The 72089-nt window shown below is 42.0% G+C and overlaps 1 protein-coding gene across 1 annotated transcript; it reads left to right on the top strand.

The window, feature by feature from the left end:
* The first annotated feature begins 17051 nt into the window (after positions 1-17051).
* LOC131273718 (L-amino-acid oxidase-like) lies at positions 17052-51565 on the top strand. The gene is made up of 6 exons (XM_058277902.2): positions 17052-17279; positions 17550-17662; positions 23046-23247; positions 26012-26083; positions 48785-48918; positions 50648-51565. The coding sequence occupies exons 1-6, from the start codon at positions 17052-17054 to the stop codon at positions 51477-51479; spliced, it is 1581 nt and encodes a 526-aa protein (XP_058133885.1). The 3' UTR covers positions 51480-51565.
* The last annotated feature ends 20524 nt before the right edge of the window (positions 51566-72089 follow it).

Below are 72089 nucleotides of genomic sequence, written 5' to 3' on the forward strand. Positions count from 1 at the left end.
ACTTTAATTTTTTTCTCTTTTTGTCACTTTAGTTACTGTTACACTCTTCTCCAACTCTGCCTCTCCTGTTTTTTTCTTCCTGCAGAACTCTTGTTAATATTTCTTAAAAGGCAGGATTCTTGTTGGCAACCCTCTTAGTTTCTGTTTATCTGTGAATATTTTGAACTCTCCATCCTTTTTGAATGTTAGCTTAGCTGGATAGAGTATTCTTGGTTGGAAATTGTTTTCTTTTAGTACCTTGACTGTGTCATACCACTGCCTTCTTGCCTCCATGGTTTCAGATGAGAAACAACACTTAATCTTATGGAGCCTCCCTTGTATGTGATGCTTCTCTTTTCTCTTGCTGTTTTTAGAATTTTCCCTTTGTCTTGAGCATTGGATAATTTGACAAGTATATGTTTTGTGGTAGGCCTGTTGGGATTTATGTGTTCTGCTTCCTGGACATGTACATCCATCTCCCTTAGTAGATTTGGCAAGCTTTCAGCCTTATTTACTCCAACACCCCTTCTGTCCCCTTTCTCTTCTTTTCTCCTTCTGGTATGCCTATAATGTGTATGTTTGTGTGTTTTGTCTTGTCATTCAGGTCCCTAAGTCCCTGCTAGATTTTTTCTGTCTTTTTTTTGATGAGTTCTACTATCTGTTCAATTTCAGATGTACTGTCTTCCACATCACTAATTCTTTCCTCTGCCTCTTCAAATCTGCTGTTATTTCTTGAGAGTGTATTTTTGATTTCTTGAATTGTGCTGTTCATCACCATCATATCCGTTATGATTTTGCTTATGATTGCAATTTCTTCTGTTTTCTCTCCAAGTGTTTTCTTCATATTCTAAATCTCTTCCTTCACTTCATGAAATTGGTTACTAATATATGTTTTGAGAGCTTTAATTACTTGTTTGATGGTCTGCTCCTCTTCCTGGTTTTTAGTTTGTTCTTTCAGTTGGGGCATGGTTTCCTGATTATTGGTTGGTTTGTCGTTTTTTGTTACTGTCTGGTCATCATTTTATCTTGATGGGTTTAATCAGTTCCTTAGCTTCTTTGTCTAGTCTTGGGGCTTAATTAGTTGTTGTTTTTGCTTACATGTTATGTCTTCTCTTTTTCACTTTGTTCTTCTTGTTCCATATTCTTGTGGCTAGCTAAGTTCACTTGAAGGAAAATATTAGGGCCAGAGGAAGCAAAAGCAGCAAGAAAAGAAAATGTCTAAAAATAGTATTGATAGTAAATGTTAACAGAGGAACCATGTGAGATCTAGGAGAATGGATATTAGACTCATGTAAGTTGTGTAGAGTTATAACAGTAAGTAAAGTAGAGTACCTATACTGAGACAGTCAACTGAATATGGGGAGGAATATAGTATGAATTAAAAGGCCAGTGTTTTCAGGAGAGAGGGAAAAAGAAAAGAAAGACAGTAATATTAAGAGTGAATAAAAGACAGAAAACAGAACAAAGGTATTGGAAATAAAAAGTCAAAAAATTGGGGGACCAAAAAAGAGAGGTGGAATGTAAGAGAAATAATAAATGATGGAGGATAGAAAGATGTAGAGGAAAGGGGATAGTGCTGGTGGCCAACATCAATACACACTGAAAAGAGGAAATGGAGGATGAGGAAATACAGCAAATGAAAAGTGCTCCCTCCAGCACCTAATGTATAAAAAGAAAAGAAAAGAAAAGAAATAAAAGCAGGGGGGCAAAAAGGGGGGGAAGCAAGCAAGAAAAATAAAAAGAGAAAAAAGAAAAGAAAAAGGCCTTGGGGGGATAATGAGGAAGGAAAAACAAGAAGACACACCACCAAAAAAAAAAAAAAAAAGTTTAAAGCAAGGAATCCTCTTTGCAGTTAAATAAAGCACTTGGGAATCTGATGTTCCCCCTTTCTCCCTTCTTCACTTCCCTCTCTCCCAGGGCAGTAGGAAAGCTGCATGAGGGTTCCGGTGGAAGATTCAAGTGGGTCCTTGCTGAATCAACTCAACACAGAAGACAAGGACTCTATTTCCAGTGAGAGAGCACCTACACCTCACCAGGAACTCCAAATCTGTTATTGGAAGCATGGAATGCACGTCCTACAGTCCCTCTCCCTTAGGTGTGCTAGGGGAGGGCTAATTGATTTTCTAACTCCACCTTCTCCCAGACCAAGTTTCCTATCCCAGGGCATTTAGGTAAATTGGGCTTTCTCAGCAGATTCACCTCTCCTTTCTTCTCAGGCTCTCCTCAAGCCAGCTGGCATGCTCCTCCCAGCTCAGGAAAAGGGAGGGAGGGGCCCAGAATATTGAACCCATACTCGCCTAGCCACTCTGTGTCTCACACCAAATCTCTCACACTAACAGAGTCAGCCCAAAACTGGAGGGCTATGGTAATCATGGACCTCAGGAAATGCTGGATTCAGGAATCGGAAGTCTGCGATATTGCGCACTCAAGGTATGTGTGTCCGTGGAGCGTGGTTTATGGGGGCTTAGGGGACATGGACCCCAGAACCATGCATCCAGGAAACAGGGGGCTTGGGAACACAAACAACCAACAGTTTTCACGGAATGCTGTGGCCGCCAGCCATAGGGGGAAGGGTCCCACCTCCCCCACAACTTCTGACCTCCTTGTCAGAAACCCAAATTCTACCTCTAGCAAGAACCGCTTCTGTCACTGTCTCTCTGAATCAACGTCCAGACACCCCCTGCTCTGCAAGCCCACAAAACAACCTGCTCCAGCAAGACTCCAACCCTACTCAGCTGCTTCTTTGCAGGAGAGATTATGAGGTACACTCACTCAGATGCCTTCTTGCCCTGCCTCTCTTATATATATATATATATATATATAAAAATATATATATTTTTATATAGCAATTTTGTGATCTATGTATCTTTTTTAAAAAAAGACTGTTAAGAAGTAAGAGACAAATCTTTTTAAATCAGGGGGAAAAAATTTCCTATTAACTTTCTGGTAGCTTGTGAATTTCCTCAAACAGCTGGACCCCTGTTTGTTGCTTGCAGGCCACATATCTTATTAATCACTAATTGGCAACTATTCCTGCATACTATTTTGACTAAATATGTATCAGTTGTATCCATCTCGTTCACATTTCATAAACAGTATAACATTAGGCCTCCGTTCTTGTTAACTATTATTTGGCAGAACAGTGTATGACAATGGATAAATTCTTCAGAGAGAAGTAAAGGAAAGGAGGGAGTGAAGGGTCAGGAAGGGCATGTGGTCAGTGATGGCATTCCTGAGAAGGCACCACCTGAGCAAAGGCTCAAAGGAGGCAAAGGCTCAAGGATACTTGTGGGGAGACAATTCCACACAGAGAGAATGACTAGAGACTGCCTGGAATCCTCAGTGGTGTGCCAGAAACCAGCATGCTTGAGTGTGAGATGAGACTAATAAGAGAAGGAGAATAACAGAGCCCAGAGCAGGGTGGAACCTTGGAGAACTCTGGACTCAGCTCTACCTCTGATAGAAATGAAGGGGAAGGTTGGGAGCTGCGGAGGTGAACAGAGAGGACCATGATCGGGCTACTGAAACAAGACTGGCCCTATCAGGTGGAGAAGATTCAAGGCCTTCTAAGGCTAGGGAGAGGTGTATAGACAGGCTAGGGTGTGCCTGTGAGATGACTATGCAGAACGTCCTTGCTCTCAGCAGTAGGGGCAGAAAGGCGGGACCACATATGGCCTGGGGCTCCCCTCAGGCCTGGGCATCCTGCACCCTACAAGGTCAGGACAATGCACACGCAGGGGCCACAGACCGGTGGTGGCCCACGGGCATGCTTACCCTAGGCTTCCAAGAGTAGGCAGGACTCTGATATTGCCACTGCCTCTGGCCCTGCCTGGGCCTGCCTGGCTTTGTCCTTCTTCATCCAACCAGGGGTGGCCTTTGCTTTCTGATCTTGTCTGCCCTTAGCCTGCTGTGTTTTTGATGTTCATCTGTTTCATTCACTCCTGTATCATCAGAGATCTGTACACAGGAATAAATACTTTGGAGGCACTGAGGGAATAAACACTTGAATGAATGGTCAAGCTCTTGTCAAGGACCTATTTATGGAATGTAAATATGAATTTCTGGAGGACAGGACTTTTACCCTGTTATTTTTTTCAGTCATTTAATAGACACTTATTATGTGTCTACTCTGTCATTTCTCCAGTGTCTCCAGGTTTGGAGAGTACTTTCCTGCCTCCTTCCTTCCTTCCTGCTTTCCTCATCCCTCCCTCCCTTCTTTTCCCTTCCTTTGTTCCTTCTTTCCCTCCTTCCTTCCCCCTTCCTTCATTTCTTCCTTCCCTCTCCCTCCCTCCCTCTCTCCTTCCCTCTTTCCTTCCTTTCTTCCCTCTTTTCTTCCTCCTTCCCTCCCTCCCTTCTTTCCTTTCTCCTTTCCTTCTTGTTTCTTCCTTTGTTTACTCCTTCCCTCTTTCCTTCCTTATTTCTTCCCTCCTTCCTTTCTTTCCCCCTCCCCCTCCCACTCCCTCCTTTCTTCCCTCCCTTCCTTCCTTCTCTCCACCCTTCCTTCCTTCCATTCTATTAGACTTTGCTCCTAGAGGCAATCAAGGTACCACAGAGACTGGTTCTTTAGGATTTGTTCAGTCAGTCCTTAACTGTGGCATGAAGGAATGAGAGAGGGTAGAAGGAGGGTTTGAGAAGGATGGAGTAGCCTCCTCAGTCCAAACATGAGGACTCCTCCAGTGTGTCCCCACATTAATTCATCCTTCAAGCTGCTCCAAGGATGACATCGGAGAAAGAACAGGTTGCTGACATGGAGAGACAGGGAAGAATTTGGGTCAGACTCCACTCTTCCTCCCTCCCTTCTTCCCCTAGACCCATCTGGGTCCTTCTTTCTGAGGGTAGAAATGCCCCAGACATTATCTCCAGGGAACTCCCTCTGCTGCCTTTTCTAGAGTCCAAGGGACCACATCTTGTCTCCCAAGAGAATATTGACCTCCTGGCCTGAGGCAACCTGGCAGGAAGGTATCTGGACAGGAGTGGCAGTTTTCCCCCTCCTCTCTGGCGATGAGGTCCTGGAGGCATTAGTCCCACTCTTGAAGAAATAAGGGGATCAAGAGAGGGATCGATTAGAAGACCAAGATCTGTGATGCAGCTACTCTCACACCCCATCATCATCCTTAAAAGCCTTAGAGGAAGGGGGAAATGCTGGATCATATTCATAGCTCACAAACCAAAAACTCATATTCTTCTTACCTTAACATTAATATAGAACTTAATTGCTTTTGCAACAAAAATTACAAAGTTGTTGTTAACTACTGTCTATAAATCACATAGTTGTATTTTCCTATATATCAGCACATTCTTAACACCCTGTAGAACATTCCTGTATTTATATTATTAATCACAATCCCCATTAACGCCAAAATAATGGTTGTACATCCCTATATTGTCTTCCAGCTGTCCTCCAACAAACATTAACCTTCCTAGACTACTTGTTTCAGCCAGAATCACATCCATAAAGAAACAGTGCTTCTTATACTCATTATAATGTAATACCATCAAGTCCATCCATTATTCCATATTTACATTTGAGTGGTGGTGGAGTTGGGACTCTAATCCCGCTTTGGGAGGGGATTAAATAGGCACCCTGAAACAGGACTGTGACATGACATCCCTGATGTGCATTGATTGCTAAACACTGCGGCAACCCTTCATGACTCTGGGTTTCAGGAAATGTAGCTGATGTGCCAGGAGCAGACACATTGACTTCCCATTGCCAACCTCTACTTCCTATTCCCATCAAGCTCCATGCCTCTCCTAATTTCCCAGAGATGCTACAATAAAATATTATGGCTTAAAGCAACAGAAATGTATTGTCCCATCATTCTGTAGGCCAAAAGTCCAAAACCAGGGTCTCCCTGAAACCTGTAGATGAGTCTTTCCCACCCTTTGCTTAGCATCCAGTGTTTTGCCAGTACTCTGTGGTGGTCCACAGTTTCCAGCTGCAGCTTCTGTTGTTCCATGGTCTTCTCCCCTCAAGCTGACACTGTATCTAAATTTCCTCCCCTTATAAGCACACCAGTCATATGGGACTAGAGTTTACCTGAATCCAGTTTGGCCTCATCTAAGCTAAACACATGTCCAAAGACCCTTTATACAAATAAGGTGACACGCCAAGACCTGGGGTTAGGAGTTGAATATCTTTTAAGGGGAAACAATTGCGTGTGTGTTGCCTTTTGATTGATTGATTGATAATCGCCATGAGTATTTTTTTAAATACAGTTTTTTAAAATTTTTAAAAAAACGCTTACATTACATAAATGTTACACCAAAAATACAGGAGATTCCCACATGTCCCACTCCCATCCCACCATTCACAGCCCTCATTAGCATGACACACTTGCCACAACTGTGAGCATGTTCTGGAGCACCACCACTAAGCATAGATGAGGGCCCTCACCATAGTCCCGTTCTGTAAGTGATCACCAGATGAGGGGACATGATTTAACCCATGACAATCCCCCTTCTCTCCAGGCCAGCCCATATGCCTGGACTCTGCTGCCCCCCATCACCCATGGGTGGCAATCCCCAACACATCCCTTGGTATGAGGGAGGAACATCAACCTCTACAAAGGGACAGGACAAGGCCCAGAATAGGATTAGAGGGAAGAAAGCAAGACAGAGGTTTCCTGTCCCAGATGGTGGAAAAGAATGCTGAGTACAGAAATGCCCAGGGGAGTTTATAGACAGAAAGTGCCAGCTCACACCCCAGTTGAGGACCAGATGGAGAACTGTCCCTCCTAGACAGACTGAAGCACAGGATACAGGAGGGAAGTGGGATCCCTTTGAGGAGAACCATGTCTTAGTAGATATGGAGGGAAGAATAGGCTGGTGGCCATGACTTAGGAGCAGTGGAGGCTGGATCAGCCAGGCCCTTGGGGGTATCATGTTAGGACTCAGCCTCACTGCTGTCCATGGTGCAGCCCCAAAACCTCATTGGTGCATTCGTTGGTCAAGCAATCATTAAGCACCGCTCCGCTAGGCATCCTAGAGGGGAAGATGGGAAATAAGTGCCTTCAAAACAAACAGATCCCAGGTGAGGTGAGCAGAACAAATAAATGTATAATCAGTTAAAAATAGAGCTTTTGGAAGAAGAAGGGAAAAGGCTCTCAGTGTTGCAGATTTGGGCCTGCAGGATATTGGGAATGAAACAAAGAGAAAGAGAATGAAACAAAGAAAAAGAAAGAAAGAGAAACCTGGGATCAGGGGGTTCGGTGAGTAAAGACTCATCAGAAAACTTTATTGTTTACAAGAGGCTTTATATATACCTCAGTCTACGTGAGAACAAGCAGGAACATGCAGTTAACTATTAGCATTATTCATGATCTAAGGATTTCAAAGAATCTTACCTCAAGGTACAAAGTGTAAATGTTCTACCTACAAAGTGTATGTCCTCATCTTTTCTTTCAGCCTTTAACAGCTTCATCCTGTTTGTTCTAAACTCTTAATTGCCACATTCTTAGGTTGCTAGTGTAACCATGGACACAACACGTTTCTCCTTGTGAGACCACTATGCCTTAGTTTCCAACATTTCCCCCTTTTTGTTTTACTCAAGGTGACCATGCCTGTCTCAGGTTGCCCTCCTCTTGAGAGTCTTACCCATCATTAACTACCAGCCAAGCTCTTCAACTAGAGGAAGTTATTGAAGTGCTTTTGTTAGCACCAAATTATTCGTGTGTCCCATGGCTATTATGCTTTGCAATTTTCTTCTAAACCACTGTCCAGCATAGGCAAAAATCATGAGCAACAGAACAAATATGATTAGCCCTATTCCGAAAGCTGACGACAGAAAATGCTGTGATTTCCACCAATCAACTGGATTAAACTTTGTAATATGTGAAATCAAGTCTGAAAAAATATCCTTATCATTGGCTAAATGAATTTGATTATGAGGCCTTTCTAATATTTTTCTTTGTCATTCAATTATTTCCAGCGAGATATTACTTTTTTGGCCTAGCAAATGAGTCTTAATTTTTTCCATTCTATATCTGATGAATTATATACAAGTGGAGTTATACAGAAATTACTTTCACTGTAATTAACACACGTCGCCCCCCTTAACAAATTTAAATTATACAATTGATCTCCAAATTGTAACAGCTGATTCCAAATCATTAACTCAGTTATTTAACTACTCATCTAAATGCTCTTGACTATTCCACAAATCACTAGCATTTTTACGCCCATCATATACATATTGTTGTGTTCGTACTGTTTCATGTAGAGCTACTGCAGCAGTAGCAGCAGCTGTAATGATTCCAGTTAGTCCCAAAATGCTTATAATACCAGTCCAATAAAGCAGCCAGTCTGTCTCAAGAATTCCTGTGCCATATGTAGCAATAACTGACTTTCAGGAGACAACTGCCAAATCCACATCATTCTCACAGGTATCCAGATGCCTTTTCTTTTTCTGGCCCTCGCTATTGTTTCTCCATCTTGCAACACACTTTATGATAGACATGTATGCAATGTACACTTTTCATAAAACAGTGACTCATTCTTAATAGTTATCCTACCAGTTATGAAAACAAATGGATCTCTAGCACAGGCGTTAAGATGATATCTTTAATTAAGAGTCAAATGCTATCCTGTCTTGTCTTTATTTCCCAACCATTCATAAGGATGGGTAATTCCAAGAAAAAGTTTCCACAAATTTTTTTGTAAGTTATGACTATGAGTGTCATTAGCCCAAAGGGTCAGTATCCATTTTCCATTGTAATATTAACGGTTCCTGCCACAAAAGCATAAGGAGAAAGCACACAGGCCCAAAGTCCTTAGGCAGACACAAGCTGCAAGTTCACAGCTCCAGGATTTGTAAAGTTAATGCGATGTGTGGCAGCAATTGCCACAGTTCCCAGTGAAGTATTTTAACCTCTGGCCATATCTCCACATTTCCCCCTTTTTGTTTTAGTAAAGTAATGAATACAGCTCAGGTGGTTTTTTGTTGTATTACTCTCCAGAGGGTTTGTAGTATACACCTGAGGACTCATTCCTCTCAAGAGCAGGAGGAATCTGATGTTACAGTCATTGGAGTAAGCACAAAAGAACTTATGGGGGGTGTCTATGCACTGTTGGTGAGTAACAGGCAGCCAGAATTGCTGAGCCAGGCACCACAAGGTTTGGTACTCATGATGTTCACCTTTTCAGTGGAGCCACTTTGCCTTTTCTCAGGTTTCAGGGGTAGGGCCCTGGATCTTCACAAAAGCATTTTCATCAACAGTCCTAAAAGGGATGTTAGTGGAGTGGGCAGGGAGATGACAGACAGTCACCTGTTACTACTAGCAGGTATCCCAGGTGTTTTTCCATAGATCTGAGGGTGATTTACAATAGTCCATCATTTCTGTCTTGCTTTTAGTATTTGGAATCCACCCCTGGATAGGGATGGCAGTCTTCAGAGTCTATCACTATCAGGATTAAATCTTTCACTTTTAGCAGGGCCTCCCATGCTGCACACAACTGTGTTTTTATATTTTGCTTGTGGAATCCTTCCAGAATTGTGATTAAAATCCAAGGGGACTTACCCCACTCTGCTAAGATGGAGTTGAAGAATGTCAACCACCACACCATGGAGCCAAGAGGGCCTACAACTGAAAGCAGGAGAATTACATCTAGCATCCATGGGGAATCTAAGCCTCCTCTTGACATAGATGTGGAATGGACACAACCAATCCTGGGTCCACAGGATGGAGGAATAGAATATGGATTAGAGTGGACTTACTGATATTCTATTCATGAACTATTGTGGTTAGTAATTAAAGAAAATGTGGCATTGGTGTGGAAAAAGTGGCAATGGTGGCTGCTGGGCGTGGGGAATGGGAGGGAGAGATGAGATGTGGAGGGGTTTTTAGGACTTGCAGTTGTCCTGGGTGGTGCTGCAGGGACAATTATCGGATATTGTAGGTCCTCCCATGGCCCGCTGGATGGAACGTGTGAGGGGAGAGTGTGGGCTATGATGTGGACCATTGACTATGGGGTGCAGTGATGCTCAGAGATGAACCTACCAGGTGCAATGGATGTGTCATGATGATGGGAAAGAGTGTTGCTGTGGGGGGAGTGGGGGGCGGGTGCAGTGGAGTTGAGTGGGACCTCATTTTTTTTTAATGTAATTTAAAAAATATATTAATAAATAAATAATTTTAAAAAAAACAAAGTGATAGTGACATAGTTGGATATTAATTTTTTGCAACAAAGTAGCAATATTTGGGAATACTGCATACTACAGTGTTGTTACTTTAATTTATGACAAGAGGTTGTTTCTGTGACACACGCTTTTTTATAATAATTAACACCATAATTAACCATATTATACTTTTGTTTAGTATTATGTTGAAATATTGGTGAATGTATACACTCTTAAGCATTCATATGAATCTTTAACTCATACAACTTTTATTAACAGAGGGTTAAAAAAACTGTTAATTTTATAACCCTTTTAACCACCTTCCATTCAACTTATAATATATGAACTCAACTATTTTATTACTTTAATTTTGCTTTCAAGGTAAAAGAACAAATCTTTTGTAACCAGTTTGAAATAAAAAGCTACTTTTCAGGATTTGACTTTGAGAAAGCAGGTTTGAACATTATGTTCCTTTAAAAGAGATAAGGCCTTTTCTTCTTGGATCACCGAGCAAGTTAAAGCACAAGAAGCTATTTTGATAAAACAGACTTTCTTTGTGTACTGATTTTTCAGGATAAAAACTGTTCATAAGCTTTTACCAAAACAGACTAATGACTTGAGAGACTTTGAGAAAGAACAAAATTTTAACTTTGCATCTATATACTATTTGATACTAAAGCTTTTAAAACTTAATAGATAGACCCATCAAATCTTACTCAACTTTTTTCTTTTATTTTAAAAGAATTAAAATTTCTTTTCCATGATCCTTCCACACTTTCAGTATTCATTCAGGTTTTGTCCCACACTCCACTCCGTCCCAGTAATCAATCATTTTTTTTAGGACAAAATCATCTCCTGTTTCCTTAACAATAAAAACACATTCCATACATCCTACATACATAAGTTACCAGGAAAAATTCTTACAGCATATAATTATCATGAACACTAAACAAGCTTATTAAAATAATTAACTTTTCTTCACTTTAAATACTTAGAAGTACACAATACCAGAAACAGTCTTTTAGAAGCATGTTGGCAGGAGAGGCTGGCCACTGACAAGTTTTCCTGTTATAAAATTACCCTTTATTATTATTATTATCAATTCAGGTTTTGTTTAATAATGACTTTTTGAGTTAGCCATTTAAATACCTTATTTTAACAATGTTTCATTAAACTTCTTATAATTACTTATAACTCTATAGACTATAATTATATTAATTTAAGACAAATTTTACCTTCAGAGAACACATTCCCTGACTTAAAGTTACCACAATACTTTCTACAACTTGCCACATGCATTTAAGTCCCATGAGTTTATGAAAATTAGCCATCCTATTTTAGGACAAAACACACCTTTTTGAAAAAATGTATTAAATTTCAGTCAACATTCCCACAAATTTTTAACCTTCTTTAATATTCATTTAAGTTTTACATCCTTCATTTCACCCTGTGAAGAAAAATAAACTATTCATTTCAATCTAGGCAAGAACTATTTTTTATGAAAAGACTTCTAGTAATTTTGTTAATCAAGACTTACAGTTTTTATCATTGTAGAGATCTTATTAACATTTAAACTTATGTATTAATATAAGCACTTATTTAATATTTGGGCATTTGAATAGAGCTCTCTTTAAAATTTTTTATTTCTTAATTTATATCACTTTCCGAAGGGATCAAAATATACACTGACATTGAACAAACAGACAAACACAAAACAATTACAACACACCAATAGAAACATACACTTTACAATTCACTCTTAATTCTCACTTTCTTACTTTTTTGTTATACCTGTTTTTAAGTTCTCCATCATTTCACATCTTAGATTTGACTGTTTTTAAGATTTCTTCTGGAACCCATGTTTCCTGTAACATGCAAGCTTGTTCTTGGAAACATTTTTATTAGTTATCAGCAATCAGTTAAGATAACTCGAGCAGCATAAATGTAGTTAACCTCATATTTAGCAGTTTAGACAGACCGTTAACACATAATTTTTGAATTACTATTCTTTAAGACTACACTGAGACTTGAAGTTCAGGAGTAAACTATTGATTTAAAACTGGGAGTTCCTTTTAACACCTCGATAAAAAAAAATTTGTACTAATTTTATTAATTTAGTTAAATAGGCCAATCAGAAGTAGCATGGAAACAAAACAGAACACCAGTGTTGCCATGTTTTTCTCCTTTTCCAGTGGTTTAATTCTGCTAACCCCCACTAGCCCACAGCTACATTATCATGTAGACAGCAGGGGGTTTGCAGAGTTGCTGCCAGAAGAGTTTCCTTACTTAGTTAACACTTTAACAGAGAGTTTTCTTACAAGCCTGATTTCACTAACAAGGAATTTATTTAGTACTTTTGCCTGTTTTAAAACTTTCAATAGTTTAAAAGGTATTGGCTCGGGATGAAACTCGACACCCCCTTGTGCATTATTTGCATCTGCTGGTATCGCATGTATTGTTACCTGGAAAGCAGACAATAATTGCATAGCAATAAACATTGCATCAAGAGTGTTTGTGGGGTTAGATTAGGAACAACAATCTTATTAACATAAGCCAAAGCATCAGCAACATCTGAAAAAATTTCTAATTTAGGTTTAGTAGCACAAAGTAATTTAGTAGGTGCACAGGGTTGTACTGGATACATAGAAGATAGTCCATTAGGACACTTCATAGAGCTTTATTGAGGAAAGGGTTAGTATCAGAATGAGAGAAAAAAACTGATGTTTCCCCATTCCCCGCAAGCTCCTGTTCTTCTTCCAATTTACTTTGTTTTATTTCAAATTTACTTATGGGCTTAGAAAATATAGTAATTTCATCTTTCTCTTCTTCTTCAGACTGTAAAGGATCTAAAGCTGCTGCTATCTAGTGGCATAAGGCCCATACTGAAATGGAATGAATTCCCTTTTTTGATGTGCTTTTCATAAAGCTTTTCATTGCGCATCTCCACTGTTTCAAATTTAAAACATTATGCCCCTGCGACTGAAACCAGCAACAATAATTTTGTATTAAAGCAAACAATTCTAGTAACTCAGAATTTTTTACAGGCACCCCTGTAGCTTTCAACAAAGTTTTTAACACTTGTGAATATTCTTCCACACGTCCTGTTTGATTACCCATTACCCTGATGATTCTTGGAAATGTTACTTACCAAGAAGACTCGAGTCAAACTTGTTTGGACATCTTTCACGATGCTCGGAGGAGTCCTTTCCATGGTTCCTGATACTGTTTTGGAAGACATTTCTTCAGGACCCATATTGGGCACCAGATGTTGGAGATTTGGGCCCGAAGCATATTGGGAATTGTTGTAGAATTTGAGAGAGGTTCAATTATTTGCGTATAGAGAGGCCAGGACTCAGGAATGCTTTTGAAAAGGAAAAATGATTTATTGATAGCCAGCTGATCTCAGGAGCATTCTGTTTCAATCCCGAGCCCCAAACAAGATTTTTGAGTCCCTTTTGTACAGAGAGGAAAGGCCAAATGGTCCCTTTGTTTCAGTTCTCAATAGGCTTGAATTAGCATATATCTTCCACATCCTAGGTAAGCTTTTAGCATGGACTTCATACATTCTAGATAAGTATTTAGCACATTTGGTTTGCATTTTCCCTGAATATTTAAAGTTTATAGACTTTGCATTGTTAAACTGTTTCCTGGGCCTGGAGTCTTTGCCATGGTCACCAAGGGCAGGACTGCAGCCTCTTACCATCACACCCACAAGTCAGGACAGACAGTTTAGGTTAAGGTTATCTCTGAAGAGACAAAGAGCCTCCCACCCATAGCATACATCAGAATGAAACAAAGAGAAAGAGAGAGAGAGCTGGGATGAGGGGGTTCTGTGAGTAAAGACTCATCAGACAACTTTATTGTTTACAAGGAGGCTCTGTATATACCTCAGTCTATGTGAGAACAAGCAGCAACATGCAGTTAACTACTAGCATTATTCATGATCTAAGGATTTCAAAAACTCTTATCTCAAAGTACAAAGTGTAAATGTTCTATCTACCTACCAAGTGTATGTCCTCATCTTTTCTTTCAGCCTTTAACAGATTCATCCTGTTTGCTCGAAACTCTTCATTGCCACATTCCTTAGGTTTCTAGTGTAGCCATGGACACAGCACGTCTCTCCTTGTGAGACCACTATGCTTTAGTTCCTACATCCCAGGAGCACAGGGAGGGGCCTTAAAGCAAGGGGCTGCCATAACACAACTTGGACTCGGAGCCATTGTGATGGATGTAGCCAAGGGATACAAGGGACTCATAGACAGCTGCCAAAGGCAGGGCCAGGAGGGGAAGAGAGCAACTCTTGGCCAGTTTGGGGGAGGGAGTCTTGGCAAGAAAAGGCAGGAGGCTGGTGAGAAAGGCCCTCAGCAGCCAGAATTGATCAGACTGGTTCCTTGGATGTGGATACTCAGAGGGAAGGAAGGTCTCAAAAAGCACTGCAAAGTGTCTAACAAAGAAACTGCACATGCAAAGGGCCCACTCAGCCCAGGTAGAGGGGCAGAAGGAAGGGTAGTTCTGGCAGGTGGGGAAAAGGACCATACTACAGGGTTCTGCCTCACTGTTCCCGGGGTACAAGCCTCCCCCATCTAGAACCTCTTCCCTACTGGACCCCACTGGCCCAGTCTAGAATGATCCAGAGACAGAGCAGGAAAGGGCCTATAATTAATGGGTAGGAGTGGGGACATGCAGGGCAGGACAGAGTCTGCTGACCTTCCCTGCAACTCTCAGGCAGACCTCAGGGACCCCATGAGTCCCACCTCTTGGAGTAGAAATGCAACCCATCTGTTAGAACCCAACAACTATATGGAGTGAAATTACTGGTATTCTGCTATAGAACTATTGTGACTAGTAATGGAAGAAACTGGAGCATTGATCTAGAGAAAGTGGTCACAGTATTTCTGAGGCCAAGGAGAAGGAAGAAGAGATGTGATGTGGGACATTTTAGGGACTTGGAGTTGTCCTGAATGATATTGCAGGGACAGATGCTGGACATTATGTATCCTGCCATAACCCACTGAATGGACTAGGGGAAAGTGTAAACTACAATGTAAACTATAATCCATGTGGTGCAGCAGCGCTCCAAAATGGATTCACCAAATGCAATGAATGTGCCACAATGATGAGGGAGGTTGTTGATGTGGGAAGAGGTATGTGAGAACCTCTTATATTTTTTAATGTAACATTTTTTTGTGATTTAGTTATCTTTGTTTAAAAAAAGACAGTTTAATTAAAGAGGAAAAAGAGAGAAGAAAGAACTCTATGGAGATCCTGTAAGTATTCCAAGGTACTCAGAGTAATCTCTCTCTTTCATTATGACTCCCTCCCACCTCTTCCACTGCCTTAACCCTAGGACTTCATTCCAAACCATAAATGGAGACACATCATTTGACAACTTGATTTTGGAGAGGACAAGGAACAAGAATTCTTGAAGTTGAAAATCTGGGTCAGGTGGTTTTCACATCTATTATTCAGCCATTCACTTACTCATTCATCCAGAACATAGTCACAATGTGGCCCCAGTGGAGTCACGACCATGCTAAGTGTGCGGCAGAGAGACACAGCCCAAAGCAGATATCTGAGCTCCTCAGCAGCTCCCACACACACACACACCTCAGGACTGGATGCAGTGCCCTTCAAGGCGGGTGGTTGAGTAACTCAGGGGAGCACAGTTGGCCAGTGGGACGGGGGGTCACTCAGAACTTTGTGTCTGGTGTCCATTTGGCTTTGCAAATAGTAATTGCCTGTGCTGTGGAGCCCCACGGCCATGACAGTCTTTCTGGATCTCATTTTTTCACCGTGAAGTAAAGGGACCATACCGGGCTTTCCTTCACCTCAAAGAAAATAGGCTCTACTTTTCCCACCAGCCAGAGAGGAATCCTTTGCCCTAATGTGCTGAATCTGGTGCACCTCTTTCATGCACAGCTCTTCCTATTTCGGAGAAGACAGCTCAAAGTGCCTGCACCAAAATGAGCACATATTTCCTAAGGCAAGAGGGAGTGAGGCCATAGCCAGCCTCCCTAGTTTTCCCACAGTGGGGAAAGAGTCAGAGGTAAATGAGGTCAAGGATATTAGCTTGGAAAGGAACAGCAACAAGAAACCAAGGAAAATGGAAAAGCAGCCTTTCCTAGGGCCCACAGGGAAAGTTGTAAGGTCCTAGGAGGTAAAGCATGTCCTTCCTGGAAGTCAAGTCAGGAGAAAACAAGCAAATGTGCAGAGGCAGATGGAAATGCAGTCTTTCCATCTGGAATATTCTTTTCTTTTCTGTCTTTGTAATTAAAGTTTTATTGGAGTACTCATTCGTTTACCTGTCATCTGTGGCTGCTTTTTTGTTTTGTTTTGGTTTTTGGTTTTTGTTGTTTTGTTTCTCTTCTTTATTTTCTTTTAAAGGTTACATTCAAAACATATGAGGTTCCCACCTCACCCCACTCCTCTCACATTAACAACCTCTTTAACCTCAGCGAGGCGAGGCTTTCTGGGAAACGAGGCGCAGGAACAATCATGAACCCATAACGTTGAAAACAGAAGAGCCAGTGGCTCTCGGGGGCTTGGAAAGGATCTTCCTTCCACATCTCAAATCATGTTGTATTATCAAATAAGGCCATCACACGCCCCATCTTCGCTCCTGTCCTTCCACAGCTCCAGATGAGTCAGAGTCTTCTCACTGCAATTACCACTGGTACAGTCTGTCTACTTGGAGAGGGGAGAGGGAAAGATGGGCAGCCCCCCACTGGGCGGAGGTCCTCATCCCCTGAGGGGAATATACAAACTGACAACAGAAGCTAGCAGAGAGAGGCGTGGGGCAGGCAGGGCCATCCCTGTGCCTGAAGCGCCACGGGGGAAGGAGGAAGGCAAATGGCAGTGATGCACTATTGCATCACAGGTGCAGGAATATAACCTGCGCTCGCTCAAGTGCTCCTCTGTGTTCCCGGCCGCTCACCTGACTGCTGCCTCCACCGCCATGCACCCAGGGTGGCTGTCGCTTCTGCTCCTGTCCACGGTGACCCCAGGTGCCCGGGCCTTCAGCAGGGAGCTTTTGAAATGTTTCGAGGACCCCCAGTATGAAGAGATGGTGCAGCTGGCCAAGGACGGGCTGGGGCAGACAGCAGAGAGGAAAAGCATCGTGGTGATTGGAGCGGGCATGGCCGGGCTCACTGTCGCCAAGACCCTGCAAGACGCGGGCCACCAGGTACACTAGGGGTGCAGGAGGCCTCTACGGGGGGCAGGGGAGAAGCAGGTGGGATGTCCCCCGAAGCTAGAGCAAGCGATGGGTTTAGGGGTCTAGGCAAGGGCAGGGCGAGGGGCACTGGTTGGTCTGACTACTGGGTTCTGAACTGAGTTCTAACTAGGAGAGGCAAGCAAGGGCTGTGGCAGCTGGGTGACCCTCCCAGAACCAAGTAGAGGGTGTGGGAGGGATGTGTTTGTGTTTGGTGAGGCCAGGCAAGGTCTGTCCTTCTAGGTGACTGTCCTGGAGGCCTCGGGGCATGTAGGTGGCAGAATTGAGACACACAGAGTGCCTGGAACCCAGTGGTACGTGGACCTTGGTCCCATGAGGATTCCTAGCAACCACAAGTAAGTGTCGGGAGACTGGCGGGGCAGCTGGGAAGGACAGGGCGGGGTCAGCACAGGGGCCAAGAGGCATAGGGCAGGCACAATGCTTCCACCGGAGTGCCGGTGACTGCGAAGCAGGACCACCCACCTCAGCTTCAGAATCGGTCTTTTTTTAAAAAAATTAATTAATTAATTTATTTCTTTTTTTTTAATTAAAATTATTTATTTTTACAAATTACATTAAAAAAATACGAGGTCCCAATCAACCCCACCGCCCCCACCCCCCACTCCCCCCACAGCAACACTCGCTCCCATCATCGTGCCACATCCATTGCACCCAGTAAGTACATCTCTGAACATCACTGCACCCCAAGGTCAATGGTCCACATCAAAGCCCACACTCTCCCCCATTCCATCCAGTGGGCCCTGGGGGGGTCTACAATGTCCTGTAATTGTCCGTGAAGCACCACCCAGGACAACTCCACGTCCCAAAAACGCCTCCACCTCTCATCTCTTCCTCCCATTCCCCAAACCCAGCAGCCACCATGGCTACCCTTCCCACACCCATTCCCCATTTTCTCTGTGGACATTGGCTTGGTTGTGTCCATTGCACATCTATGTCAAGTGGGGGCTTAGATTCCACATGGATACTGGATGCACTCCTCCTGCTTTCAGTTGAAGACACTCTAGGCTCCATGGTGTGGTGGTTGACCTTCTTCAACTCCATGTTAGCTGAGTGGGGTCAGTCCAATAAATCAAAGTGTAGGAGCTGAAGTCTGTTGCGGCTCTGGGCCTGGGTGTCTTACAGAATCAGTCTTAAATCATTACGCGGCCCCAGGTCACTTGCAGAGCCTCCGGGGGCACCCGGTTTTGCTTGTTTTTTTAAATGAAATTATTTTTATTGTCTTTTTAAAAAATGATAAATAGATCACACAAAATGTTACATTAAAAAATATAAGAAAGAATTTGATGATGTCGGAGGAGTGGAGGGTGTGGGGAGTGGGGTATATGGGATCCTCATATTTCTTTGTCTTTTTTTAATTTAATTTTAAACTTTTTCTTTTTAAAAAGATACATAGATCACAAAAATGTTACATTAAAATTATTTTTAATGTACCATGGGTATGATCTATGTATCTTTAAAAAAATGTTTTTAAGCTATTAAAAACAGAAAAAAATATATGAGTTTCCCATATACCCACACCCCACACCCCACTCGTCCCACATCAACAAACTCTTTTTCTATTATTATGAAATTGTCTTTTTTTAAGATACAGAGATCACAAAAAATGTTACATTAAAAAATATAAGAGGTTCCCATATACCCCACAACCCACACTTTCACTCCTCTGACCGCAACATAGTTTTTAAATCATGTTTTTACTAAATTGCCTTTTTTTAAAAAAGATACATAGATCACAAAAAAAGTTACACTAAAAAATATAAGAGTTTCCCATATACCCCACTTCCTACCCCTCACTCCTCCCACATCAACAACTTCTTTCATCATTGTGGCAAATTCATTGCATTTGGTGGATACATTTTGGAGCACTGCTGTACCACATGGATAAGAGTTTGCATCATAGTTTCACTCTCTCCCATTTCCTTCAGTAGGTTATGACAGGATATATAATGCCCATCATGTGACCCTGCAGTATCATTATGGACAACTCCAAGTCCCAAAAAAGTCCCCATATCTCCTCTCTTCTTCCTTCTTCTGCCCTCAGCAACTACCATGGCCACGTTCTCAAGATCAATGCTACAGTTTCTTCCATTACTTGTCACAACAGTTCTATAGTAGAATAAGAGTAAATACACTATTCCATATTTTATTCCTCCATCCTGTGTACAATGGGATGTTGATGTCCACTCCACCTCTATATCGAGAGCGTGCTTAGATCCCACATGATTGATGGCTACAATTCTCCTGCTTGGAGTTGTAGGTACTCTGTTTCCTGGTGTGGTGGTTGACCATCTTCAGCTCCCTGTTAGCTGACCTCTGTAAGTCCAACAAACTGGAGAGTAGGAGTTGCAACTCTGCTGAGGCTCAGGGCCCAGTGGGCACATGGCCAGTCCAGAGATTCAAGTCTCCTGGGTATACACCAACCCCCTATCCAATCACAGTTCCAGTAGAAGTGACACAAAAGACATGTGTAGAAAGATCACCTCTGAGTCCAACTCTATCACACTCAGGAACACAAATTCCAAAGTAGGGCTCTTTGACAAGGCACTGAACCCCAGAGCCAACTGCCATGACCACAGAAACTGTGTTTCTCTTAGCCCTCAGGAGCATCAGTAACTGGAGTTGTATCTACTTTGGCTGTCTCTGGGATCCTGCTGAGGCATGCGTAAGCATGACCCCTCTGATGACTTCCTGACTCTTTTTGAAGACTCTTAGCCATATAATCTCATTGGTCTTTACCAATCCCCCCTTTCATTCAAGGTTTTTTCCTAGATGCATCACCCATTAGTGATTGGTACTAATCCCTCAGCACCAAGGAGGCTCATCCCTGGGAGTTATGTCCCATGGTGAGGGGGGAAGGTAATGCATTTACATGCTGAGTTTGGCTTAGAGAGTGGCCACATGTGAGCAACATGGAGACTCCCAGGAGGTAACTCTTAGGCACCCTGCAGCTCTAGGCCTCGTTCATCTTTCAGGTACACAGGCCATAAGCATAGTCATCAATATCGAGGGCTCATTGTTGGACCATCCACCTTCCCTGGTCTTTGCTGTTGTACTTGGGAGATTGTTGTTGTTCCATTGGGGAATGTGACAGAGCTCCCCTGTCTAGGAACTCAGCACTCCCGTAGTTGTTATTTGTAACTGTAACTACTATGAAAATATCCTACATATATCTGAACATTTTTATGTACCCGATATAATGCCCCAGAGAACTCCCTCCCAACCACATGTCCCCCATCAATAACACCCCATGCCAGTGTTCCTCCCCTGCCATTGTTGAATCTCTCTATGGTTTAAAACTTCAAAAGTGAAGCCTAATATATTGCCAAATTCAATTAATAGGAAAATGAAATAGTAGTGGTAGGTTTAAAGATTAGAAATAGGATACATACTAATTTAGAAAAATTAAAATAAAGTAAAAATAAATGAAAAATATCATAAAACATTGTTTTTGACATTTTGCCTTTCATCACTGTAATAGTTGTTTCCCTGTAGGTACAGTGGTAGGACAATTCCTTTTGTTTCTACCTTAGTGTCTACCTCCTTTTATTTTTCCTACTTTTTAATTTTGTCTTCAAAAAGGGTTTAGATCACAGTAATTCAGATATACAACATAGGGGACTCCCATATATCCAACATCCAACTCTTTTCCCCCTTCCCCAGCAATGATCTTTCTACATGTTCATGTTATATTTGCTGCAGTAGATGTACAGATATTGAAACAGAGCTACCAATCATGGTTCCATTTCGGTTTACATTATGGTTTATATTTTAGACTCTATACTTTTCTAAATTTTTAGTTATGTTATGGTTTACATTATGGTTTACATTTTAGCCTATAGACTTTCATACATTTTTGGTGAAATTTAACATGTCCTATATCCATCATTGCATGATCTTGTGGAACACATCCATTGCCCTCCCAGTTTCCTGCTTCCATCTATTTTATTCCTCTCTCCCCTCCCCTCAGAGCCCATAGTGACAACCATTCTTCACTGTTTGAAGGCCCAGATTCACAGATACTTGCAACAATGCTGAGGGCTTGACATATTACACTCTCCCCCACTGGGAGCCACCAATTCACTTGGGAGACACAATTTCCTTTATTTCCAGAACTTCAGGCCTCCCCAGGATATTGGTATACCTTCCCACTCATTGTATGGGTCTCCACCCAATTATATAACAATGATATAACACACTATTACAAGATGAGCACTCACACACTCCCTAGAAGCCTGCCCCTCTGCCAGATGCTCCCCTTAAGCACCTTAAGCAAGTAACCCTTCTTTATTATATTTTCTAAAGAGTTTTCTCACCATTGTAGTTTCAACCACATACCTAACAATCTCCCTTGTTCAACTGTTCCCCCAAGTCCTCCCACCAATTCTTTGGGCCATCTGACCCACCCTCCCAAACCGAGCCCCCCTCAAGCCTGGAAAGACCCACTCAAAAGTATCCTATGCCCCCATCCTATCCCTTCACTGAACTACTTACCTCCACTTTATCATTGATTTCACCCTTGTAGGCATCAGCTCACAAACTTCCTCTCCCCCACCCCCCACCCCCAATTTCCTGTAAGCCTATCATCCAGTCTCTAGCTCTCTGAGACAGCTTGGTTTGCTTATTTCATATCAGAGAGGTAATGTCGTATCTGTCCTTCAATGCCTGGATTGCTTCACTCAACCTAAGGTCCTCAAGATTCATCCATGTCATTCCATGTGTCTGTACTGCATTCCTTCTTATAGCTGAGTAGTATTCCATTGTATGTACGTACCACATTTTGTTTATCCATTCATCTGTTCAACAACCTTTTTCATCATTGTAGCGCTATCATTGCATTTGGTGAACACTTTTTGGAGCACTGCCACACCACATGGACTACAGTTTATTGTAGTTTACACTCCCTAGTACCAGTTTTGTTGTGTTTTTTAAAAATATTTTTTGTTTTTAAAAGATATATAGATCACACAAAATGTTACATTAAAAAATATAAGATACCAAACTTCACCCCCCACTCTCCCACATCAACAATCTCTTTCATCATTGTGACACATTCATTGCATTTGGTGAATACATTTAGGAGCAATACTTCACCTCATGGATTATACTTTACATTGTAGGTTACCCTCTCCCCCAGTCCATTCAGTGGGTTATGGCAGGATATTTAAGTGAGAGCAGAAGTGATTCTTCTCTGCCTCTCTAGAAGGGCACAGTTGCCGAAGTTAACTGGGATTGAAGAGGCAGAGGGCAGTGTTTGCGATGGCAGGAGTAGCAAGGTGCCCTCCTGGGCAGGAAGGTCTGGGTGCCCCCTGGGTAGGCTGGGGCTCCAGGAGGGACACCTGGGCATTGGCTTGGGGTGGGCTTCCTCTACAGGAGACCCTGCCCTTCAGAGCAGAGCCGGTCAAGCACAGGACCTGTTAGAGACCAGAGGAAGATGCCTGTGGTGTCCAAGTGGCACAGCCAACAGACGGCCAGAGCTGGAGTCCCAGGAACTGTAGCCAGCAAGGAGGGGCCGGGAGGTGTGGAGAGACCAGAGAGCACTGAGGGGGGGGGGGCGCCCAGGGGCCCTGCTCCTCAGGAGCAACGCACCTGTGCATCGAGGCCTGGGGGGCCCCAGGGAATCCTTGAGGGCAAGGAAGGGGCAGGCGGCATGCTCCGCCAGCAGGAAGGAGGCCAGCAGCTTCCCAGTGCTGGCTCAGCCCTCTCTGACTCACCCCACAGGCTGTCCCATGAGTTCATCAGGAAGCTGGGGCTGAAACTCAATAAGTTCATCATGCACAATCCGCGGACCTGGGTGCTGGTCAATGGGGTGCGGCGGCAGGTGAGGGAGGTGGAGGCCCGTCCCCACCTACTGGACTACCGCCTCAAGGCGGATGAGGAGGGCAAGACGGCGCAGCAGCTGCTCATCAAGTCTCTTCGGAAGGTGAGTGGAGGCGGGCACAGGCAGCCCTCATGCGTGGCAGGCCTCTGACCCTTCCCCGTGAACCCCGGGAACTCCTGGGTCGCCGCCTCCTCTAATTTCTCTCTCATTTGCCCAGACCCTAGGCCCAGCCATAGGGGCTTCTACTGCTCTAATCTTTGTCCTCGTTCCCTCTTTCACACCCCAACTCAATCCTGTGCTCAGTAGGCTCCGACACCCCAGCATCTCCACATCCCAGCACCGACACTGAACTTGTGCAGGAAGCAAAAGTGCTTCCGTTAATCTAAGACCCCTCTCGATATAGAGATAGAGTGGACATCACCATCCCAGGGTGTACAGGATGGCAGAATAGAGTATGGATTAGAGTGGACTTACTGATATTCTACTATGGAACTATTGTGATTAGTAATGGAAGAAACTGTAGCATTGATGTGGAGCAAGTGGCCACGGTATCTGCTGAGAGTAGGGAGAGGGAAGAAGAGATATGATGTGAAGGCATTTTCAGGACTTGGAGTTGTCCTGGGTGGTACTGCAGGGACAGTTGCTGGACATTGTATGTCCTGCCATGGCCCACTGGGTGGACTGGGGGACAGTGTAAACTACAATGTAAACAACTATCCATGTGGTGCAGCAGTGCTCCAAAATGTATTCACAAAATGCAATGAATGTCCCATGATGATGAAAGAGGTTGTTAATGTGGTAGAAGTGGGGTGAGGGGGCTGGGGGGTATATGGGGACCTCTTATATTTTTTTAATGTAACATTTAAAAAAATTTTTAATAAAATAAAATAGAAAAAAAAAGAGCTTCCATTAAAACTTTCTTCCCAATCGAGGTGTTAGGCAGGTGTGCTAGAACCCAGACTCTTCAAGCACTGCCCCAGCTGCTTCTGCCTGTGGCCTCATTTGTCAGGGCTGCTACAGGCTGGGGTGATTCAAAAGCACAGAAACACATTGTCAGTTCTTGAAGCCAGAATCCAAAATCAGTGTGTCCCCAGGGTCGTGCTGGTGCTGAAGTCTGCAGGAATCTGCCAGGGGCTTGAGGTCTAACTCTACCTTGCCTTCCATCATATGGCTATCTTCTCTCTGTCCGTGCCTAAATTTCTTCTTCTTATAAGGACACCAGTCACATTGGTTTAAGGGCCACACTAACCTGGGTATTACCTCATCTTAACTAAAGAGCCTCTTCATATATCTAGGAGAGGGACGTGGACTCTTCTTTTGGGGGGACACAGTTGAACTTATAGTAGGCCATTGATCCTGCCTGGTTTCTGTAGAATGACCACAGGTTGGTGGTGGGGATGAAACGAGTGAGCGTGGGAATGTCAAAGTCCTGGAAATGTGGTGAGGGCCGGGGTGATAAGAATCATCAAGTCAGATGAGTGCTAGAGAGGAGGAGCAATGCCAGACTCTGCCTGTGGTAGCTGCTCACCTTTCTCTGTTGAGCTGGGATTCCCTCCGCTTTGAAAACCCCTTGAACTCCCTGCAGAGGAGCCAGGCTCTTTCACAGGAATGCACTCCTGCGAGGCCTTGCCCACAGCCTGGGTTTGCCAAGATGGTGCAGAGGCTCTGCAGGGACACGCCCAGCCCTTGGACAGCTCAACTGGAGCCTTACTCAGCAGCTCAGGGGCGCCAACATTTTCATTTCCTAGGTTGTGCAAAGCACCTGCCATGAAATGAGTTCGACTTAAGCAAGGGAAATTTATGAGCTTACGGTTCGGGGTCAGGAAAATATCCACATCAAGGCCTCATCAAGGCGATGCTTTCTTCCTGGAGCTTGGCTGCTGGCGATCCTTGGCTTCTCTGAAATGCGGCAGGGCGCATGGTGGCACCTGCTGGTTTCTCCCTTCTCCCTGGGTTTCCTCGCTGCTGTGGCTTTCTCTCTGTGTTTATCCTCTTGTAAAGGCCTTCAGAAACAAGATGAAGACTTGTCCTGAATAAGGCAGGCCACACATTAACTAGACAGCCTCATCAAAAGAGAAAGTGGTCACAGGAGTTGCTGAGGCCAGGGAGAGGGAAGAAGAGATGTGATGTGCGGGCGTTTTCGGGGCTTGGAGTTGTCAGAAATGATATTTCAGGGACAGGTGCTGGACATTATCTATCCTGCCATAACTCACTGAATGGACAGGGGGAGGGTGTCAAACTACAATGTGAGTTATAATCCATGTGGTGCAGCAGTGCCGCAAAATGTATTCACCAAATGAATTGAATGTGTCACAGTGATAAAAGAAGTTGTTGATGTGGGAGGAGTGCGGGTGGGAGGTGGGGTATGTGGGAATCTAATATTTTTTAATGTAACATTTTTTTGTGATTTATGTATCTTCAAAAACATACTGTTAAAAAATTAAATGCTCAAAAAAAAAAGACCCATCCTGAATGAGAGTGGTGGGTCACGCCTTAACTGAACAGCCTCATCAAAAGCCCTGCTTCCAAGGGCTTTACAACCACAACCGGGGGCCCCAGCCATTCCTGTACCATTCACCATGACCTGGTTAAGACTAAAGAAGTGTGCCCCACACAGCAAGAGGGTGGTAGACTTTCCTCCTCCAGAACTCCAGTATAATGGCCTGGCCCTCACCTCCACAATCCTCATCATCTGTCCAGAACCAGAGGTTCGGTTTTCACCAGCTGAACTCATCTAGCAAGTCTCACGTGCCTGCACAATTAGAAAGGAGTGGATGGGGATGGGCCAAGGGGCATGCACAGAGCCTTCAGATCTGATGGGCACCAGTCCCCAGCATCTCTCCTTCTCTCTTTTCCCCATGCCCAGGTGGAGGAAGAGCTGAAGCAAGGTACCACCTGCAGCCAGCTGCTGGCGAAATATGACTCCTTCTCCACCAAGGTCAGTCCCCCTGGAACCTCCCTTCCTGCAGCCCACACCCCATCAAGCAGGGCTCAGTCCCCTCCCCAGGCTCAAGGCAGAAGTTAGGGATGTTCAGCATTGAGGTAGTCCCAGATCTTAGAGGGAACCTGTGCCCAGAAATCACCCTCCCATTGGTCAGGGATCCCCAAGAGTGAAAGCCACATCCTTCCTCTCTGCCCTTTACCTGTGGCAGTCACAATGGCCCCTGCAATTTCCTAAGTACACCAAGCCGACCCTTCCTTCAGGACATCTTCCCTCTGCCTGGAGTCACTCACATGTCCCCTTTGAGTTGCGCTTTCCCTCTCCACTCTGGCAGTCCATTATTGACTGCCCTTCCCTGCTTTGTCTCCCTCCACAACACTGTTTACACATTTCACCATGTGTACTTTACTTAACTTGTGTGTGATCTGTATCGCACGATAGAAGGTGAGTTCTATGAGGGCAGGAACAGGCTTTCTTCTTTATTATAGAGTGGTGCATTTAGAGAAAATTCATGTAGAACATACAGGGTCCCCATATACCACGCCATGATTAACACCTTACATGGGTGTGGTACGTCTGTTGCAATTGATGAAAGCACATTTTTATAATTGTACTATTAACTGTAGTCCATGGTATAACTTAGGGTTCACTGTGTTGTGCATTCCTTGGATTTTTAAAAAAATTTGATTCTAGTAACCTATATAAACCCAACATTCCCCCTTTTAACTACACACAAATATATATTCCAGTATTACTGATTACATTCACAATGTTGTGCTACCACCACCATCCATTACCAAAACATTTTGATTATCCCAAATTAAAAATTCTGTACATTTTAGCCTTAACTCCTTATTCCCTACCCTCTCGCTATCAGTGCCCCTTGGTACCAGATTCTATCTAGGTTCTTGGCTATGCTGCAGAAGTGAATTTCAAAACCATGCCGGGTGAGTTAGGCCAGTAAGTTATTCAGGTAGGGAGGGAAAAGAAATGGGAGAAAATAACAGAAAATAACAGAGCAGGGGTCCCAGGTAGAGAGAAAAGTGGTGAAAGGGATGCAGAGGGCTGATTTTAAAACCACAATTCCCCATTATAGATTATAAAAAGTCCCCAGGTTTACTTGTGTGGCCATATGAAATGTAGTGGAGAAATTCGGGTATGCGCGGTTTCGAAGGCCAGGACACGAGAATACCGAGAAGGAAGTTGGTTTATTTTGACCGGCCGGGCTCGGCGGACTCTTGTCCTAATAAAAACCGAGCCCCGAACACCCTTTTCCAGACCCTTTTATACAGAGGATATAGGATTAGGAAGACTAACAGTGATGGTAAACAGACCTTTGGTTAGGTTCTTCAGATCTTAGTATCAGATAGGTTATTTCCTCCAGGTGAGTTACATATTCTCCACATCCAAGCCAGTTTGGATTAGCATAGCTCCACATTGTCTGGAGGCAGCCCTGAATACACACTCAGTCTCACATCCCTTCTGAACATTCAAAGACTGTAGGGCCTATATTACTTATCTGGCCATCTTGCAGACTAGGTATTCTTGGAAATAATTTTGATTTAATGCACAGGCTATATCAATATGGTGGAGGAAAAATGGCAAAAATGACACAAAGAGGGCAGGATGGATCTGTAGACAAAAAGAGCAAGGCAAGCACCTCCACTTTGTGCCTGGCTTTTAAACTGTTAATTATTTTGTCCCTTTGCTAATGGCAGGGGAGGGGGTTCCAGCTGTTTGCTGTTTGGATGGATTAGCCCACGCATCAATACCTTAGTGAAGACACAGTGATAAAGTTTCTAAGGAACATCCAGGGTTTTCCTTGTTGTTGGAGGGAGACTTTGTTCTGGGTGGCAGAATCCGGGGGTGGGGTTCCTACCACCTTGGGGGTTTCTGATGTCCACGTGGACTCTCTGTCAGGTTCCAGATCCATCTATTCCCTATCTTACTAGCCTGCTTCATTGCCCCCTCAGCGAGTTCTACACCTTTAATCTTAAAGCGGTGCTGAAGGAAGATGATCTTTCTTCTGTAGCTGCTTCCTGCCAGTTACGGGCTCACAGACCCTGCCTGAGAAGGCATAGAACTCCCTTGCTACTCTATCTCGACTGGGAGAAGATGGATCTGGCATCCTGTATGAAGCTGGATGAAGTCCCCATATGGTTAACAAGATGTTGATCCTGGAAGAAATAAATTTAATTAGAACTTTAAGAATACACGGGTCCACTAAGAGGACACTGGACCATAAGAATAGAAAAGGCCAGGTGTTTATAAAGGCTACATTTTCTTGACATTGGTGGGTTTTATTTTGCAGGTTTTGATTACGATCTAGGACTGTTTTAGAGTAATTTAAGTAGAGATGACATTTTTCCTTAAGGAAAGGACATACCCTTCCCTGTGCTGCAGTTAGAATGTCAAGTTCCCTGTGATTTTGCATTACCATAGCAGCAAGAGAGTCTGCCTGCTGTTTCGGAGCGTTTAAGGCACAGTTGGTTTTATCCATGCTGTTAGTTGTAGGGAGCAATTGAAATAGACAAGGAGTTTTAGTATAGACTGCCAACCCCAATTTTCAATACTGCTGGTTATGCTGAAAGCAGCTAAGAGGGGGATGAGAAGGGACACTGCCTTTTTTAAAAGAAAAAAGGACAAGGGGTTTTTAAGGCAATGGGTTAGAGATTTAGATGATACGTAGCTTCATTTCTTGAAGAGATATTTTAGGCCATCCAATGGCTGGCACTCGTATGACCTGTCAGTTGCTTCTGCTGAGTTGATCCCTCCTTGGACAGCTGGCTTCACTCGGGATAAATGCACCCAGATGGCAATTCCTTTAGCTTTAACAGCTATGGGAGTGGTTAAAACCACAGGATAAGGTTCCTTCCATTTAGGCTCTAACTGAGAGTGAGGCCTGTTTCCTTGCCAGGTTTTTATTAGAACCTGGTCTCCAGGCTTAATTTTAGGTAAAGATAATTCATGGATTTGTTGAGTTTTCCCTAGGTTGATAAAATATTTTGTGACTTTGAATTTCTTGATCTAGCATGAGGTCCTGGATAAGGAAAGGCCGTCCATAAACCATTTCAAAGGGGCTAAGCTGAAGTGGGTCTTTTGGAGCTAAACGTGGCCTACGGGTAAATTGATGACTTAATGAGATGCAGTTTCCTGGCAGAGTTTAGCTGGAATTTCCTTTAAAGTGCGGTTAACTCTCTCTGCTTTCCCTGAGGATCGGGGCCTCCAGGAACTATGGAGATGATATGTAATTCCAAGGGCAGCTGACAGACCTTGGGTTATTTTACTAGTAAAAGCTGGCCCATTGTCACTTTGGAGGGACTTAGGCAATCCAAACCTGGGAACTATTTCTTTTATGAGAGCTTTAAACACTTGACTTGCCGTTTCTCTCCTGGTGGGAAATGCTTCTACCCATCCAGTCAAATTATCTACCAGTACTAAGCGGTACTTACAGCCCTGGCAAGATGGCATGTGGATGAAGTCTATTTGCCAGCTTTCCCCAGGGTATGATCCCTGCATCTGGACAGGAGGGTTTAAGGGGGGAGGATAGTTGAGCGTCCCATTGTCTGAGTTATTAACTGTATACAGGGAGCAACTCCTGATAACTTCTTTGACTATTTTCACTAGGCCCTGTCCTTTGAAGACCCACTTGGCGAAGCCAGTTAGGACATCCTTCCCCAGATGAGTGGCTTGGTGAAGTCCATGAAGGACTTTCCATTGCACTGCTTCTGGAAGGTAGTCTTGAGTATTTCTAACAAGCCACCATCAGCCTCCAGGGTGAACCCCAGGGTAGCTGCCCTGGTTTGTTCATCCTGGGTATACTGTGGGACTTCAAGTACTGGTACAGGTGTTGGGATAAGGGGTAGGAGGGAGACCTGGGTTTGTGCTGCTGCTTTAGCAGCTGCATCAGCTCAAGCATTTCCCTTTGCTATAGCAGTGTTTGTTTTCTGATGTCCCGGACAATGCATAACAGCTATTTCTTAAGGTAACAGTGTGGCTTCTAGTTAATCTAGGGTTTCTTGTCTATGATTAATAGGTGACCCACTGTTCGTAAGCAAGCCTCGTTCTCACCAACAGCAGAGTGAGCATTAAGGACAAGGAAAGCATACTTAGAGTCCGTGTAAATATGAGCCCATTTCCCAGCTGCTAGTGTTGGAGATTTGGACCCAAAGGGTATCGGGAATGAAAAAAAGAGAAAAGGTAGAAGGAAACAAAGAGAAAGAATGAGCAAGAGAGCTGGGATCAGGGGGTCTGCAAGTAATAACTCCTCAGACTACTTTATTGTTTACAAGGGACTCTTTATATAACCCAGTGGACGTGCCAATAAGCAGGAACACGGAGCCTACGTGCCAATAAGCAGGAACATCACTTGATTACCCATAGTCTAAGGAATTTTTAAAAATCTTATCTCAAGGTACAAAGTCTAAGTGTTCTATTCACTATAAAAGGTATGTGCTCATCTTTTCTTTCAGCCTTGAACAGCTTGTTCCCATTTGCCAGAAACTCTTAATTACCTGAGGTTGCAAGAGTAGCCATGGAGACAGCACTAGCCTGGAGACAGCATGTCTCTCCTTGAGAGGCTGCTGCGCCTCAGGTTCCAACAGCTAGTTTTAAACTTTCGGTAAGAGCAATTAGCTCTGCTTTCTGGTCTGAAGTTTCAGGGGGAAAGCTTTGACTTCTATGGTTTCAAACTGAGAAACCACTACATAGCCTGCCTTTTTAATTCCTTCCTTCATAAAACTGCTTCCATCTCTGAACCATTCAATGTCCGGGTTCACAAGAGGCTCATCTTTAAATCCGGCCTGCTGGAATAGTTTTGGTTATGTTTCGAGGCAGAAGCAGAGAAGGGGTCCGTCAGGATCTGACTTTGGGCCTTCTACTGGTGGTAGGGTGTCTGGGTTAAGAGTCTGACATACCCTTATATGCACATCAGGGGTTTCTAGCAATTGAACCTGGTATTTAATTAACTGGCTACCTGTAAGCCACTGGTGGCCCCTGGCCTCAAGCACATCCTTTACCTGGTGAGGGGTGAAAACTGTGAGAGGTTGTCCCCAAATTAGTTTGCCGGCTTTCTCAATTAAAAGGGCTGTTTCCCCCACTGCTCTTAAGCAAGGTGGCCATCCCTGTGCTGTACTGTTTAGCAGTTTAGAGAAATAAGCTACAGGTTAAGAAACTTCACCCAGTTTTTGGACTAACACTCCCAGAGCTATTCCTTTCTTTTCAGTTATGTATAGAAAGAAAGGCTTGCTTAGGTTAGAAATTCCTAATGCTGGAGCCCTAACTAAGGCCTCTTTTAGGGCATTGAAGGCAACTTTCTGGCTTGTTCCCCACTCTAAGGGTTGGTTATGCACTCCTGCAATAGCACTGTACAGTGACTGGGCTATTTTCCCAAACTTCGATACCCACAGTCTACAGTAACCAGCCATTCCTAGAAAAGTTCTCAGCTGTTTCTTTGAGGTAGGAGAATACTAGTGATAGCTTGAATTCTTTCTGGGGAGAGAGGCCTTTCCCCCAGGGTAAGAAGGAACCCTAAGTAGGAAGCTTTTTGCTGAGAGATTCATGCCTTGGATGCTGATACCCTATAGCCCCTATCAGCTAGGTAATGAAGGACTAAAACGGTATTGGCATCAGAAACTTCCTTCATTGGACGGCAAAGCAACAGATCATCCACATATTGTAAAAGGACACTCTGTGGCAAGTGGCAGTCAGGTAGATCCTGAGCTAAGGCATTCCCAAAAATATGGGGGCTGTTTCAGAACCCTTGAGGCAACATAGTCCGTGTAAGTTGGACTGGGTCCCTAGTGTTGGACTCCTGCCATTCAAAGGCTAAAAGGAATTGAGAGTCCAGATAGAGAGGAATGCAGAAAAAGGCATCCTTTAAGTCTAGAATGGTAAACGAAGCTGCAGTTTCTGGAACCCGGTTTAGCAGAGTATAAGGGTTGGGTACAACTGGGTGAATTGGTATTACAAAGCTATTGACTGCTCTTAAGTCTTGAACTAGCCTGTAGGTACCATTGGGCTTTTTCACAGGTAGAATTGTCATGTTGCAGGGAGATTGGCAGGGAATTAGTAGGTTATTCTCCAAGAATTTTTAAACTGTGGGCTGGAGGCCTTTAACAGCATCCTCCTTGAGGGGGTACTGCTTTTTATGAGGGTTTGGCTAGTTAACATCATAAGAAATGGAAACTGGGGGAATCCAGAGGGCCCTTCCAGGTATCCCAATTTCCCAAACAATAGAATTTACGTTACTTTTGATTTCCTGGGGAATGGCTGTTGATGAAACACCAGACTCTTGATCCAGAAGCATGGCTAAACACAGAGTTCCACGTTCTTCCTGGGAGCACTGTGCTACAGGCACCTTAGAGGTTCTGTTTATCCTTACAAGTTGGATGCATGCCCCCAGAGTACTAAGTAAATCTCACCCCAGTAAGGGGGTGGGACACTCAGGGACAATTAAAAATTGATGGCTTATAATTAGGTTTCCTATCTGGCAAAGAAGGGGTTCAGTAAAAGATCAAACTTTAGTTCTACCATCAACACCCACTACCGGAGAGGTTCTGGGGGGGGGGGTTTGGAGTGACAGGTCAGAACTGAGTAAGTGGCTTCTGTATCAATTAAAAAGTTAAATTTTTTACTTGCCACATCGAAGATCACCTGTGGCTCCTCTAGTTCGATGTTGCATGGAGTCATCCACGGAGATGCTCTGTGTCCCAGGCCCCCTCAGTCCTCCACAGGGAAGCTGCTGCCACCAGGGGCCTGCGGCCTGTTTCCCCATACTGGGGGCAGGAATGGGGGGTAGGGGGGTCCTTGTGTGGGTTAGGGCAGTTTTTCTTCCAGGGGCTATTCTCTTCAAAGTTGAAGCGGGATCTCGAGGGTCTGGAGCCTGAGCTGGGGTGACCCCGAAGTGACCGGCTGCCATTTATGGCAACTGCAAGTAGCTGAGCCTACTGCCTGTCCCTCTTTGCCCTCTACTCTTTAAAGGCCTGGACAGGGTTGTTGAAGACAGAAAAAGCTACTTTTCAAAGAGAATTCATTGAGGTTCCAGGACCTAGAGCTAGCTTTTGGAGTTTTCTTTTCATATCTGGAGCTGCCTGGCCGATGAAATAGGTTTTTAATATAATCTGTCCCTCCGCTGAGTCTGGATTAACGTGGGTATACTTTCTCATAGTTACTACTAGTCTCCCTTGAAACAGGGCAGGGTTTTCCTTTTCCATCTGGGTTATTCCCTGCAGCTTATTATTATAATTAACAGACTTGACAATTCACTTGTTCATTCCCAGTAGTAATCATGTTATCAAATAATCATATAGGCTCTTGCTTGCCCTCTGGTAGTTCCTGTTAGGAACTGCTGCAACCCCTACAGCATATTGCTGGGGCTGCTGGGCAGCCATCCCATCCCCATGCCCCTGGGCTGCTTCTCAAATGCCACGCTTTTCTTCAGGGGTGCAGCACGGAACTAGGATAACATACACATCTCCCCGTGTTAGCTCAAAATTTAGGGTTAACTTTTGGAATTCCTCAGTAAACTTTTCTGGGTCTTCTGAAAATTGCCCTGACTGTTCCTTACACTGAGTTAAATCTGTCATGGTGAAGGGAACATGGACTCTAATTGTTCTTGCTTCTCCATTTGCTCCTTCCCTTACTGGGTAGAGGCCGTCTTTGTGTTTCCTAATAAGGGTGGAAAGATGCTCCACTTCTTGTGAATCCTGCTGGGGTAGCATAGGCACAGGAGGCATGGAAGCAGAGGCTGGAGGGAGGCGGGACCGAGGAGGGGATCATCTAAGATGATCCCTTCAGGAAGTGCTTTCACTTCTTGAGCATAACATAACTTGCAAGATCCACTGAAACTTGTATCCTCATATAGAGCCGTAAAAAGTTGAACATATGAAACCTCTGACTGCTTTCTTTCCTTCTTACAGAGGAGGTCTATTTGCAAAATGCAGTCATACTATAAAGTACCATTTACAGGCCAATTTTGGCCACCTTCAAGGCTATATTGTGGCCATGCAGTATTGCAGAAGATCAGTTTGTCCTTCAACCCTTCAGTTGGTAGGGTTGTCCAGTTCATGAGAATACATCCAAATGGGGAGCCTTCTAGTATGTTAGAGGTTGTACCCATTATTCTAGGAAGAATGAGAAGTACTTTTTAGTCGACCATTCTGGCATCCCAGGATTCTAGCCTGACTAAACTTACCAGTCCACATAATTTGGAGCTGAAGCCCTGTCTCAGCATCCTGAGAATATTTATTTTCAGGGTGTAAGTGGCCCACAAGCATCCTTGTGGGCAGGTCTTGGGGGTATCTGATTCTGGATATCAGATAAATGAGCCCAAGCTGACTGGGAGGCCTGAGCAGTGACCCCAAATCAAAGCACCTGAGATGTTTGTCCCAGGGGATATTTGGCTGCTCTCTGAATGGATGGGCCCAAGGAATGGGGGCCATTCAGTTTCCTGCTCTGGTTCTCGGCACCCCTACTTTCCAGGGTCCGAGACCAACCCAAATAGAAGTTCCTGAGTCAAATCTCAGGATATGTTTGGCTGCTCACTGATCGCCACCACCCCAGGAAATCAGAGAGCCCCTGCTGCAGGGATACCCGGGGCAGGCTGGACTTGGGAGACAGGCCGAATTGATTTCTAACCTGAAGCTGCCAAGCCGAACTGTGCTTCTTCCTCCTATCCTTCCAGAATTATTAAGTGCAGCCTTAGTTCTTACTTTACTGTGATACTTTTCCAGTTAAACCAGTTATTAAAAGAGCATTAAGTAATTAGAGGTTAATTGTACAAAGTTAATAGATTTTGGGGTCCGGAGACAATAGCTTCCCTGCTAAACAAAAGGCACTTTCCACGAGAACTTTATTTTACCGGTTTTTAAAACAGACCAAAGCATCCTAACAAACCTGCAAAGAGAGATTCAGTAAAAAATTAAAATATGGGTAAAGGTTAGAAATTGCAAGGGTGTTCTGGCCACGTAGCCACCCTGAGGAGAACATCCATGGCATCCGTTTAGACTCTGCCCATGGTCTTCGGGCTTCCTTCCTCCAGGTGGGTGCGGTCAGTAGGAAAGCCGCTTGCAGAGGCCTGGGCCCAGTGGAGGGGTAAGCTCGCAGGCCTCCACTACTGCCCTGTGCCCTCTCGAAAGGGCTGCAGGAGAAGGAAGGCAGCGGTCTCCAGCGTCGAGGGCAAAGCCTTGCTTGAAAGACCAGCCTCATAGTGAACTCCCATGCTGTGCCCCAGCCCTCCCGACTGGGGTTAGATCTAACAAGATGGGATGGGTGGCGCAGACACAAAGAATTTCCAGACCTCAGCCCCTTCCCTCCCAGGATCACAACCTTTGGGGCCTCAGACGCAAACCCGTTTAAAATAGAGAACCAAAGGAAGGCATTAAGCAGGCTGTAGCCCATAGTTTCACTTACCAATAAACGCCTCGACCTGGCTAGCCAAATATGTTACCAGATTCTATCTGGATTCTCAGGTGTGCTGCAGAAATTAATTTTGAAAGCATGCCAGGTGAGTAAGGCCAGTCATTTATTCAGGTAGGGAGGGAAGAGAAATGGGAGAAAATAACAGAGCAGGGGTCCCAGGGAGAGGAAAAAGGGGTGAAAGCAATGAAGAGGGCTGATTTACAAGCTACAATTCCCCATTATAGATTATAAATCCCTAGGTTTACTTGCGTGACCACGTGGCAGAAGAAAAATGATGAAAACAACACAAAGATGGCAGGATGGGTGCCTAGGCGAAAAGAGCAAGGCAAGAGCCCGCGCTTGTGCCTAGCTTTTAAACTGTTAATTATTTTGTCCCGTTGCAAATGGCAGGGGAGGGGGTTCCAGTTGTTTGCTATTTGGATTGGTTACCCCACCTGTAATTCCTTAGTGAGGACCCAATGATAAAGTTTCTAGGGAACATTTGGGCTTTTCGTTGTTCTCAGGAGGGAGTCTTTGTTCTGGATAGCAGAATCCGTAGGTGGGGTTCCTCCAGCAGCCATCTTGCGGGTTTCTGATGTCCACGTAGACTCTCTGTCAGGTTCCAGATCAGTGTATTCCCTATCTTATTAGCCTGCTTCACTTGTAATGTGTATTCTAGATTCTGATTCTTTGCTTGCTTATTCTAATTTTGTCATACTAGTGTGACCTTACATATTTGTCCTTTTGTGTCTGACTTCTTTCACTCAACCTGATGTCTTCAGGGTTCTTTCATGTTGTCATATGTATCAGAATGTTACACCTTTTTATGGCTGGATAATACTCCATTGTGGGCATTTACCACATTTTGTTTATCCATTCATTGATTGATTGGCACCTGGATTGCATCCATCTTTCAACAGATGTGAATAACACAAATGTTCATGTTTGTTTGAAACACTGCTTTCAATTATTTTGGGTATATACCTGAAGTGGAATTGCCAGGTCATATGGTAAATACATACTTAACTCTCTGAGAAACTGCCAAACTGTCTTCCCACCAGCATTGAAAGACTCTTCCTGTATCTTCATATCTTCTTTAATACTCGTATTTTTCTGTTTAACAGTAGCTTCTAGAGGGTATAAAATGGTATGTTCTAGTGGTTTTGATTTGCATTTCTCTAATGGTTAATAATGTTCAGGATCTTCTCATGTGCTTTATGGCCATTTGTATATCTTCTTTGGAAAAATGTCTATTCAACTATTTACCCATTTTCAATTGGGTTGCTTTTCTTTGTTGATAATTTAAAGGATTTCTTTATATATTCTAGATATTAAACACTTGAGATATGTGATTTCCAAACATTTTCTCCCATTGTGTAAGTTGTCATTTTACTTTCATGATAAAGTCCACTGAGATGCAAAACTGTTACATTTTGATGCGGTCCCATTGATCTATTTTTTTTCTTTTGTTATTTGCACTTCAGATGTAAAGTCTATGAAACCGTTGACTGACACAAGGTCCTGAAGATGCTTCCCTAGGTTTTCTTCTAGGAGTTTTATAGTCCTCATTCTTATATTTAGGTATTTGATCAATTTTGAGTTGACTTTTATCTATGCATGTGGTAGTGTTGTCGAATTTGAGAGAGGTTTAATTATTTGCATATAGGGAGGCCAGGACTCAGGAATGATTTTGAGAAGGAAAAAAGGTTTATTGATGGCTGGCTGGACTCAGGAGATTTTTGTTTTAATCCCGAGCCTGGAACAAGATTTTTGAGTTCATTTTATACAGAGGAAAGGCTAAAAGGTCTTTTTGTTTCAGTTTTTAATAGTTTTAAATTAGCATATATATCTTCTACATCTTAGGTAAGCTTTTAGCATGGACTTCAGGCATTCTAGATAAGCTTTTAGCATATTTGGTTTGCATTTCCCCTGAATACTTAAAATTTATAGACTTTGCATTGATAAACTGTTTCCTGGGACTGGAGTCCTTGTCATGGTTACTAAGGGCAGGACTGCAGCCTTTTATCACTGCACACTCACAAGTTACAGATAGTTTAGGTTATCTCTGAAGAGACAAGGACCCTTCCACCCATAGCCCACATTATTTCCCCCTTTTGCCAAAGTTTAACTTGTTAAGCTTTGGCATAATTATTGTTGGAACTATGAGGTGGATGGCTGTTTGTTGTTTTGATTGATTATTAATCTTTAGTGTAGCCTTCAGGACTGTTTTTAGAAGTTTAGAAGTTTTTATTTTGGACAGCAGAATTTTGGCGCAGGGCCCCCTGCAGTTATTCTGGGGCTACAGGTGTCAGGTGGATTTTTAGGCAGGTTTTAGATCTATGTATTAATTTGTTTTATCTTTAAATAAGAGTTTACACCTTTAATTTAAAAGGGATGCTGAAGGGAGATGATTTTTTTTTTGTAACTGCTTTCTGTTGGCTATGGGCTGTAGTTATTGCTTAATAAGGTGTAAATTTCTTATTTTATTTTAACTGGAGGAAGATGGATTCGACATTTTGTAGGAAGTTGGATGAAGTTTTTATATGGTTAATAAGATGTTTACTCTGAAAGCAATGAACTTAATTAAAAATGTGGAATACCTTTTTTTAAAAGAGGACATTGGATTACAGAGGTAGACCAGGTTAGGTGCTTATAAAGATGGCACTCTTTTTAAAAAGCTGGTGGGAATAGCATGTGTATATATTTTTTTAAGTTATTTATTTTTTAGAGAGAAATTGCAACAGACACTTAGCTTTGTCTGAAGATACATTTTAATCTGTTTAATGATTGGCATTTATTTGCTTCGTTAGATGCTCTTGGTGAACTGGCACTTCTTGGGCACCTGGCTTTATTTAGGATTAGAATACTAAGTTGGAAATTCTTTTAGTTTTTAGCTGTGGGAGTGATTAGAACTACAGAATAAAGGTTTTTTACACTTTGGTTTTAATTGTACAATTTTTAGCAATTTTGACTTGTTTAATAGGTGACAGTATTATCAAGGAAGCTTTACTTTTGCTTCACAGTAGAGTACAGTAGAATATAGTAAGCTGACTGAGCTTGGCTGAGACTGCTACTTCACTTTACAGACATGTTTATTAACTGTTTAGAAAATGAATTTACTAGGAATTTAACATGTTTAATATATTCTCACACTTGATTTAAAATAGAAAAGATAATGTTATAATTACTAAGCATGTATTTAGTACGGGATAAGAGTACAGCACTTAATATTAATTAATGTCTTACTTAATGCATAAGGATTTAGAGTTGCAATTATTAGTTTTAAGTTTCAGGTTTGTAATACTTTTCATGTTATTTTTTCATGAGAGCAGACTATAATGCCAATTGTGTTTAAGGTTTATTTACAGTATTTTGGTATTATGGCTTTACTTAGCATGTTTTTTACACAGTGAGCAAGTGGCAGCATTGTTGATTCTAGAGATTTTTTAGTCTTGTACTAGTTTGGTGCATAGTGCTTTTTGGCACTATGGAATAGTGCCAGTTTGGAGGCGATGTCTATTGTACACTTGGTTGTACCGAGTTATTATTGGCTGCTGCAGGAGCTTGAAACTGCAACGTAGTTTCCACTGACTTTAGGAGCAGAACTAGAGGCTGATACAGCAAATATTTTAATTGAGGAGTTAGTGAGTAGCTTAGCCAATAACGCACATGGAGAGGAAAAATGCAATGTATACAAGGCCTGGTTTGAATGCACAAAAGAGTTTGATAATGTTAAAGTTTATTTCTTGTTTTTATATATATATTTTAGACAATTTAATGCCACACATTATATATTAAATGACTGTTTACTTACACAATTTTACTATGAAGATAATAGTAGGTATTTTACTTTAGTAACAGGGAAAAAATTATTTTTTATTGTTAAAATGAAAACAGAATATTTCTAATAGAATTAAGACAACTTTTTATTACTATTTACTTACATATGTACTTTGTGGTGGCCTTTAGACAGATTTTATTATTACGCCAAAGTTATTTTTTTGCAACTAATACTAATTTAAGTTTTAGTTAACAATGACTTTTAGAAATAGAACTACTTGAACATTTTTAGTTTGGAAGATGTTTTATAAACTCTTTATAATTGATTATAACTACATTGACTAGCTACTTTATGTTTAAATAAATTTTTTTAATTACAATTATTAACTAAAGAAATTTACTCTATTTAAGAGAGCATATTTACAATTTTTTCTTTGGCTTAATTTTACTAATGTGAACTTATAATTTTTATTACTTTAAAGATTTTGTACATATAGTGTTAATTTAGTTTCTAAATTAGCTATGGGAGATTACACTCAAGTTAAATAAAATTGAAACCATTATAGTTTATTTCACGAATGTTTTTCTTTTTTCTTACAGGAAGCTAAAAACTTTTTTTCTTTGTTTAAGTTATGAAAATGAATAATTTAAAAGCATACTGATTATCAGGTTTTAAAACACATTACACAATTACCTAATTTGTTTAATTATAACCTAGGAAAGATTTTTCTGTTGTTTGTATGGACTTTACTTACTGAAATTTGTTAATAGAGCCACTAATTACTTTTATTTTGTTGGGAAGAAATTTTTTGGAAGAAAATAAGGCTCACCAGATTGTGGAGAAGAAGAAAATAATTTATTCTTAATTGTGCAATAAGGGGCGCAGAGCCAGATATGGCTGGCACCTCGAACAAAGAAAAATGACACAATTTACACGCTTAAGCCTAGCATGCAAGCTCTTCCTCTGTTTTTTTATAGATTGGATGCTTTAGGAGTTATAGCTTATTTGAGAAGATTTAACTTTCTCTTGCAAAAGTTTGTGATTTAACTGCTTCCTTTATTACATTTCAATCATTTTAGCTTTTACTTGCTCTCTTTTGTTAAATAAGGAATAGAATTTAGTGCTGAAATGGCACTGACCTAGCTACTTTTTGGGCATTCTTTTATTGCCCATAGGATTGGCTTAAGCTGGTTTTTTCTACTGCTGTTCAACTCGGGAGTGGGAGACTGAGGCAGCAGGCTGCCAGGTTACACTAATTAACTTTTTTTTTCTTTATGTGGAAATTAACTTAATTTTTGTTTTTTACATTTTATGGTTGACAAAAGGTTTACACTGGGAAATTACAGGGCAAACTGATTTTTAATTTCCTAGCCTAGTAGATAGGTTTAATTTGCTACACCTAGTTTTGCCTTTAAAGCTCTTGCAAAGAAGAGGCCCTTTTTTAATTGTTTTTATGATTAGATTTTTATATGACTTTTTCATCTTGCTTAGTTTAATTTGGGCTTTAAGAATATTTACTTACATATGTAACTGCATATTTAATTTTCAAATTATTAAAAATTAAATATGTTTTTAATAATTTGAATTGAGCTTATTTAAGAATTTTTATTCATTAATTTGATATTACTCTGCTGTATGAAGATATACACTGAGCAAATGGGCAGATACAAAGAGACAAAGAAATAACTTGTTGATGTTACTTATAATTTGCATTATTTTATATATTCTTTAGCTTAATTTGGGGCTTAGAAATATATATTACTTCTATAACTGCATATTTAACAATTGGAGCAAATAGGCAGACATGAATAGTTTGACACAAAAATGTAACTTTAGTTACTTTAAAAAACAAGTGTGACTGCAAAACATTTTAAAGACTTTTGAAACTTTTTTTTAATTTGCACTATGACTGCAGTTTTATACAAGAATTTTTTTTTATTTAATGGATTGTAACTAAAATGTTTTTAATGCTTTAGCACTATTTTTTATTTTAGAACTTTATATTTTACTTTGAATTTAGCAGAATTTTGGATAAGCAACAAGATTAATCTTATATATATTTATTGAGGCTATTTGAAGCCTCAGGGAGGCAGACTGGTTTTTCTCATGAATTGCCACTCTTAGGAGCACTGACTGTTAGGGCAGGAGACTTTTCCCCCTTTCCTCATTTTTTTTTTTTATTTTTTATTTTGGAGATAATAAAACTTCAGTGGTTGTTTAACTTTATTTTATCAGGCAGCAATTTATTTAGTTTATACTTGAATTCATGAGAGAAAGGGTTACTAATACTAGGACAGTTGACAGTGATGTTTTAGCTCTTTTTTGGCTTGTAGGGGCAGAAGCTATTATGAAAAAAACTATAGGCAAAGGCAAGGGGTGAGATTAGGCTTGAAGTAACCATAAACAAAGGAAAGATTAGTTTAGAATTTACACTTAAATAATAGTTTTAGGCTAAATTCACTTAGCTATAATTTTAGTTATTATTTTTCTGCTGTTTTAAAATATAAATGCATTTATAAATGTTTTTAACTCTTAGTTACAGTTTTTATTAATTTTTTAAAAACTTGTTAATTTCATAACACTTTTAAACAATTTTTATTTGACTTATAATATATTAAATGAATTTAACTATCATTTTAATTTTTCTTTCAAGGTAAAAGAATAAATTTCTTGCAGTTTGAAATAAAAAGCTACTTTTCGGGATTTGATTTTTAGAACATAATGTTTTTTAAAAGAGATAAGAATTTGTTTTTAAACACTGAGGAAATGATGAGGTTAAAGCACAAGAAGCTATTTTGATAAAACAGATTTATTTTGTATATTGATTTTATTTAATTTTAATTATAAAAATTTTTTTTCCACAAACCTACACTTTTAGTATTCATTCAGATTTTGTTCCACACTTGACTCTTTCCAATAATCAATTATTTTATCTTAGGACAAAATCATTTTCTGTTTCCTTAACAATAAAAACATATTTTATATATCCTATATACTAAGTTACCAGGCAAATTTTTTACAATATATAATTCCCATTAATACTAAACAAGCTTGTTAAAATAATGAACTTTTTTTTACTTTAAATACTTAGTAGCATGTAATATTAGAAATAGTTTTTTGGAAGCAAGTTGGCAGGGGAGCCTGGCTGCTAAAGAAAAGTTTTTTTGTTATAAAATTACTTTTATTATTAATTCAGTTTTTGTTTAATAATGACTTTTTGCAATTAGCCATTTAAATACCTTAATTTAAAGAATGCTTTGTTAAACTTTTATAATTATTTATATTTTTAAGACAAATTTTACTTTCACAGAACACATTCTCTTACTTAAAGTTACTACAATATCTTTTAAGAACCTGGGCAGAATGCAAACATATTTTGGCTTTGACACTCTAGGGAGGGAACTGCATTTATTTTGATTCTGCTTTTTACTCCCTTCACTTTCTCCCCACCCCCACCCCTTCCAGGCAGTTGGGTACACAACAATCAAATAGGAAAGCCACTTATGAATAGAAAGTATGTGGACTCACTAGAAAAGGGCAAGCTGCTCTTTTTTTTCTAGCTTTCTGTTAAAATGGGCAGATAGAACCTACTTAAATTGGGCAGCTCTTTTAGGGACTCAGCCACTCTGACTGGGACAGCCCTAACAAATTTGGGTGTGTGGCGAGGACACAGATGGCTTCCAAGCCCCGGCAAAGGGGCAGACCAGAGACAAGACAGCAGAGTATACACAAACATCTAGACTCTGCAAACATCCAGACTTTTCAGTTTTGCTCCATAATTATTTCACCTCTTTGCTAATGGCAAGGGAGGGCTCCAGCTTTACTGATTTCTACTTTACATAACGACACAACTCTAACACTAGCATTGAGCTGACACAGACAGAAGCACAAAGGTTACTAATTTGACCCACAAATTTTACATATATATTTTCAGCATGGCTGCCCCTACAGCCATCACAAACCTTAGAACACTTAACATTTGGTATAAAGCGAATTCATTTATAATTTAGCACCATAACAAAAGATTTCAGCTAGACTTTTTTTACTGTTTAACTTTATACCCAGACCAAGCTCCACTAGAAAAGCTGATTCATTTTCCTGTAACTAAGTTGGTTTTTTTTTTTTTAATATTAGACTAATTTCTAGGACATTAGGACTTGAACCTATAAACAACCCTTTTTATTAAAATCAAGCCTCCACTCCTTTAGTGGATATAAGACCAGTACCAGATTTTAACATACAGTTAGACAAACCTAAAACACCAGGGCTTTTTCCTGGCTTTTCTCCTGGATATTAGGACTCAAACCTATTAACAGCCTTTCCTATTAAAATTAAGCCTCCACTCCTTTACTGGGTATAAGACTAGTACTAGATTCTAACATGCAGTTAGACAAACCTAAAACATCAGGGGATTTTCCTGGTTTTTCTCCTTATTCCAGACTTAAGAGAGAACGGCTTTCCCCCAATTTTCTGTGGCTGCTAGGGTTCTCTCGGGAGGTGATCTGCCTCTCCTTCCTACCAATTAAAGCTAGGGCTTTCCAGACTGTGCTCACCCAGGGAGTTTTACATTCTTTCATGTTTGGAGTTCTTTTTCGTTTCCAGAATCTTTTTCTTCAGACATTCAATTACCCTCGATTTTGTCAGGAAGATTCTGGTAGAGCTCACATCTTTTCTGGATTAAATTTAATCCAGGGACACCCAGATTTGGGGTCCACCTGAGTCCTCCTGGCTTCCTCAGGGATTTGGAAGGGGCAGCAAAATGCTACTGTCTCTGGCCTTCGTTTGCGATCCCTTCGTGGACCAAAAATGTTGAAGAATTTGAGAGACGTTTAATTATTTGCATATAGAGAGGCCACGACTCAGGAATGATTTTGAGAAGCAAAAATGGTTCATTGATGGCCAGCCGGACTCGGGAGTTTTTTGTTTTAATCCCGAGCCTGGAACAAGATTTTTGAGTTCTTTTTATACAGAGGAAAGGCTAAAAGGTCTTTTTGTTTCAGTTTTTAATAGGCTTGAATTAGCATATATATCTTCTACATCTTAGGTAAGATTTTAGCATGGACTTCAGGCATTCTAGATAAGCTTTTAGCATATTTGGTTTGCATTTCCCCTGAATACTTAAAGTTTATAGACTTTGCATTGATAAACTGTTTCCTGGGACTGGAGTCCTTGCCATGGTTACTAAGGGCAGGATTGCAGCCTTTCATCACCTCACACTCACAAGTTACATATAGTTTACGTTATCTCTGAAGAGACAAAGAGCCTTCCACTCATAGCCCACATTAGGAGGAGTCCACTTTTATTCTTTTGCAAATGAGTGGAGATCCAGTTTTCCTAGCACCATTTGTTAAAGATACTATTCTTTCCTAGTTGAGTGGTTTTTGCCCCCCTGTCAAAATTCAATAAGTGACAGGAATGATTTCTGAACCCTCATTTTTATACCAGGGTCAGTCTATTCTTGTGCCAGTACCAGGCTATTGTAATTGCAGTGGCTTTGTAATAAGTTTTATAACTGGAAAGAGTTCATCCTCCAACTTTCTTCCTTTTTTTCAGGATGGCTTTGGCTATTTAGGGCCCCTCACCCTACCATATAAATATGATGATTGTCTTTTCCATTTCTGTAAAGCAGATTGTTGGAATTTTTAGTGGGATTTGTTTGAGTATATTGCTTTCAGTAGAATTGCCATCTTAACAATATTTAGACTTCCATTCCATGAGCATGGCATGTCCTTCCATTTGTTTAGGTCATATTTAACTCATTTTAGCAATGCATTTCAGATTTCTGTATACAAGTTCTTTCCATCTCTGGTCAGATTTATTCCTTCATATTTGATTCTTTTAGTTGCTATTGTAAATGGAATTTTTTCTTGATTTATTCTTCCAATTGTTCATTAATAGGGTGTAGAAACACCACTGATTTTTACGTATTGATCTCATACCATGCCACTTTGCTGAATTTGTTTATTAACTCTAGTAGCTTTGTTGTGGATTTTTCAGAATTTTCTGGATATAGAATCATGCCATCTACAAATGGGGAAATTTTATTTCTTCCTTTCCAATTTGGATGTGCTCTGTTTCTTTTTCTTGCTTAATTTTATAGTTAGAACTTCCAGTACAATGTTGAATAAGAGTAGTGACAGTGAGCATCCTTGTCTTGCTCCTGGTCTTAGAGCAAAAGCTCTCAGTCTTTCACCATTAAATATAATCTTAGCAGTGGGTTTTTTTGCATATCCCCTTTATCATGTTGAGCAAGGTTACTTCTATTGCTAATTTTATAAGTGTTTTAATCAAGGAGGGTGGTGAATTTTCTCAAATGACTTTTCTACATCCATTGAGATGACCATGTGTGTGGATTGTTTTGGTTTTTTTTCCCTTTATTCTGTTAAAGTGGTGTATTACATTAATTGACTTTCTTATGTTGAACCACCCTTGCAGCCCTGGGATAAATCCCACTTAATTATGGTATATGACTCTTTTTTTTTTTTAAGATTTTTTTTCTCCCCTTCCCTCCCGCACCATTGTCTGCTATCTGTGTCTATTCGCTGTATGTTCTGTGTCCGCTTGCATAGTCAGGTGGCACCAGGAAACTGCATCTCTTTTTTTTGTGTCATCTTGCCATGCCAGCTCTCTGTATGCTCAGTGCCACTCCTGAATAGGCTGTGCTTTTTTCACGCAGGGTGGCTCTCCTTGTGCAGCACACTCCTTGCACATGGGGCAGCCCTACGCGGAGGCACCCCTGTGTGGCACAGCACTCCTTGCGTGGCAGTGCTATGCGTGGGCCAGCTTACCATATGGATCAGGAGGCCCTGGGAATCAAATCCTGGACCCTCCATATGATAGGCAGATGCTCTATCAGTTGAGCCATGTCTACTTCCCTCTGACTCTTTTAAAGTACATTCAATTTGCTGGTATTTGTTGAGGATTTTTGCATATATAGTCATTAGTGTTATTGATCAGTCATTTCTTTCCTTGTGGTATCTATATCTGGTCTTGACATGAAGATTTGGTTGGCCTTGGGGGATGAATTAAGAGGTCATATTGTCAACCAGTCTGGGGGCTCTTAATGCCCAGCACAGTCATTCCAAAAAGGGGATCTATCTGGTTGGGTGTATCTAATGTTTCCTGTCAGTGCCAAGACTGCAAGTGAAAGGGATATGGCTATTACAGGAATACCTGTTTGGGGACAAAATGGGGGTGGGCATGGACCCAGAATTTATTCTGATTGGTTTCCTTTGCTCTATGGTGGTATACAAAGGAATTGTGTTCAAGATAGGAGTACATAGTTCAAAAATAGGGTAAATAGGAGATAAAAGGAAATCATGGAAAAAATAAAATAAAAATTTAAAAATTTATAAAAAGGAAATCATGGTGAAGATAGGATATTTTGGGGGTGGAGATCGGGAGTTGGAAGGGGTATAGGATGAATAAGAGAATAGACTGAAAATAAGACAAGGAAATTCAGGCATGTCTTCAAAGCGTATGGCTTAGTGTTTGATTCTGAGAATGCAAATATGTCAGGGAGATCCTAAATAGGATTATAGGTCCCTGATAAACAGTAGTTGTTTACCAACTTAACGAAAGTGATAATGAAAGATTTTAAAATTAAATATAGGAGGTAAAATTATTGTTTTTTAAAAAGGAAATAAAAACTTAGTTCTTTTTAAAGTGAGAAGACATCCTCTTAAACAAAAAAGGATGATAAAGTCAATATAAGTATCAGTGAAACTATTCTGATATGACATAGAATCTTTGCCTTCTAGACATTTTACTCAGATAGTTAAGCAAAAGCTTTTATAACCTCTCACTAAAAGCAGCCCATAATCCAAAAAAATTTTTACAATTTTAATAGAGAGAAATGCAAATTCTAATTTTACATGAAAATATTGTCTTACATGAAAGCCTTTTAAAAAAATCTTATAAATAAGCCTTTCAAATCTTACCATTGAACATGACAAATAAAATCCACTTCTCCACATCCTCTACAACTTTTTATATTCCTTTGTGTTTTTCCTACACTTTTCCTATTTCTCATTCTGCAACATCCAGTCCATTTACTTTAGGACAAAACTACTCTTTTTCCTTAACAAAACTCATCCTGTATTCCTTACATACTTAAATTATGAAAATGACCTTAGAAATCGTCTTCAAGTCAACATTCTACAAAACACAATAACTCTTGAAATAAAGCTTGTCAGAATAATATTTCAATTTGGTTAAACACAGATTTACATTTTTCATCATTTTAAACTTTTAGTAGATACAATGCTAGTTTATTTCATCAGCAAATCTGTATAAATTTAGGAAGAACATACCCAAGTAGATTGCAACCTATTACCATGTAAAATTGGTTATATTGCACTTAATGTGGATAACTCAGAAGATATAGTTACTTTTCATTTGATTAACAATAGTCAACTAGTCCTGTTTGCCAAAGGTTTACCTAGATTAAGTATGCCTGAATTTTTAAAACATTTGGATTTAGTTATCAGAATTTTTGTTCCTGGCAGATGGGACAAGTTGAACTTCTTTGTTTAATATGAGATGTAAAGCTTTTCCATTTTAATCTGTAGAGGAGACTTTTAAGGTTTTCTTTGCCCTGACAAGTAATCTTGTAAAATCTTTGCCCTGTTTCCCAGCCTTATTTGACTTTCAGATTTATCATGGAAAGAGAAATTTTGTAGGTCCCTTTCCAGGTCTGATCAGCTTTTGCCATCCAGGATTTAGCATCAGAATTCTGACCAACACATGCACAAGCTGATAAAGGTCAGATAATCCTGGATCATAGGCAACCAAAAGAATTCTAAATTCTCCCATGAATATTTGGGGAATTCTTTAATTATAGCTCTTCATTTAGTTTAGGCCCAAGGTTTAAGTGCTCTAGTGGATGGCAGGTTTCCCTAGAAGTCTTAACCTTTTTGGAGCCGGGACTAAATCATTTTTCCTCGGGACACCAAGAGGAATCAGTTAGACACCGGTGGGGAAGGGCTGGGTAAGCAAGATGAAGATGCGGCAGCTTTCGCTTGCTTTGCAGTTCAGTACCCTTTGTTCTGTTTTTGCTGTTCTTATGCCTGCCCCTCCACTCCCCTCCCACATTTTCCCACAATAACAACATCCTCTATTAGTGTGGTCCATTTGTCACAACTGATGAACACGCCTTGGAGCATTGCCACTAAGTGATGACTGTGGTGTACATGCAGTTTATGCTCTCTCCCGCACATTTCTTATCAGATGTACAGTGACCTGTATCTGTCATTGCAATGTCATTCAGGACAATTCCCGAGTCCTGAAAATGCCCGCAAATTACCCCTCTTCCTCCCTCTCCCCCCTCAGAGCCTCCAGTGGCCATGGCCTCCACAGCCCTGATAACATCTCTGAGCATAGTTCTCAGAGCTCTGTGCCCAGCTGAGTGTGCCCTTGTCCTGCCATTCCACCCTGATCCTTTCTGGTGCTTGCGGTCTCTGGCCCTCAGCTCCACAGACACCCTGACCCTCCTTCTGTCCCTTTGCATGAGGCTGCAGGAGTTCCTGATCAAGGTGGGGAACCTGAGCCGCGGGGCCGTGCAGATGATCGGAGACCTGATGAATGTCGATCTTGGCTACTGCGAGTCCTTCATGGAGAGCCTGCGTAGCATCGTCTCCTTCCACAACCAAACGTAGGGATTGGAGTGGGAGGTGGGAGAATGGGCATGGGTGTGTGTGTTACTAACCAGAAGAGTGGTGGAAGAACTTGTTAGAGCAGGTGAGGATCCCCAAAGGAACAGATAGGGGAGCAAGGGATGAAAGCAGGTGTTTTCAAGCTTTGGAAGTCCCAATCCTCAGAGTTTCTGACTCCGGAAATCTGGACCGGGCCTGAGGTTCCCAAGTGATGCACATAGTACTGGTCTAGGAACCCCACTTTAAGAACCACTGGCTAAGGGACAATCGTGCCAGGAGATTACAGATGTTGTAGGACGATGGCCACAGCTCAAGCTTGAGGCTTTCAGCACAGAAAGATGCACTAAGGAGGCTAGATCTGGACCCACAGCCACCAGCCTACTGGCAGCTAGGCATCCACTCTGGGGCTGTAAAGGTGAAATAAAATGGAGTATGTGCTCCCTGGTTCCGTGAGACCCCACTCAGACAAACAAGATTGTGGATATCGACAGGAGGGCAGGCTGTGGTTGTTGGAGAGCCGAGCAGACTCAGATATTTGAGCTTCCAGACCTCTTCTTTCCCCAGTAGTGTCCTCTCTGCCAACCCCCCAACTTAGGTAGTCTGGGAAAATCAGTTTAAATTCAAGCCAAGGCCTGCTTGAAGGAGGATGGAAGGGAAGGGGACTCCCTAGACAGACCAGGGCTGGGGGATAACCCTGGACCTCGTAAGTGGGAAGCCGGTGCTCAACTACTGAACCACACTGGCTCCCCTGAGTCAACTGCTGAGCCATGTCGGCTCCACATAGGTTACCTGGAGTCAACTACCAAGCCACATAGGTTACCCTGAGTCAACTAATGAGCCACATCAGCTCCCCTGAATCAACTGCTAAGCCACATAGGTTACCATGAGTCAACTACTGAGCCACATCAGCTCCACTGAGTCAACTACCAAGTCACATAGGTTACCCTGAGTCAACTACTGAGCAACATTTTTTACCCTGAGTCAACTATTAGCCACATCGGCAATCCTGCATCAAGTGCTGAGCCACATCAGCTCCCCTGAGTCAACTATTAGCCTCATAGGCTCCCCTGAGTCAACTACTGAGCCACACAGGTTACTCTGAGTCAACTACTGAGTCACATCAGCTCCCCTGACATTTTTTAGTTTGTTGTTTTTGTTGTTTTTAGGAAGCATGGGGAATCAAACCTGGGACCTCCTGTGTGAAAGCAGGTGCTCAACTTCTTGAGCGCATCTGCTCCTGAATGGGGAATCTTAGTGGTACTACAACTTCATGCATAGAGAGCCCACCCTGTGCTAGGCTCTCACAAAGGACATTGTGTAGAAGGGGCTGAGAGTGACTGCAAGGGTCTTGTGTCCTTGTCAGCCCTGTGACTAAGAATACTGGCCATGACATGGGACTTTGGAGCACTGTATGGAGATGGCCACCCAAAGGGGCAAGAGGGGAGTGGCTGGGTGCCAGACCACTGTGCATCCTCTAATTCTTGTACCCAGCACGGGGCCAGACCTGCCCACAGGGGAGGCCTTTGTCTGACCTGTCAGCCTGAAGGTGCCCCTTTCACTAGCCCCTTGTAGCTAATGGTCATTTGGCCTGGCCTGTTCTCCTTCTTCCAACTGCTCATCTTTCTAGCCCTGGGCCCAAGCAAGTTCTTTAAAGGACTCAGCCCATGTCTAGCCCCAATGGCCTTGCCAATCAGCTCACTTCCCTCTTTCTTGCCTATTCATCCTCAGCTTTGATGAAATTACCGGAGGCTTTGACCAGCTCCCCATTGCCCTGCACGACTCCCTCTTGCCGAAGACTGTCCAGCTCCACTCACCAGTCGAGGAGGTGGAGGTGTCAGGTGACCACGTCCGCATCAGGTACCAGACTCCCAAACCTCTGCGGCCAAGAGCACTGCTGACTGCGGACTATGTCATCGTGGCCACCACGAGCAAGGCAGCCTGGCTGCTCCGCTTCCAGCCACCCCTCTCCCCAAGCAAAGAGGATGCACTGCGTATTGTCCCGTACCACAGTGCTGCCAAGGTGGCCCTGGCCTGCACACAGCGCTTCTGGGAGCGTGACGGCATCTATGGTGGCTACTCCACCACAGACCGGCCTTCCCGCTTCATCATCTATCCCAGCCACATCTTCCCTAATGGCACAGGGGTCCTCTTGGCCTCTTACACCCTGGACGATGACACTTCAATCTTCACTGCCATGGACCCTGCCCGAGTGGTGGATGTCGTCCTGGATGACCTGGCTGCCATCCACAACCGGCCCAAGGAGGAGCTCCGGGCCCTGTGCCCCTACTCCAAGGTCAAGGACTGGAGCCAGGACCCCTATTCCATTGGCGCCTTTGTCTCCTTCACCCCCTACCAATACGTGGACTATGTTCGGGAACTCTGCCAACCTCAAGGGCGGATCTACTTTGTCGGCGAGCACACGTCCCTGCCCCACGGCTGGATTGACACAGCCATCAAGTCAGGCCTCAGGGCCGCCCAGGACATCCAGGAGGCTGTGAACTTGGCTTCCTCAAAGGGCCCCAGAGACCCGGAAGGGTCCCACCCCAAAACTGAGCTGTAGGCAGCATCAGGGCGCACAGGAATTGGCTTACTGGGAGAAGTCTAAAAACCTAGTACCTTGTGATAAAATAAACACTCTTCATGCAAGAGGCTGTATTGGCTCTTCATCTCGTGGCTATACTGAACGATTCACACACACAGCAGCATCTCATTGAGAAAGCAGAACGGAGCTCCTCTGAGGGAGTGGGAACATGGAGACTAGTGAGGAGATGTTCCAACTGACTGACGTTAAGTTCCCCTTTTACATGGGAGAGTCTTACAAAGTTGGGGTGGGGAGGGGCAGATATAAGCTGATTACTATGGTGTGCTTGTCCCATCTGATGAGCTATCTCTATTGACCCCAAAACAGTTTATTAGCAGGTGTTGCTTATCACCAACCCTGTACCATGTGTTCCTTTTCTTAGGCAAGCCCTTCTAAAGAGGGTGTGTTAGACAAAAGGGGTGCCAATGCAAAGTACCAGAACTCTGTTGGCTGTTATAAAGGGTATTTATTTGGGGTGGAAGCTTACAGTCACAAGGCCTAAAGAGTCCAGCTCAAGATTAGTTCCTCACCAAACTCTGTTGCTACAATGCCAGATGGCGTGCCATGTCTGTGAGGATGCAGCCTTCCTCTTTCCCCTAAGACTCCATGGGCCCAGCTTCTTCTGATCTGAGCTGCAGGCTGGAGGGCTTATTTCTTCCTAGGCTTAGCTGCTCTGGTCCCTTCACAAGGTCAGCTATAGACTGTCATGGTCATCCCGGCACCTCAGGATAAAAGTTCTTTCCTCTTCTGTGTTTGTGGTGCTCTTTCTTTTCCTCTGTGTATCTTTTTTGTTTTTTCTGTTTATTTCTTCCCCCCTTCCCCATTGTCTGCTCTGTGTCCATTCACTGTGAGTTCTTCTTTCTCTGTGGTATTTTCATTAGGCTGCTCCAGGAACCCATCCTGGGACCTTCTAGAGTGGGGGAGAGGTGATCATTCACTTGCTCCACCTCACCTCCCTACTTCGCTGCATCTCATGTTGTCTCTTCTCTGTGTCTTTTTTTCATTGTGTCAGCTTGCTGCATCAGCTCTTCCTGTGGAAGGCAGCACCACTCCTGGGTGGTCTACCCTCCTGCACCAGGCCGCACTCCGTGTGTGGGGGCCATTCCTTGCACGGGGGGCACCCTGTGCAGGGTGACACTCCTTGCATGTGGCAACATTCCACATGGGCCAGCTTACCACATGGGCCAGCAGGCTTTGGATATTGAACCCTGGACCTTCTACATGGTAGGTGGAAGCTCTATCCATTGAACAACATCCAATTACCCCTCTGTTTGTATCTTATTCTGGGTTCTCCTTGAGTGACTGTCTGTCTATATAGCTCACAATTGGGGAGGGGAACACACTGATCACCCTAATCACGTGGTAGAATCAAAACCCTAATCTTGTTTCAATAAACTAAGTGAAAATTCTGAATTTTAATACACTGAAAGGGCTATCACACCCAGAGGAACAGACCTGTTTACAAACATAATCAATATCTCTTTTTGGAATTCATAAATAATATAAAACTCCCCCAGAGGGTTTCCCCGGCAGCAGCCCATGCAGGTGGCCATTTTGTTTTCCTTAACACGGGCTGTATCTCCACCTGGGCCCAAAGATTGGACTAGAAGAAGCTAAATAAGTCCAAGTAACAGAGTAACTCTACTGTTTGGCTAAGTGGCTATTAAATCCTAGCCTCTGGCACTGTAGACAGTCTTAACAAGAACCACAATACATGACGTAGTCATTTTTTTTTTTTTAAGATTTATTTATTTCTCTCCCCTCCCAGCCCACCCCAGTCCCCAGTTGTCTGTTCTCTGTGTTTATTTGCTGCGTCTTCTTTTGTCCGCTTCTGTTGTTGTCAGCAGCACAGGAATCTGTATTTCTTTTTGCTGCATCATCTTGTGTCATTTCTCCATGTGGGAGATGCCATTCTTAGGCAGGCTGCACTTTCTTTCGCGCTGGGCGGCTCTCCTTACGGGGCACACTACTTGCGCGTGGGGCTCCACTATGCAGGGGACACCCCTGTGTGGCACAGCACTCCTTGCGCGCATCAGCACTGGCATGGGCCAGCTCCACACGGGTCAAGGAGGCCCTGGGTTTGAACCATGGGCCTCCCGTGTGGTAGACGGACGCCCTAACCACTGGCCCACGTCCGCCACCTGATGTAGTCATTAAAGCAATAAAGCATTCATGATTTAAGGCCATCACTCAGTACTTTATCTGCCTTCTGGTAGGCATGCAGATAACCACAGAGCTGAGTGCTGAGGCCTAAAGAGGAAGGCCCTGACCTCAAGAGCCTGATCTTGGCCCTCCACTCCTCTGTTATTTCATCTGAGTCTAACCCTAGCATTCCTCTCCCCCTCCACCTCCCTTGACTGTGAATTCTAAGAGAAGTTGGGGATTTAGGTACTTCAAGAGAGGCAAGTGTGTATGTGTGAGCAGCAAGGCAAGACGCTGCATGCTGTTGCATGTTATCACAACAACCTAGATGTACGCATTCTAGTAGTAAAGACTCCATTTTACAGGGGAGAAAAACTGATTCTCAAAGAGGTTAAAATAACTTGCCTGAGATAGAGGGATTGAGAGGTGATAGCTAAGGAGTGGGGAGTTTTTCTTGTTGGAGTAATGAAAAAGCTATAATATTGATCATGGTGATGAACACACAACTCTATAATTACACCAAAAGCCACTGAATGTACACTGTGGATTGATGCTCTGAGAATATACCTCAATAAAATTTCTTTAAAAAAAAAATTAATGGGGAGGAGATATGGTTCAATCTGTGAGTGCCTGCTCACATTTCAGTTCCCCATTTCAGGTCCCCATTTCAGTTCCCAGTGTCTCCTACTAAATAAAAAAAACTAACAAACAACAAGTAAACAAACAATAAAACCAATTTAGGGGAGCCTATGTGGCTTGGGGATTGAGCACTGGCTTCCCACATAGGAGGTCCAGGCCTTAATCCCTGGCTCTGGTATTTAAAAAAAAAAAAATTCTCTTGCTTCTTGTATGTCCAATGGCTCTGTTGTATTATTTTCTATGTCCCTCAAACAATCAACAATTAACTTCGGAGACATTCAGCAATGGATATATGTAATGCTCATATGAATAAAAGTCGCCAGAATGCACAAGGCCAAGGCCACATGGCTGCCCCTAACTTTTTCCCTGTATCTTTCTTGCCTGGCAACCCTGAGGTTAAAGAAGCAGAGAGATGGAGTAGATATTGATGAGCTCTTTCAAGAGACAGACACAGAGATGGCAGGGCAGATAGATAGATGAGTTCTAGAGGGGTCCATTATTTGGCATTTAACTGGCCTGAATTTTGTCCCTATGGGACTCCTTTGGGTGTGAGCAATCACCCAAGGGCCACTGGAAGGGGCCAATGGGCTCTAAGTTGAGCAGACAGTTTACTACCATGGGGTAACAAGAGCCCAAAGGAAGTCCCTCTCAATTAGAAGCAGAGTGAGCATCACCATCCCAAAATCCTCAAGATTGGGGAATGAACAATGGACTAAAGTAGACTTGTTGTTAGTCTACTATAGACTCATTCTATATTATTCTAGCAATGGAAGAACTTTTATCTTTGATATAAAAGCAGGGACCACCAGAGGTTCTGAGGGTACTGAGAGGGATAATAAGTGTAATTTGGGAGCATTTTGGGGACACTGGAGTTGTCCTGCATGACACTGCAGTGACGGATACAGGTAATTGTATATTTTGTGATAACTTAAAAATTCGTGGGCGATAGAGTGTAAATTATAAACTGTTACCCATGGTTAGTAACGAAGCTACAAATATATGTGTTCATCAATTTCAACAAATGTACCACACTAATGAGGGATGTTGATGTGCGAAAATGCAGGGGAACGAATGGGGCATATGGGAATCCCTTATATTTCTAATGTAACATTTATGTAATCTAAAGCGTCTTTTAAAATTAAAAACAAAAAACAAAAAACCAGCTCAGTCGGTGTCATTCTCTTCAGATCCTGAAGACTGGACAAAACAACACACTATCCAGGAACCGCACTCTGTCAAGGTCTGGAATTTCATCCTACTTGCAAACGAACAAGCTCGCCTGCTACAGTTTCATGGACGTGGGCAGAAGACAGATAGGAGGCCCCTAAATTAGAGACAAAAGTCTCTATTACTCATAACTAGCAATCGGCATGAGCACCCATGCCGCTAAGTACACAGGTGGCAGCACAGAGAGGCTCAGATAGACACTATGCATGCAATGGGCTTCCATTACAGCTGAGGAACACTAAGCCTGCCCCTTGTTTAGGGGTTAAGGGTCAAAAATTACCTTCCCTTCAAGGTTGCCTGCTGAAAAAACAACTCTGAGAAATGGTTCATGCAAAGAGCCATCAAGCCTTGCATTTGAGGCATACCCAGCAGAAAGGTGCAGGGATGTGCTCTGGCCACATGGCAGATGGCCAGCGCAGCACTGACCCGTCGAAACCCCAATAACCTCCCTATAAAGTGTAGTTATCTGTCTCCTCCCTCACTGTCAACTCAGCCCACAGGGACCACTGGCTGCCACAGTCTCATAAGGGCCCCACTCTTCCACACTGCTTGCATAAGGTTCAATTGTGTTAAACAAATCCCCAGACAACTGCCCTGAAATTCAGGGAATCAGGCCCAAGTCTTGCCCTCAGTGATCTGGGGGACAGGCTTAGGGACATATTTGGTCATATGTCCAAGTCCATGTGAAAAGTGACAGATGATGGGGAATGTCACTACTAAAACAGGAACCCTGGGATGCCATGCGTGAGGTTAATGCCACCCATTTCGTAGGGGGCAGGTTTTTTTTCCCTTATTCTTCTGAAATAATATAGATTCATAGGAAGTTGCAAAGATAGTACAGATAATCCTGTATATCGTTCACTCAGTTTTCCCCAATGATTTCATCTTATGTAACCATCATACAGTATCAGAACTGGGAAATTGACATCAATATGAAGTGTGTGGATAGTTCTGTCATTTTCGCACACGGGTAGATTTGCGTAACCACCATCATAATCAAGATATAAGACTATTCCATCACCTCACAGATGTCCCTCATGCTACCCCTCTACAGTCAAACCCACTGTCCCTAACCTCCCCGGCAACCATTACCTCCTCCCACCATCGCTACCCTTGGCAACCACTAATCTGTTTTCCATCTCTATAGGCTTTCATTTTACGAATGTTAGGTAAAGGGTGTCATACAGTATGTGGCCTTTTGAGATTGATTTTTACACTCATCGTAATGCCCGAGAGCCATCTAACTATGCATGTATCAATAGTCAATTCCTTTTTATAGCTGGGTAGTATTCCATTGTATGGATGCACCATTGATTATTTAACCATTCACTTGTTAAAGGATATTTGGTTATTTTCAGTTTATGGCTATTACAAATAGCGCTGCTAGGAACACTCATATACAGGTTTTTGGTCCCAGACCCTTCCATTATCAGCTATAGGCTGGCATAAGGCTTGTCTCTCTCCCAGGGGCTCATTTCTTTCCAGGCTCAGCTATTCTGTTCTCTTCACAAGGTCAGCTGTAGACTAGCAGGTTCACCTCTCTTCCCAGGGTCTTTGCCATGCCTAATGAGCTGTCTTTGCACCTCTGTGTTCTTCTTCTCCTTTGTTTACTGCCATGTGAAAGTCAGTTTTATCAGCTCACCAAAGGGAAAGGAACTCAATGCAGAGCTGCACTCTAATGATGTGGTTGGAGCAAAGTCCTAAAGTTTTTTTTCTTTTCTTTTTTGTCTTTATTTATTTTTTTAATGTTACATTAAAAAAATATGAGCTACCTCCCTCACCCCACTCCTCCCCCCATAACAACAACCCTCCTCCATCATCATGAGACGTTCATTGCTTTTGGTGAATACATCTCTGAGTACCGCTGTAACTTCATAGTCAATGGTCCGTATCATAGCCCACACTCTCCCACAGTCCACCCAAGGGGCCATGGTAGGACATACAATGTCCAGTAACTGTCCTTGCAGTACCACCCAGGACAACTCCAAGTCCCGAAAACGCCCCCACATCTCATCTCTTCCTCCCACTCCCTACCCCCAGTAGCCACCATGGCCACTTTCTCCACACCAATGCCACATTTTCTTCGATGACTAATCACAATAGTTCATGAATAGAATATCAGTAAGTCCACTCTAATCCATACTCTGTTCCTCCATCCTGTGCACCTTAGATTGGTTAATGAGATGTCTCGGCTGAATCTAATACAATCACAAGGTTATCATGCCCAGAGGAACAGACCAGTTTACAAACATAATCTCTCTTTCTGGAATTCATAAATATCAAATTGCCACAGTTTAGGAAACATAGGTCAATGAGGTATAGTATCAGTGTCCTACTGCTGCTAAGACAAATGAACACAAACTGAGTGACTTAAAACAACACAAATATGTTATCTTACCATTCTGTAGACCAGAAACCTGACACAGTCTTGCTGTGCTAAAACCAATGCACTGCAGGGTCATGTGCCTTTTGAAGTCTCTGTGGGGGAATCAGTTTCCTTGCCTTTTCCAACTCCTACAAACTGTCATGTTTCTTGGCTTATAGCTCCTTCCTCCTCCTCAGGTCAGCAATGAATGGCCAGCCAAGTCCTACTCACAGGGCATCACTCTGACCCGCTCTCCTGCTCTTTCATCACATTGCCTTCCTGGGCAAAGCCACCTGGGAGCCTGCAGAGCCCAGCATTGCACCAGCTGACATCTAACAGTTCCAAATTTTACCTACCTCCCTGTTGACCAGTTTTCTAGAGAGCCAACCTGGGACACAGCTGGACCAGATTAAAAAAAAACATGATAGCATAGTATATAAGAATGATACATATATGTGCTATTACTTTGACATAAAAGTATGAAAATAGGTATTTATTTCAAATTATATTTCATTCTGCATTACTTTTCTGTTATATAAATGTACTAATTTTTGAAAAACAACAATAGGGCTACTTATCAATAGCAACTAATAATTAATAGTATGGATAATTAAACAAATGATACATGTGAAAATAGATAGCAAAGCAGTTTTCAGCTTTTTAACTCTTTATTGGATATTTAAATTTTTAGGCTATATTATTGTACATTCTTAAGAGACATGGATGTAAGGCTTTTTAAAAGGATACCAAAAGCACAATAGGACTAACTAAAAAACTATTACCTATATTTGATTAAAAATAACTATGACATGTTCCTTTCTGTCTTGAGATACAGTCATAAATTTTTCTTCTTTCTGTTTCCACTAAACTTCTCTGACCTGCCTGCAGACTTTCAGGACATGCTTCTTTTCTTTTATGTGTTGGTAAAACGGAACAAACATAACATTCACTCTGACTGTTACACTTCACTTTGATGGATTTAATATCTGCAAATATTGTGAGATTTTATAAAATCTGTCTCACACATTGTGGAGAAGCATGAGTTGAAATTCTGTAGGGCAGGCCACAGGCTGAGAACTCCGATGAAGGCTTTCAATGAATCCACCAAGAGAAGCTGGTTCTCTGAAGAAGATGGAAATGGTCTCTTCTGACTTGTGAAATCATCACTTCTCCTTTTAAAGCCTTCAGCTGACTGGATGAGACCTCACTCGTTGTAAGAGAATCTCTTAAGTTTGTTGTAGATGTAATCAGCCTTAGATGAAATCAATTACTGATGATCTAAGTCCATGAAATGTCCTCACAGTAACAATCAGGCAGTGCTTGCTTAACCAAACAACTGGGCACCTCAGCCTGGCTCGTTTGACACATGAACGTAACCATCCCAGAGCCCAATTCTTTAAATGGTCAAAAGACTTGAATAGACATCTTTCCAAAGGAGTTCTGCAGATGGCCAATAAGCACATGAATAGATGCCCACCATCATTAGCCATCAGGAATATGCAAATCAAAACTCCAAGGAGACCACTTCACCCCCACTAGAAAGGCTACTGTTTAAAATGGAATGTGGGGGAATAAGAACACCACTCAGTCGTTGCTGTTATAGATGTAAAGTGCTGTGGCCATTGTTGAAGACAGTTTGGCAGTTTCTCAGGAAGCTAAGTATAGAATTGCCATATGGTCCAGCAATCCCGCTACAAGACACATACTCAATAGAATTGAAAGCAGGGATATGAACTGATATTTGAACACCAATGTTCAAATATTGTTCAAAATTGCCAAAAGATGGAAGCAATGCAATTATCCATCAACCGATGAATGGATGAAAAAATCTGATATAGACATCCAATGGAATATTAATCTCTCATAAAATGGAATGAAGTTCTCATGGATGGGACAATATGATGAACCTTGATGATATTGTTTCGAGCAAAATAAACTGAAATCAAAAGGAAAGTATTTTATAATCTTACTTTTAAAAATAATTAGAATAAGCAAGTTCATAGAGTCTGAAACTAGAATGCAGGTTACCAGGGGTCATGGTAGAGAAAGCAAATGGGAACTTAATGCTTAATTGGTACAGTTTCTACTTGGGGTGATGGTAAAGGTTTGTAAATGGGTGGTGGTGATGGTAGCTCAACATTGTTAATGTAATTAACAGCACAGAAACATTTATTTGAATGTGGTTCTAAATAATGTTACCAGAGTAAAAGTATTTTAAAAAACATGCAATTGTATAACACAAACAGTGAACCCTAAACAAACTGTGGGCTATAGTTAATAATGTAATTATGACAATATTGTTTCATTACTTGTAGTATTAGGTGCTACACAAATGCCAAGTGTTAATCATAACAACTGTATGTATTGGGTGGGAGTGGGGTTATGAGGACTGTACTTTCTGTGTGATTTTTCTGTATAATTACAACTTCTCTAATAAAAAAGTAAAAAAGTGTCTGATAATGCAACACTTGGGATTTTACTTACTAGCAACATCAGGTTTTTAGACTTGTTTGAATTCATCTCCATTACTCCAAAAATGTCCATCCATTTTGTATCTTCAATCTTGTTTTATTGGCCAACAGTTTGTCAATCATATAGGCTATTCATGTCTAAAATGCCCATCATTTTTAAACACCCTGAAGCACATTGAACATAATCATAAGTTAAACCACTCTTTCTAAGCAAAATTATTTTAAAGTATAGAGATTATTTGGATTTCTGAAATTAAAGTTGGATTCCAAACATGTCACAGTTTTATTGAAGAAATTCACAAAGTCCTGTTGACCTCAACTGCCATTTTCTTGCAGCATTTTTTAGTACTGAATCAGTCTTATTTTCTAATTTTTTTTCTATATGAGCTTTTATTGCAACCTCCACAAAACCTTAAACAATTGAAATGCAGTCAGTTCTTCCTTTTTCCTGTTCAATCAGTTTTAGAGAAATAGCATATGAATTTCTGTTTAACTATAATCCTTTTCTTCATTCTCATCCTCAATGAATTTACAAGTTAAAGGATATTCTTCTTGTCCCACACTTTGAAAATATGATTTTACTTCGGGCAAACATTTTAACATATTGCCAACAAAAAATGATAGCCATCTTGTAGACACATGTCAAAGGAAGCTATCTCCTTCTGTTGCAGCAAAGCCAGGAGTTCTGAACCACAGAAAAACCCAAAACTGGCGCTCAGGAGAAGTGGAGGAATAGATTTATTATGCACGGCATAGAGGAGAGTTAATCTCCAAATTCTGAGCCCCGCTTTTCAGTTTTCATAGGTTTATATAGGATTTTATGTGGGATCAGCATGACTTTTGCTCACTGGCTAATGCGTTGCTAGACAAAAGTTTTCAAGTGGGGTTACAGAAGCAGAACACAGGTGCAAGGCTGTGGGCTGATTGACGGAAGTGGGGGGCAGGAGAGGTTTGTTAGATTACAGATGCAGGGGGCAGGAGTTGTTCTGTGATATTCTCCTGCAAGGCCATGTTCTCACAGGCTGATTTACAGAAGCAGGGGCAGGAGTGACTCATTAGGTATTTTTTCTGCAAAGTTATGCATTTTCTTCCTCAACACTTCCATTTCTATAAAAATCAACAACCCCTCCAAATATTTCTGCAGGTTTGGAGGAAATTGAAAAGTGATCAAAACATTCATTAGGAAAGCCTCCCTGTCACTGGTAAGCAAAACACGTCCTTTGTCAGCAGTGCCATGTACAGGACTTGGAGTGAAATATACAACACTTTACTTTTTTCAGTGCCTGCCAATTGTGCAGATAGATAAGCAAAGTCTAGTTTGTATTTGGAGAAGATATCAACATCCTTTTGTTCTACAATTTTTGCAGTTCCATTAAAATCTCCACAGAAATGAAAACAGTTTGAAACTCCCTTTTTCAAATTAAAGTCTTTAAGATTTACGGGGAATATATTCTTTATGCCATGATTTGAAGCATAACTTGATATACTGCAGAAAGCACAGTCATTGATAAGAACTGACAGAATCATCTCTTCATATAAGGGGCCAAGACATGCTATCCAAATTGACCCTTTTTTTTACCCACAGGACATTTTAGTTTCAACCTCTCAATCAAGAAATGTTTCTTTATTGAGTTTCAAAGAGGCACTAAGAGATTGGTATGCTTGTGTGTCTTAGTTTGTGTGTTATACCCAAGCTAATTCAGCAGTCACTGTTTTCAATTGAGCATTGGTGTCTTGGGGGGAGACAAAAAAAACACAAAATCTATTGATTAATTTAAAAATACTTGCCCTGTCTCTTCCTGTACTTGTGAGTTTTCTTTTCCACGTGTGCTTTGATCCCCTCTTCCACCACACCCAAACCTGAATTCTTCCCAGCCTATCATGCAGGATCTCTGGTTTTGTTTATTTACTTCCCTAACCCAGTTATATGTGTCCCTCCACCTGTCATTAAAATAACATAATCCTTTAGCCTTCTTTTTTGGTGATGCGTGGGGCATGCTGGCATTAGTATAGTAGTTGTTCTCATTTTCGTTATCTGAACTCTTGGAAAGCATGGCCACAATATACATGGTGTTAAAAATTAAACTAAGGAAGTGGATTTGGCTCAATGGATGAACCATTTGCCTACCACATGGGAGGTCTAGGGTTCAAACCCCTGCAGGGGTGTCCCCCACATAAGGGAACCTCATGTGCAAGGAGTGCACCCCATAAGGAAACCCACCCACGTTGAAAAAAAAGTGCAGCCTGCCCAGGAGTGGCACTGCCCACACTGAGAACTGATGCACTAAGATGATGCAACAAAAAGAGGCACTGATTCCTGGTGCCACTGACAAGAATACAAGCGGGCATAGAAGAACACACCATGAATGGACACAAAGACAAGACAACTAGGGGGAGAGGGGAAGGGAAGAGAAATAAATAAAAAATAAATTTTTTAAAATAAAAATATAATAAAGATTAAACTAGCACTATCTCAATACAAAACACAACAGTTCATTCACAAAGTCAAAGATATACTCTAAATGTCCACAATTACACGGCACTTAAGTTGCATCACTCTGATGATGAAACAATGGATGATCTATTACTGCAAACTGCAAATCATGCTTGACAACATCAGTGCTCAGGGGGACAGGGAGTGGCAGAAACTTTGGAAGGCATATTATCAAAGTCATATATTTGACACTAAAAATACTCTTTCTTTCAGCTTCTAATATTGAAGGCCAATGTATGGTAGGGTAGATTGAAATACATAACTCAGTTCAGACATGTTCTCAATCTACATTCCTGTGGGTGTGAGCCTATTTTAAATGGGATCCCTTGAAGATATTCTTTTTAAGTCTCCTCACTCCTTTTACATTGTGCAGATTTGGGCCTATTAGAAATAACAAGCTGACCATTTGCTATTTCCTTTTAATCATCACTCTTTTAACTACACTGACAAAATGGAAGTTTTGAAGAGACCCTTTTGGAGGGCTTGATTAAATTATTCAGGAAGAGCTCTTTCTTTCAGTCTCTGCTGGATAAGTAGAGGTCAGGAGTGAGGCAGTGCGAACAGGCAGGGACCGGCTGTACCCTACATATATGTGTAGTACAAATCTTATATAATTCTCATTTTAGAATACAAATGCATATACTCAGTTATTTTTTTTTAGACTTATTTTTTATTTATTTCTCTCCCCTTCCCCCCCGCCCCCAGTTGTCTGCTCTCTCTGTCCATTCGCTGTGTGTTCTTCTGTGACCACTTCTATCCTTATCAGCGGTACCGGGTATCTGTGTTCCTTTTTGTTGGTCACCTTGTGTCAGCTCTCCCTGTGTGTGCCACCATTCTTGGGCAGGCTGCACTTTCTTTTGCTCTGGGCGGTTCTCCTTATGGGGTACACTCCTTGCTTGTAGGGCTCCCCTACATGGGGGATACCCTGGAGTGGCACGGCAGTCCTTGAGTGCATCAGCACTGCACATGGTCCAGCTCTACATGGGTCAAGGAGGCCCGGGGTTTGAACCATGGACCTCCCATGTGGTAGGCGGATGCCCTAACCACTGGGACAAGTCCACTTCCCCTCATTTATTTTTAATAAATTGTTTTATACTCTCATGAAGTCCTCCACATGCATTGGTACATATAGATGGCTAAACAAAAGGATGAAGATTTTTTTAAGAAGGATGTTCCAATGATGGGCCTTTGATAATTTTGCTTATGCTTATGAGCCTGTTGCCCCTGAAATTTCAACTAGGCCTAGAGCTGCAGGGTGCCTAAGAGTTAACTCATGAGAGCCTCCGTGTTGATCAAATGTGGTGACTCTCTAAGCTAAACTCAGCATATAAATGCATTACCTTCCCCCTAGCATGGGGCATGACTCCTGGGGATGAGCCTCCCTGACACTGAGGGATTACTACCAAGCACCGTCTGGTCATGCAACAAGACCTTGAATACAAGGGGGAAATGGTAAAGACAAATGACTTTAAATGGCTAAGAGACTTCAAAATGAGTCAGGAGGCCATCAGAGGGTTGTGGTTATGCATGTCTTAGGATCTCAGGACAGCCAAAATAGATAAAACTCCAGATAGTGTTGCTCCTGAGGGCAATGGGACAACCATGGCTTGTAACCAACAGAATCTGGTAAAGGTGATGGAAGGCCACTCTCTGGATTGCATAGCACCATGGAGGAGTCCACCTTAGCAGACTGGAGTGAGATAGCACCCCTTGATGGTGCTAAGGAAGTAAGCTGCCATGTTGTGGAGGGCCCATGTGGCAAAAGCTGATGACTGACTCTAGGATCTGAAAGTGGCTGCAGCACACAGTCGACAAAACTGGAATCACAGCCCCCTGCAACCTCTGGGGAGATTACAGCCCTTGCTGGCACCTTGTATTAATCGCATTTTCTACCCTCTGTAAACTGAGGCTTTACATCCATAGGCATCACCAGGTGGCCAAGCCTTCCTTGTAGCCCTGTCACTCCTACCCCAGTTGAGGGGTGCCATTTTCAAATGTGGCCATGCTGGTGTGTGCCTGCCCTTCATTTGCATGCTTCTCACAGAAATCATGTAAGAAACTTTCTCACTTCCACTTGCTGTCCTTGCCTTGGTGGCTGATCCTGGTGCTTTCCAGTGTAGACATGTGTTATATGCTGTGTACTTCTCTGGGAACTGTGAGTAGCCAAAAAAAACACCTAACTTGTTTCAAAACCACTCCACTCCTCATCTCCGTACACAATTTTATCAGACCTGAATAATTTAAGTCCTAACATTGTAAGACATACCTGAATTATAACCTGGTGAGATTCCAGAAAATACAACCCAGACTTCTGACCTTCTGAAAGGGTGAGATAATAAACATACATGTACTGGTTAAAGTCCTTAAATTTGTGATGATATGTTATACAACAATAGAAAAGGAATATACAAACCAACACCCAATCAGCAATTTGCAGGCCTCCTGTGACTTTGAAATTTTTGCTTTGAGAATTAGTCATCCACTTACAAATTCTAAAAAATAAGGAACAGAATTGGCAGTGGCAGTAGGATGAGAGCAATAACAGACAGGACAGAGAGAAAGTAGACACGGCTCCAGGGCTCAAACATGAAACAAAGCAGAGAAGGAGGTGGAGAATCCTATTTCCCCTTTCCTAAAGCCTTCCTGAGCATTCCAGCCATGGGGATTCTCCTGGCTCTGAGTTTCTGCATTGCAGGATGGGTAGAACTGTCCCCACACTGATTTGGAATTTTGCCCCCTCTTTTTTTTTTGAAAAAGAAGCTTTAGATTACATAAAGGTTACATTAAAAATATAGGGGATTCCCAGAAGCCCCACCATTAACAACATCCTTTATTAGTGTGGTACATTTGTTAAAGTTGATGAACACATGTTGAATCATTGCTACTAACCATGGACTATATTTACTTTATAGTTCACACTCTGCCCCTCACAATTTTATAGATTTTGACAAAATGAATAACGGCTTGTATCCATCATTGCAATGTCATGCAAGACAATTGCAATGTCCCAAAAACTTGGTCTCAATTTGTGTGTTTGTGTCATTTTTTGAAATTTATTGAAGTATGTCACTCAGACATAAACATACATAAACAATAAGTGTATAGTAATAGTTGTGAACTTACAAAACAAACATACATAACATCACACAGGGCTCTCATACCTCACCCTACCACCAATACCTGGCATTGTTGTGAAACATTTTAATTAATGATTAAAGAGCATACTCAAAATATTACTACTAACCAAAGTACCTTACATTTGGTGTATATTTCTCCCAACCCACCTTATTATTTTTTAAATATATTTTTATGACAGAAGTTGTAAACTTACAAAAGAGCCACACATGTGGATAATTCCCATACAACACCCCTCTATGAATACATCATACCATGGTTTAGCAATTGTTACAGATTATGAGAAAATATCATCAGATTATTACCAGGTCCATAACGTACATTTGGCACACTTTTTCTTTTTTTTTAAATTAATTAATTTTTTTATTTATTTCTCTCCCTTCTTTCCCCCCCACCCGCCCCCCAGTTGTCGGCCCTGTGTTCATTTGCTGTGTGTTCTTCTGTGGCTGCTTCTATCCTGATCAGAAGCACCAGAAATCTGTGTTTCTTTTTGTTGCGTCGTCTTCCTGTGTCAGCTCTCTGTGTGGGAGGCGCCATTCTTGGGCAGGCTGCACTTTCTTTTGCGCTGGACAGGTCTCCTTATGGGGTGCACTCCTTGTGCATGGGGCTCCCCTATGTGGGGGGACGCCCATGCATGGCACAGTGCTCCTTGGGTGCAACAGCACCGTGTATGGGCCAGCTCCACATGGGTCAAGGAGGCCCTCAGACCTCCCATGTGGTAGGCGGACGCCCCATCCATCAGGCCAAGTCTGCTTCCCATGGCACACTTTTTCCATATGCTCCCATTATCAACACATTACATTTTTGACATAGATGCATGAATATTACCTTATTACTGCTAACCACAGTCAGTAGGTCACTCAAGTTGTGTTTTTCCCCTGCTTCTCCACATTCCCACCCTCTGCAATAGTGATATACATTTGTTCTAGCTCACAAAGGACACTCTTGCATCAGTACCATCAACCACAAGTCTCATCCAACTCTGAGTTTACTGTGTTAGTCAGTCCCTAGATTATTCTCTAGCTTCCTTTCAATTGACATTTACATCCCCAGACTACCCTTAATAACCACATTCGCATATATAAACTACCTGTTACCATAATTTGTTACCATCCACTCTATACATTTCCACAGTTAGACAGTAAAGTTAATTAAAACTTCTGCATATATTAAATATCAGTAGTCCATCTCAGTCCTCCTCTTGTCTCCTTTAAAAATCCACCACCTACCAGCGGGTCTTGAAGATATTTTACTACATTTTCTTCTATAAGTTTTAGAGTTCTTGCTTTTATATTTAGGTTTTTGATCCATTTTGAATTAATTTTTGTATAAGTGTGAGATAGGGATCCTCTTTCCTTCTTTTGGCTATGGATAACCAGTTCTCTGAGCACCATTTGTAGAATGGACTATTCTGCCTTAGCTGAGTGGATTTGACAGGCTTGTCAAAAATCACTTATCCATAGATGTGAGGGTCTGTTTCTGAACCATTAAATCAGTTCCATTTATCTGTGTGTCTGTCTTTATGCCAGTACCATACTGTTTTTACCACTGTAGCTAGGTAATATGATTTAAAGTCTGGAAGTGAGAGTCCTCCAAATTTGCTTTTCCTTTTGAAGATCTTTCTGGCTGTTCAGGCCTCCTTACCCTTCCAAATAAATTTGATAATTGTGTTTTTTATTTCTTTAAAAATGTGCTGGTGGAATGTTTATCAGGATTGCATTTAATCTGTATATCAATTTAAGTAGAATTTACATCTTAACAATATTTAGTCTTCCAAACTGTGAGCATGGAATGTTCTTCCAAATATTTAGGCCTTTTTAAAATTTCTTTTAACAGTGAGATGCAGTTTTCTGAATACAAGTGCTTTACATCTTTGGTTAAATTTATTCCTGAATATTTGGGTTTCATCTACCATATTTTAGTTTCACCACTCTTTTGACACTTTTACTTACTCTTATTGATATAATCTTCATTTCTAGACTCTCTTCCAAGACTCTATCTCCTGTCTTTTCTTTTCAAACTAGCACACCCTCTAGCATTTCCTGAAAAACTGCTCTCTTGGTTACAAGCTCCTTCAGTTTCTGTTTATGTGTGAATATTCTTAACTTGCACTTATTTTTGAAAGGCACTCTTCCTGGATATAAGATTCTTGACTGGAACTTTTTCTCTTGCAGTATCTTAACTATATCATATCACTGTCTTCCTGCCTCCATGGTTTCTGATGAGAAGTCAGCACTTAATCTTATTGGGTATTCCTTCTATGTTATGCGTTGCTTTTCTCTTGCTGTTTTCAGAATTCTTTCTTTGTCTTTGGCATTTGACATTCTGATTAGTATGTGTCTTGGAGTTGCTCTGTTTGGATTTATTCAAATGGAAGTATGTTGTGCTTCCTGGACATTAATATCTATGCCCTTCAATAGGGTTGGGAAATTTTCTACCATTATTTCTTTAAATATTCCTTCTGCCCCTTTCCCCTTCTCTCCTTCTGGGATACCCATGCTACATATGATTACACATCTTTTGCTGTCATTTAGCTCCGTGAAAACTTTTTCCTTTTTTTTCCCCATTCTTCATCTGTTCTTTTGTATGTTAGCTTTCAGGGGCTATTTCTTCAAGCTCAACAATCCTTCTTCTACCTCCTCAAATGTCCTATTCTATGATTCCAATGTTTTTTTAATTTCATTTATTGTACCTTTCATTCCCATAAGATCTGCTGGTTTTCTCTGTATGTTTTCACATTCTTCTTTGTGCTCATCCAATGCCTTCTTAATATCCTTCATCTCTTTAGCCATCTCATTGAATTTATCAAGGAAACTTTTTAAACATCTATGATTAGTCTCAACTCCTTTATGTCATCTGGAGGGTTACCTTGTTCCTTTAACTGGGCCATATCTTCCTGTTTCTTGGTGTGGATTGTAATTTTTTTTGATATCTTGGCATCTGGCTTACTAGAATTATTTATTCTGGGTGCAGTTTTTCTCCTTAATTTAGGGTTCCCTGCATTTTCACCCTTGCTGGCTGTGCAGTAGGAGACAAAGTTGTAATTCATGCTATCAGCTGTGGAGGCTCAAGCTGCCCTAATTGCCCCAGGGACCAATGAAGCTTCTCCCAACGTTCTCCTTTGCCAAGAGTAGGGACAGAGTCACAGATGTATGAAGTAATCCAAGTCATGCAGGCCTAAACTGTAGTTGTCTAGACAAACTGAGGAAGCTTCACATTCTTTCCCCCACTGCCTGGGGCATGGATAGAGCTGCAGGTGTGGGCAGCAGTTTATGCCATTCAGGTTCAAAATGACTGCTGTTGTCCAGGTAAATTTCTAACTCTTCAGTCTGTGCCAGCCAAATGTCCTATGGTTACCCAGACAAGCTGGTGCAGATCCTGCCTGCCTCCTCCCTGCCACAGGTGGGGTGAAGCCTAAGCTAGGGCTGCAGGACAACCTGGGCGAAAGAATTGGGTCTCTACCATCACTGGGATTTTCCATCAGCCCAACTTCCCCTCATCCTGCTGGCAGAGTCAAAATGCTGGTTACTGGCCTAAATCTGATTTGGACAGGTTCAAACTTAAGCTGTTTTTAGGGTTATACTTTAGCCAGCCAAACTTACTAACCAGAAGTTAAGGTCAGTGGCCAACTGTCTCTTCCTTCCCTGTGTTTAGGAAATAGAGCTTCCAATTCCATCCACCGGATAGCTTCCAGGGTAGCTTATGGCACCAGAGTAAGAAGATCAATGGCCTCTGCAGCGTGCCCTGTGTTTTCCAGAGAGGCTGGCACAGGTGCCCCCAGCTTCCTCCCTGCCAGATGTGGGGCCAGGGCTTGTGTTAGATCTGCAATCTGATCTGGATGGAAAGAAGCTGGTCCCTACCAGCACTGGGATTTTCAGTCTGTCCCACTTCCCCTTTTGCCAGGGAAGGAGTTAAGATGGTGGCTATTGGCCTCTTTCTGACTTGGACAGGTTCAAACTATAGCTGTTCTTAGGCTTCTACTTTAGCCTGCTGAATTTACTAATCACTAGCTGAAGTTGGTTCCCATCGTCTCTTCCTCCCCTATTTTTGGGAAGTGGAGCTTTCAATTCCAGCCATGGAATAGCTCCTGAGGCATCAAGGATAGACACCAGCCTTTGGGGTAGAGAGTGCTCTACTTAGGAATCTTCTACTCAGATTGGCAGTCCTCTGTTTCCATTCTTTCAAGGATGTTGCAGGCCTCCTGGAACACTCAAACAGGTGCTTTAGATAGCTCTCGGTGATTACTAACTGCCTGGTAGGACGAGCTGCCTCTAGGAGCTTTTTATTCTGCCACCATCTTGCTGGTTGTCTCTTGGCCCAAATTTTTGAACTATCAAAGCTTCAGTTGTACAGCCTCTCTCTTCACTCATCTATCCAACATGTTTCACGTGCATCTTCCAAGTCAGGCACCAGGAAAGGGGCTGGAGATTCAACAATGCATGTGAGCCTCATTCTCAATCACCAGCAGTATGATGAGGTAAATGGAGAAACTGACAACTGATGGCCTTGCAAAGTGATGCGTGTATAACAAGGGACACACAAGGTCCTGAGAATAGACAAAGACCTTCCTCTCAGATGCAGAAATCAAAATAGGTCCATCCAATAAGTTGCAAACTCCAGAAATGCTTGAAAGAGGCATACTACATATTCCCAAAGAATCTATGTTGGGTTTAAATGTGGTTCAAGCAGGTGAGCCCCTGCTTCCCACATGGGAGGTCCTGAGTTCAGATCCCAGTGCCTCCTAGAAAAAAACAAACAAGCAAAGGAAATTAAAAAAAAAAACAATTTAGAGGAGCCAATGTGGCTCAGTGATTGAGCACTGGCTTGCCACATACAGTGTCCGAATTCAATCACTGGATGCTGGTACCTCAAATAATAATAATAATAAAATAATAAATGAATACTTGGCATACTATTAGGCTTCAGTAATATTAGAAGATCATGAAGAGCTTTGAAACATTTTAAACAAGAACCAGGAATATTTAAGAAATCACTTTTAAATATTTAATAGTACCCAGAATGTGTATCTATTGATCTGACTACATATGCAGTTTTGCCCAAATATTTTTCTGAAACAAAATTTCATAAAATAAAATATAAAATAAATATTTAGTCTTACTAAGGATGATGTACTATTTTTCTCTTCAATTGTACTCCATTTTATTTCATTTAAAGAATGTGGATCATGATCCTTCCGAAAGATTTCTCAGCCAATAAAATATTAGTGCTTTAGAAACACTGATCTAATTTACTTTGTCCAGGAGCCTGTAAATAAGCCAGTGGTTTCTCAACTAAGTTAACAATTGAATAATCCCCTTGCATTTTATTAATTTCCCATGTTTATAATTTTGGATATCAATTTTAAATAGCATCACACCTGTGTAATGTCAGTTTTTAAATTGTCATGGGCTAAGTGAGAGAGAGAACAAGAGAAGGGCTTTCCTCCTTGTTTGCCTGGGAGTTCTTTATGGACCACAGGATGAGCTTGGTGGCTCTGGGGCACATTCGGATGAATGCAGTTGCGTGTCCATCATGACCCACATGGAGACACATGAGCAAGTCCAGAAAGGGGTAAAAGGAAGACACCCACAGCAACAGCCACAGCCACATCCACAGTGGAAGCAGACACCACATGGCCTTGCCAAGATGTGCCTGGTCTCCTTGAACAAACAGTGCACAAATACCCCAGTGACATGCTGACTCCACTCCCCTTTCCAGCATGCAACACGGGGAGCACAGCCCACCCCTTCTCACCTACCACCTCCTCTCCCCACCACTCACACCCATGCCAGATGGCTGCTGAGCAAGAGCTGGAGGCATTCAGGAACCCGGTCCCAGAGGAGGGAGCCCTGAAGCCTGATCAGGATGGGTGGGCCAAGAGGGGTCAAGTGGGAAAGCCCTCTCAGAAATGGGAAGGTCCCAGATGGGCAGAAAGCCCCTGCCTCAGCCCCCTCTTTGGTGAAGGCCCTGCAAAGAAAAGCTGCTCTGCCCACTTGAATTCAATACTCTTTAGGGCTCTCCATTCAATACATGTTTCTTATATATACAGATATATATATTAGTGTTATCTTGTACATTTTTATCTTTTATATATTTAACATAGTTATGTTTTTTCT

This window comes from Dasypus novemcinctus, chromosome 16 (assembly GCF_030445035.2).
Source record: "Dasypus novemcinctus isolate mDasNov1 chromosome 16, mDasNov1.1.hap2, whole genome shotgun sequence".
NCBI classification, from domain to species: Eukaryota; Metazoa; Chordata; class Mammalia; order Cingulata; family Dasypodidae; genus Dasypus; species Dasypus novemcinctus.

Bases quoted from the DNA above. Each gene is read 5' to 3' on its own strand.
- LOC131273718 (XM_058277902.2), top strand. From the start codon at position 17,052: ATGCACCCAGGGTGGCTGTCGCTTCTGCTCCTGTCCACGGTGACCCCA. The intron at 17,663-23,045 runs GTAAGTGTCGGG...CTCACCCCACAG, and splicing joins AGGATTCCTAGCAACCACAA to GCTGTCCCATGAGTTCATCA. The intron at 26,084-48,784 runs GTCAGTCCCCCT...ATGAGGCTGCAG, and splicing joins ATGACTCCTTCTCCACCAAG to GAGTTCCTGATCAAGGTGGG.